The sequence below is a fragment of the Euprymna scolopes genome, chromosome 20 (assembly GCF_053919585.1).
Source record: "Euprymna scolopes isolate OS-2025 chromosome 20, ASM5391958v1, whole genome shotgun sequence".
Classification (NCBI taxonomy): Eukaryota; Metazoa; Mollusca; class Cephalopoda; order Sepiida; family Sepiolidae; genus Euprymna; species Euprymna scolopes.
This window is the reverse complement of record NC_136501.1, coordinates 107408906-107480994: the sequence shown is the minus strand read 5'-3', so window position 1 is coordinate 107480994 and position 72089 is coordinate 107408906.

The following is a 72089-nucleotide window of genomic DNA, read 5'->3' as shown; positions in this document are numbered from 1 at the left end:
TTGTGTAAATCGGTTCTTTTCTGAAATTTATATTAAAAATAGTGATTATTCTATTATGATTAATTATAGTAATACAAAGCTGCACAAATGAAAATGTTCTCTACTCGACACGTCACAAACAATTGAAAATAATTAAGTGTGTCATAGCGTCTAATATTGTCTATATATGATCATATTGATCCGTTGACATCTAGATTTTGTGAAACGTGTACAATTTCGGAAAGAATCTCATATTGTTGGACTTGCGTATTATTAAGCAGCTTCGGAGTCCCCATGCTTGTCTGGACACATCTCTAGGATCTGTAGCAAAACAAGCCAAGGATGACTTAGAATATGTTCTCTCAATATATGCATCCTTGTTACAAAATCTTCATTACAACCGGGTAAAGGTTTCGAATCGAGCATATATATATATATATATATATATATATATATATATATATATATATATATATATATTTCAATTTATATATAAATACTAGAAAAATTACCCGTCGTTGACTGGGTTCAAAAACAGCCTACAGAAACTGGACTCTTATTTATGAAAGTATGATAGGTTATGAGAAGGAAGGGTTGTAAAGAGATAGCTTCGAATTTGGGGGTATCAAAACAAAAGAATAATATGATAAAAGTAAATCCCATAACTTATTATATCATACCTGTTTACTCTGACACACTTATCACAATATTCTGTGGACCTATATTAAAAAAACCTTGTAAAATTGTGTGACATATTTCCATTCTATGGAGGTCAGGCGCGAACGACCACCCCATAATATTATTTTACCATATTTTTTCAAACTGAAATATAATTATCAAAACCAAAGCAAGATATGATGAAAGTAAAAAAATAGATAAACCCTATAATATATTATACCATATCTGTTCACACTGAAAAACTTATCACAATATTCTGTCGATCTATATTAAAAAAAATCTTGTTAAACTTTGTGACATATTTCCATTCTATGGAGGTCATGTGGGAACGAACACCCCATAATATTATTGTACCATATTTCTTCAAACTGAAACATAATTATCAAAGTAAACTTTCGCAGGGAGATATAAAAAGTCTTTATTAAAGTTTGTGCCTATTTCCATTGTATGGAGGTCAGGCGCGAACGCAGACCCCACAATTTATTTATACCTTCCCTATTTAAGTTAAGACATTGCTCATATTTGACATTTAATTGAACAATTCTAGTGTTCACGTCAAAAAATAGCTTGTTATTGAGGATGCAAAATAAAGTCCGCATAATGGAAAATTATTTAAATATAATTTTAGGACAGTAATGCAACACAATGAACTAGTTAATATTAGGCTAGATAAATACTCACTCGGATCCCGCATTTTGCTAATTCCTTCGAAACTCCGCTGATTAAGGACTATCCACTTATTTAGTGTTTCCTTTTCAAATCGAATATGTTTTTAACTCTTTTTCAATGTGTTTTTGAAGCATGTTTTATTAAGTATTTGTTCTATATATATATATATATATATATATATATATATATACATATATATATGTGTGTGTGTGTTTGTGTGTGTGTTTGTGTATGTGTGTGTGTACGTGCTTATGTTTGTACGTGTTGAATGAACTCCAAGAAACCTCCAGGACTTGTGCCATTTTAACCTAACTCATCGAAGCGAACGAGAATCATAATCTTTTCTCGGTTCTTCCTTCAAGAAATCTTCATCTGCCGAATATATACATGCTATAATAGTTGCTATATGCCATCGGCTTGCTTTTGGAAATTCGTCCACTGCCCTCTGTGTCAGGACAGTACTCTCAGGCAACAATTTCCATGTAATGTGAATGAAAATTTTGCAGCCATTTTCTTGTAATAGAATGACATTCTTATTCTGAGCACACCTAAGTAATCTCTAATGTATCCGTGATAATGTGCAGTTTGGGAATAAAGGAATTTCTGTACGCTTTTTTAACTAAATAGTTCTAGCAGTAATATCAACAGTTTTTTTTAACTAAATAGTTCTAGCCGTAATAGTAACAGTGTTTTAACTACATTGTTATAGCAGTAAGAGTAACAGTTTTTTAACTAATTAATTCTAGCAGTAATAGTAACATTTTAACTAGATACTTCTATCGGTAATAGTAACAGTTTTTTAACTAACTAGTTCTACCAGTAATAGGAACAGTTTTTAAGTATATACTTCTAGCAGTAATAGTAACAGTTTTTTAACTAAAAATTCTAGCATTATAGTAACAGTTTTTAACTAAATAATTCTAGTTGTAATAGTAACAGTTTAAACTAAATACTTCTAGCAGTGATAGTAACAGTTTTTTTTAAATAAATAGTTCTACCAGTAATAGTAACAGTTTTTTTTAACTACATAGTTCTAGCAGTAATTGTTACATTGATATTTTATTAGTAACATCAAGAGGAGTATAATTGTTACAACGTTTTTTTCTGTCAGTCAATGACGGTTACCATAATATTAAACATATCGTCAGCAGTAGAGTTGTTTGATAAGATAAGGTATAATAAAAATGGCCTCCTCCTTGCCAAGGTCAGATATTACGAATACTTGTTGCTTCTGTTGACGTATTAACTATCATCATTATAGGCTAATTCTATTTAACGCTCACAAATATTGTTTGTTCTCTGTGAAATCTCATTACGTCTGTCGTGAGGTTGCTTTTATCAATTGTTTTTTGCTTGTGTCCTTCTCTTGATCTACAACCGATTACAGCCGAATAAAGCCGACCAGAAAATAAATCCCGATATAAGCTGACAGGTGGCTTTCATTTTTCATGCTATTACAGCCACGTTCACGTTAAAGTGCGGGGTGTCTTACATAGATTGTGGGATTGCGCAGTTGAGATAATATCAAGAGTACGTTCAGTTCAATCGAATCGGACATGACTAGTTTGTATCTGATCACATCATTTGCAATGACATTTTATTCCAATCCAATAATATGAATTGAAAAATGGCCAGTGAGAAAACGAAAAAAGCACAGCAAAAATATCACATAATAAAAGAAGTTTAATTCTCGTAGAAAAATATTTGTTGAAAATAGTAACAATTACTGTCATGTGATGAAGGTTTCAACTATGGTGGCATTTGTTGAAATCGATTCAATTCACTTTCAGAGCCAAAATGCAAATCGCGGGTTTCGAGACGAACAGAACTTATTTAATCGAATTAACATGTAGAGCCTAACCAGGACAGTTCTTACGAAGATAGCACGCGCATATCCCCTGCCTTTTCAGTGCTAATAACAAATCTCAAATCACTCCTGCAATAATGTTACGCTATATAAGCAGACCTCGTGGAAATTCTACAGAAATATCTCTACTATTATATGACAGTCATTTTGTGTGCGTTAGGGTTGGTTCTTTCCCCATAGGTTCCGAAACCGCTGAGGGCATCTTTTGTAAATTTCACAAAAAATTAATTCATATGTCTGGCAGTGTTCTTAGATGGTTTTTTTTTTTTTTTACTGGAATCCATACGATAAGGATCGACAACCAGAAACAATTCAGATTTAAAAAAATAGATTTTCTATTTCATTGACGAAAAGAATAATTTTTACAGGTCAAGGAAGATAATAAAATATTTTCTTAAAAAGAAATAGATTTATTATAATTTAGAGATTTAGCTCAATAGTTGAGCATTCGACTACTGATCGAATAACCACCTTTTCAACCCCGTGGGTATCTCGCGATTTTGTTTATATTTGCTCTTAAAAATGAGATCAATTTACGATAAAAGATTGCGCACCATTTAAAATCGTTACAAATTATTTCTCCGTTTGCATATTTTAAAATTAACATTAATTTTTTTTTTTTTTACAAAGGCGTCACCACATTATCAAGGCCCAGGGGCCACTCAAGGATAAGGGTTAAAGAGTGTACAGTAGAAATTGGTCAATATAGTAATCATTAGTAATGACAATTTGGTAAATTTAATAACTTATATGGAACGGCTCATCAAGAACTTATTTACTTTAGACTTGAACACAACCATATTGTAGTCAGCCGGAAAGCAGGAAAACGGAAGACAATTCCACAGGCGTGCAGTTCTAAGAAAGAAGCTTTGTTCATGGAATCTACGTTTAGGTTTAGGCACAGATAAAGAGTGGGGGAAATTATTGATAGTGTTTACAGCTAGACGAGTGTTTCTTGTGAAAGTTTGGCGAGGGGGGACCATAGATTGAAGCTCAGTTGAACACTTTCCATTAGAAGTGATTTTCGAAAGCATTGATCGTCAAGCCAAAATATCAGCTGACGTGATATTGTAAACAAACACAGACGGAATTTGATGTACGACGTTACAGTTATTGTTTTATTTATTTATTTATTTTTGCAAAGTATTTCTCGTAATATATAATAATCAATAGAGGATTGGTTGTATGATACTTTTTGCGCAATCCGCATAAATTAAGATATCATTTTTACGTGCATTGTACGACCGCGCAACGCCGGGCTACTAGATAGTGTTTTGATAAACCTTATATTTTGCTGGATAGTCCAAAAAGAAAAAAGTGTTTCCTACTTTTTCGGATATAAGACAAACTATAACCCGTAAAAAATATGAGTTGATGACATTTATATAAAAATGGTGTTCATTGTATTAAATAGAGAACTGAAGGAAAAAAATAAATTAATGGCTGGTTGGTTGATTGGTTAATAATGTGTTTTATGGCATATCAACCCTCTCCTGGTAATTAAATGCCGATTACAGTGATTTTGAAGAATTGTTTTTTAATAGAATAAGCTTTTTTTCCCAAGATGGTTTCAATTTAACCGATAGTTGGGACCCTAACATATATACCACTCCGGGTCAGAGTGCACCTGGGAGCAATGGTAATTAAGGGGTTGTTCCACACTTCTCTCAACCCTGGGCCTTACCATCGGATATATTTGAAGGTCATATCCAGGACCGATAAATTAATATTAATAAATACTAAATAAGTACTAATATATAACCAGAAAGTAATATTGTGCTACATAGTTCAATACGAATAATTACATCATATTGTAAGAAACAATCTTTAAATTACTACTTGCTCTGTTTCGTTCGAATAATCCCTGTTTACGTAACGTTTTGCTGACTTTTCTTTAGAGAAAACCCGCTGCATGTCTAAATTACTCTCCTAGGCTTACGTAATAGAAATAAATATATGTATAGACACATTTATATCTATTGTTACGACTTTTCCCCACATCTAACATTCATCTTTGGAATTCAATAATCCTACTGAATATTAATCAGCACACACATGTGAAGAGCGGTAAAATCAAAACGAACGAATTTTACGATAGATTTTATTTTTCTACATAGTCTTACTTTTCACAATGCACTGTTGCCTTCAATGGAGTGACGCCTGTTAATAAATGTCAGATGCGGAATTTTCCAGCCAGAACTTATTCATAATCATTCTGATCCCCATCTGGCATCAGTTGAAATGAATGGCTCTTGTCCTGAGGGGACCTCAAGTTTTGACAAGCTTCTGGACTTGGGCTTTACTCCTGATCTTAAATGGAACAGGTACATCAAATTTGTTGCCAAGGCTGCTGGAAAAATCCTTATATCGATCCAGTAGATATCTCACTGCTGATGCAATTCTCTCTATATATAAGAGCCAGGTACGTCCAAGGATGGAAAACTGTTGCCACATAGCCTCATAGGAGATATCCTTTTCTCTTCCCTGTAACCTCTATCTGACAGAAGAGATGTAGCAAGTTTGTATCTGCTGAATCGTTACTTTCATGGGAATTGTTCGACTGAGCTTCAGTCTATGGCCCTCCCTCGTCAAACTTTCACAAGAAATATTCATCTAGCTGAAAAAACTATCAATAATCTCCCCCACTCCTTATCTCTGCCTAAATCTAAACGCAGATTCTCTGAACAGAGCTTCTTTCTTAGAACTGCACGACTGTAGAATTGTCTTCCGTTTTCCTGCTTTCCAGCTGACTACAATATGATTGTCTTCAAGTCTGACGTAAACAAGTTTTTGATGAGCCGTTCCATATAAGTTAACAAATTTACCGTAAACTGGTCAGCTGTTAACAACACAGTGATCGTTTTTAGTGTAAATGCGACACAATTTGATGATATAAGAGGGTATTAGACAAATTCAAAGCTTAAAGTAAATCCACATAGATTGTTTTAGTTAGATAAAGTGGAAGCATTAGGTTGGTTGGTTGTTCGGTTTATTGGCCTATCAATAGCTGCATGGTCCTTTAAAGGCAAACATTTTTTTTATTTAGGTTTGTCTTAGTAAAGAGCTTTTCTTTATTTTCCAGTATGTCGAGGTGAGATTGGAGGGAGGTTAGTAAAAGATTTGGGTTGAATATTTTCTTTTTATTTTAATGTAAATTAATATTTTGGAGAAGAGATTTACCTCTTTCAAGTAATTTACGATCGTTTTTTCATTTATAGTTTCAAAGAGATCTTTAATGTTGTTAGTGATGTAGTTTTTTTGCGTAGAGGAGCTAGGTCAATGCAGTTAGAAAATGTTTAACAGTGTAGCTTTCTTGGCAAGGTAGGGATTAAGGTGGATTTCCCCTTTTAATTGGAATGAGGGGTTGATATTTTTGTGCCTTGTTCTTAATTTTGTAAAAAATCACCCCTTCTTTCCGGTTTTGTTTAGATTCGGGACCCCATTCTCCAAGTGTGGTTTAGATTTCTTGTAGCTTGTTTATTGTCGTTGGTTGGTGTTATTAGAAAAAATAATTAATCTAGTCTGCTGTAGTATCCGTCTCTGTGCTTTTACTTCCCGTTACATTACTTGAAGAATGTTCATTATTCCTTCTAAAAACCATGGTGTATTTTCCATACCAGTACCTTAGTTGCTTCACGAAAGAATGTAATTCCAACAAAATTTTGCTTTTATTGCTTCAAATTTTTTTCCAATGCGTCTTGTCGGACACGTTATTAATATGTTTTTTTGTTTTTTTTACTAGATAAATCACCTGTTAGGGACCCAACTATGAGTTTAGTAGAAACCAACTTGAAAAATATATATTCTATTAAAGATTTTTCTTCAAAATCACTTGATTCGGCATTAAATAACCTGAAAAGGGTTGATAAGCCGTAAAACAAAAACCACCAACCAACCAACTAACCTGAATAAAGTCACAACTTATCAAGACACGGGGAGCACTGGAGGATAAGGGTTAGCAGGTGCATGGTAGTCAGTGGATAGCAACATAGTCATAAGTTTAGGTGGGAATTGGAGACAATTTGACTATTTAAAGAGCGGCGGACAATCAAAGCTAAGTAATTGTCTGTATTTTTTAGATGAGGTGTTTTCATTGATTGAGATTATCGGACTGACTTCCTACTCTTAGTTGTTAGAGTCAAAACGCTTCGGCTGTTTTGCTCTCCGGCCTTCATCTCATCAGGTGGTTTGTATCGAACTGAGGAACCGTTTGTTAGGAGTCTCGAACCCAACCCTTTATTATTATTACGAGGGTACCGTGTTCGGACTCCAGCTAGGCTCTTGGACATAGTTGCTGATTCTCTGTTTTGAATGTTACTTTTCACTGCCTTCGTTCAGCATTGAACTCAGCACCTTTGGGTAACTGTAAACTTTGATACAACGTCTAGGACCACTCGGCCATATGTCACAAACGGTTCCCCAGTTCGATACAAAACACCTGATGAAGGCCGGAGGGTAAACCGGCCGAAACATTGTGACTCTAACAACCAAGATGAGGAAGCCAGTCCGACAATCTCAATCAATCAAAGCTGAGCTTTATCATATCCACATAGATTATCCTAGTTTCATTCAGTCTAAAGCTTACATAACTTCAAATTTTATTTTAGTATTTTTTTTTTAATATTACTAAGTAAAAAAGTATACTTAGCAGTTTCGTCTGGCGCCATAGGCACCAAGTTTTAAATTCGTAATCCTATGTTGAAGTCTTGGATCGATTACTTTATTAATTTTTAGTTATGAAATTTGAAGTTCTGCGAGTACGATCCATGATGCGAACAGTAGTCTGATTAATCCAAATAATACAGACAGTAATATTAATTTCAAAGAAAGTTCAGATAGATGCATGGTACTGAATATGATCTTTCTTATCAGCCGATGTACTTTAATACGATCAAACGAATGGAGAATTTATGCAGACGTATGCACGGGCTGAACAAAAGTAACCCGTTCAAGCTAACAAAGGAAGCCGAACAATGCTAATGCTTTTATTTGGCTCTACTAAAACCCATCACCATGTAACGGTCCGAACTCCGAAAGCAATTGACGGAAGCAACATAATAGTAGCCATAAATCAAGTCAACAATAGGAATGCAGGTTTTTCTCTCTGCTCAGATATTGAGTGGACGATTGCTGTTGAAATATATGTATACTGTTGGAAAGGCCTACAAAGCGGGTCTGGGAGAAATTGGCAGAAATACAGAGAGACAACCACAAATAAAGCAAGAATAGTAACGGACAAAAAAGAGAGATAAGAAACGATAGACAGAGAAGGCGAGCGAGGGACACTCTTATATATATACGGATAAACTTTTACACTTTTATATCTTCAAGTACCGGTGGGGGTGGGGTGGCGCCTGATCTTGTCCGGCCGTAAAAACTGCTTAAATATTAAAGTCAGGTTGTTTTTCCATAATATAAGCGTCGGTTAATTTTTAGAAAAATATATTTTGAATACATTTTAAGTTTAAATTAAAGCGCAATATTATCCAAAATAAACAATTATTTGTTAAAAATAAATATTTAGGCGACTGACGTTATTTTAATTCACTCATGTTTGGCATTTATTATAACAGAATCAAGTATATATATATATACATATATATATATATATATATATATATATATATATATATATATATATATATATATATACATATATATATATACTAGCATATCAGCCTGGCGTTGCCGGGTGTTTGGAGGTGTATGTAAAGCAACAAAATGTAGTAGTAGGAAGGCACTCTTGAACCCGTACGGCGAAGGAGAAAAAGAACGGAGAAATACGTGACGTCTTTGCTGTTACGACCACCACCAAGCCACAAGTGACGTAGGTTTAAATTAAGGTAAGACAACCGAAAAGAGAGGATGATTTCGAAAATATCCACGAAAAAACAACCCCTCTCTGTAGAAAAGTGGCCAGTTGAGAGTGATAATTTAATGTTTTTAGACAATTTTTCGGTATTTGCAGTCTGAAAAGTTGAGCTTCAAAACGATACTGATCTTGTAAAAATTCCTGGCCTATGTCGAAAGTTGTAGGCAGACAGGCAAACATACACACATAAATTTATATATCTGTAGCTCAAATTTTCGATACAAACCAATTAAAACGCTTGCCCTATCTATGGATACCTTTATGTAAAATTTTCAATATTTAGACCCGAAATTGCCTGCGTAATTTGGTAGAGACACCAGAAATCAATTTTTTAAAAACTTTCACCCTTATTATGACCTCTTAACAATTACTGTTTTGGTCTCAAATCAAGTTATTAAGTTAGATCCATGTCCAAGGAACCTATATGTAAATTTCAAATGTTTAGACGCAAAATTGAGGGAGGACTGTGGTAAAATTCTCAAAGGTCAAATCGTTGAACTTTTACCCGTAAACAGCAACATTTCTGGTCGAAATCTAATTAGAAATATTTTTCCCAAATTTAAATACCGTGTCTATCAAATTTCGAGTCTGTAGACTGAAAATTGACAAAGTTATTGCGTAGGTAAATGCACCCAGACAGACAGAGACAGAGACAGAGACACACACACACACACACACACACACACACGCACACACACACACAAACATATATATATATATATATATATATATATATATATATATATATATATATACATATACATATAACGTATGTTAAAAGTTTAAGAAAACGGCATGGGCCATCTAGAATCGAAACTTAATCATTTATATGATTTGTTCACTAGTGATAGAGCAATTGAAAGATAGCCGAGCAGGATTTTAAATTAAATTAAACCATATCAGGCTAGGAGTGAGGTTCTGCATGCGAAGAAGTAATAGGCATATGCCTGCAGGTTGGAGTGAACATTTTGCATTTTATCTTGCCGACATATTTTTTGCACACGTTATTCATCCATCCAAAAACATTTAATTCTTTATAATCAATATTAAGTGTATGGTGACTCGAGCTGTGACAACAGACTATTCTTTTCATTCTATTTCACGCTCAAGTATATATTCGACATAGTATGTCACAGTCAATCAAACAAGACCAACATCAGTCTATATAAAGAACAAATACGATTTTAACGGATATATACTCAAGAGTCAAAACAATGAAAAGAATATGCTGTTGTCACAACCCTAATGACGAATATTTCCAGTCGTCTTCCTGCTATATGAGAAGTAAGCGTTTATCATTCAATTATCGACACTCACATTCATACACCTATAGTTTTATTTATAGAAAGTTGTCCCCAGTGTTTGTTTGGTAACGAATAATGAACGAATACCAGTGTTTTACGGCGGGGAAGACTTGGGCGAGTTCATTTCGTTTCGGAAGATCCAATTTAAATACGTAGCTGATGGTGTCAGGGAATTCGAGTTAATGCCTTCTGATAAAATGATTAACTTTCCTAATTAAAACTGTTGTAACGGTTTCAATGTGTTTACGACATATCCAAGAAACGTATTTCAGCTGAACTCAACGGAATAGAATACGAATCCCAATCAATATAGTGATGCAACTTTAGTTTAAATATCACGTCCACGACAACTACGTGTTTATTTATTTTATAAGTATTTTTATTTATTTATTTATTTATTTATTTATTACATTTTCACCCAAACCAAGCATCGGTGCAACTTTTGTGTAGGTGCATTTTATCTGGAGCATAATTTGTAAGGGTACTATGTAAAGAGTTGTGTAGTAAGATGTCTGTTTACATAACACTTGAACCTTGCATGCCAGTACAGTCAGAGATACAAGAACTCAAAGGGAAATTCCACAGTATAGCAGCCCTAAGAAAGAAACTAGTAGAGTAGACGGCCTTCTTATATCTACGGATTTCTACTAACTTATGACTGATTTCTTATAACTTGGGCAAAGAGAGCGGTATGCTTTTTTTTTATTATTTGGTTGGTTGGTTGTTTTTGTTTTACGGCATATCGACACTTTTCAGGATATTTAATGTCGAATCCAGTGATTTTGAAGAAAAAGTAATTTAATAGAATATAGCTGGGACCCTTACAGTTATTAGGACCTGGAAGCAATGCCAAGTAAAGGGTGGTACCACACTCGCCAAATCCCGCAAGCGGGGGTCTCACCATTGGATATTGTTTAAGGTCGTATCCAGGACCTTATGATTTGAAGTTTGGAGTATATATCACCTGATATCATATATGTTTTGTTAAGTACTTACAGTTCAACATCAATTGGCCATGCTGATTGTCGATTTTGAACATCGACTATTATTATTAAAAAGTATAAATGTTAGAGAATGAAGATTATTATTGTTTTGTAACCGTTATGTATGAAAAGTTATATAAAGAGAATTTTACAATAAAAAAGAGCGGTTAACATAAGCAGACTTGGTTTTTAAACATAGGAATAAAAACAGTAGATTCGGCTTGGAAAACATAATTGCACCTAACGTGTTTAATAATTGTTAATTACATAATAGCAAAGAATAGTTACATATATATATGTATGTATATATATATATATATATATATATATATATATATATATATATATATATATATATATATATATATACATAATTATTTTTTTTTTACTGTACTAATTAAATACCTACAGACACGAGTGTTTCATCCTTTCGGGAATCTTCAGTGCAGGGTGACACAATTAATACCAGTCGAACTATTCAAACCCCGCATCACGAGACATCTCTGGCTCGGTTTAGCGGAGACGTAATCCATTCGGCTACCATTAACCGCGACAAATAACGTCGAATTTTTAAACATTTTAATTTTAAATGTTCATTTACGTCAGTCAGAGAGTGATCTAACAGAATAAAGAGATAGATGAGAAGTTAAGAGACAGAGCTAGAGAGCAGGCTAGACCCACGAAGAAAGTGTTGGAGAATAGGTCGTAATAACCTTGTGCGGGAGTGACACAACGTCTAAGACAAGCGTACCGTCTTCCAACAAGAAGACCAAGTGAAATAAATACTGTCTAAAATATAACCGAAGATTCCTGGACGTTTATTTGGAGGAAGTGTTCATTTTAGCTTTTAGCAGATACACCAAAAAAGATCCGGATAAAACAAAAGTTATGATTTTATTATTGATGAGGTGCATAAGAGCCCAGAACTATGTCTTTTATCCTTCCTGTTATCAGTATTGAAAATTTCCTGTTAAGCCATGCCACACAAATCCACACGGATTTATGAACACGAGAGGACACGAAGAAATCTCTCTATATACATAACTCACCATACCACCAACACTCTTTATATATGCGTACATACACACACAAACAACCACGCGCGCACACACACGCACACACACATATATTGAGTAAATAACAAAACTATATTTTAAAAATCATGATGTTAACCATCTTATAATTTATTCCTTTAATTCGGTTTACATTTAGAATTCTTGTAAATGTTAACTGCATTTTTTAAAAAATTATAAGATGGTAAACATCTTGAATTTGGAATATAGTTTTTTTTTTCTCATTTATTCACTATATTGCTCTATAATCACACAGAGCTTCTTAAATAAGGATTGGTACTATATTATAAGAAACTATATTGCTATATATATATATATATATATATATATATATATATATATATATATATATATATATAAAATCTGAATGTCTGCGCGTGTCTGGTCACGAATAGGCTCCTATATCGCTGACTATAACAGAAAACTGATCTCATATATTTATAGAAGATGTATCGAGACATGTTTCATCGGGCATAATGATGATTCATTAAAATTGTGGGGTCTATGTACGCGCCTGGTCACAAATTATGGAAATAAAAAATTTAAAATATTAAAAACGTTTACAAGTGTTTTTTTTTTATATAGATGTACATAAGAAGACTTTGATAATCATGTTTTAACTTAAATAGGGATGATACAATAAAATTGTAGGGTCTGCGTTCGCGCCTGGCCTCCATAGAATGGAAATAGGCACACACTTTAATAAAGACTTTTCATATCCATCTGGGTAAGTATACTTTGATAATTATATTTCAGTTTGAAAAAAATACGGTATAATAAAATTATGGGGTGTTCGTTTGCCCCTGACCTCCATAGAATGGAAATATGTCACAAAATTTTACAAGGTTTTTTTATATAGATCCACAGAATATTGTGATAAGTGTTTCAGAGTAAACAGGTATGCTATAATAAGTTATGGGATTTACATTTATCATATTATTCTTTTGTTTTGATACCCCCAAATTCGAAGCTATCTCTTTACAACTCTTCCTTTTCATAACCTATCATACTTTCATAAATCAGAGTCCATTTTCTGTAGGCTGTTTTTGAACCAAGTAAACGACGAGCAATTTTGCTTGTAATGTATATATATATATATATATATATATAAATATATATTTATATATATATATATATTTATATATATATGTGTATATATATATACATATATATATACATATATATATATATATATATATATATATATATATATATATATATATATATAGGGAGAGAGACAGAGAGAGGGAGAGAAAGAGATAGACCAGGAGACCTTATACCTCCCCTCCCACAAGGTTACAGAATTTTTTTTAAATATAAAATGATGTTGTTCTCGGCGGATTAACTTTGTCTAACTACGTCGGACATATATTGATAAGGTTATTTTACTGACCTGGCGCTCCTCATGGCGTGGAGTTAAGCATAAAACCGAAGATTGTCAGAGTGTAATTTTTACATTATCGGCACACGCAGTTGATAGCTTTCGAATGGACGATGTAGCCCGTACGAAATCAGGTATGGATATATGATGAGTTACTTGAAATTAGCAATACAAATATGTGCTGCTGAATACTAAAATCTCTTTTCAGCACATAAATAATATTTTTTGATTGACGAGTAATAAATCGGCTCGGCTATAACTCAATATCATTTGGGATACTAACGTGTACTGCGGTTTTGCTTTCTGCTTTCCAGACATATATCACCACCTCATATTTAATAGCTATTCTTGTTTTATCGTTATTTCCATGGCAGGTGCTCGTCTGAACTCCAATCGCTGGTCTCCCCTCGCCAATCTTTCACGAAAAACACTCGTCTAGCTGAATCCACTGTCAAAAATTTCCACCACTCTCTATCTGTGCCTAAATCAAAACGCGGATTCCATGAACAAAGCTTCTTTCTTAGAACTGCACGCCTGTGGAACTCTGTTCCGTCTGCCTGCTTCCCACCGGATTACAACTTGGATGTCTTCAAGTCCAATATTAACAAATTCCTAATGAACCGCCCCCTTAAGTAAAAACTTCATATATATATATATATATATATATATATATATATATATATATATATATATATATATATATATATATAAATGTAAAGTTGGTTCGTTCTAAACAAATAAAACCCTATTTCTAAGTTACCAATTTATTTGAAATTTTCAGACAACCCATCTTTAGAGTCGAGGTATGTTTTTTATGTTATTGAAATAAATTTACCTCGCGATTTATTAAAATTAAAATATTAAATAAAATAAATATATATTTTTTTTTTACTGCGAATCTGTTCTGTTGATAAAACTGAACTTCCGGTTCGATTCATTTCACAGCCACGAATTGACGAAAGATTTCATTTTCTGTTAACTCGATAAGTAAAAAAAAAACAAAAAAAATTACTCATGCAGAGAGTGATCCGTGCTGAAATAATAATGTTATTATTTAAAAAGCCATTCTTAACATGGGGAAGGGAGGGTTTTGTACCTATTCTGTACTTTAACCTTACAATTGAATAAAAACATATCATAAAACTTTAAACGTGGAAGACGATTAAAAAAAAATAGCGCGGATCACTCTCTGCATTATCACACACACACACATACACACACACACACACACACACACACAAAAAATAATAATCCCATATTTTAAAACTTTAAATTCATTTATGTACTTATGTTTTTTAAATTTTATTTATGTTAAGGCTTCACTCATAAAACATTACGTTTTAATTGTTTAGTTTATTTTCACGGCATTGTTTACATAAAAAAGTTTGTTTTAACTTTTTCTAAACTGTTTCATTTTTACGACATGCCTCAACGTATTATAAACACCCTACCCCCCCATGTTAAAAAAACGGCCGTCTATAAGCCTCGAAAGCCGTTCTTAACATGGGGAAGTTAGGGTGTTTATAATATGCTGCGGCGAATCGTAAAATTAACGAAGTTGCTATCTATTATTTATTGCAAAAATTGCTTGACATTTATTTATTTGACAAAAAAATTAAATTTTGGTACTCCTTGGGCGTTGAGTTCCATGGCGACCAGTAGAAAAAAAATAGTCGCTCCCTTAGTCTCCCACCTCACCCCGCGCGTAACATATTTTATTTACTGACGTTGCCGTAACTAAACGATTATCTGTCACATTTACAAACATTTATTTATTTTTTTTTTTTTTTTAAGTTTTGCTTTTTATGAATATTAAAAGAAAAATGGGTACTCATGCAGAGAGTGATCCATGCTGAAATAATAACGTTATTATTTAAAAAGTCATTCTTAACATGGGGGAGGGTGTTTTGTACCTATTCTGTACTTTAACCTTGCAATTGATTAAAAAAAACACGATTTAAAAAATAGACCAGATCACTCTCTGCATTAGCACCGAAAAATGTTACTAAACATTTATTAATAATTTCTCACTTTTTACAAACATTTGATTTTAAATTTCTTTTTAAATGACGCCTTTTATCGACATTTTTTTAAAAATATCCCCCCCAATGGTGTTTATTCCGAAATCCGTTGTTAACATGGAGAGGTTGGGGGGGTGTTTATTCTGAAAGCCGTTCTTAACATTTGTGGAGGTGGATCTAATGTAAAAAAAAAATAAATAAATGGAAAAAAAAAAACTAAATCATTTACTAATAACTTCTCACTTTTACAAATATTTTTTAATTTACATGCGCAGATGAACAAATTGTTGAATAGTGCGAAAACAAAACATTTAGGTCCACCTTCACAATTTTCTTTTTTAAATGACGACTTTTATTGATAAATAAATTTACTTCTCCGCAACTTTTATTGATAAATACATCTACTTCTCTGCCACGGGCACTGAACCCCTCCTTTTTTTTAAATAGTATTTTCGGGTGGGTATGCTGACAACAAATATCAGTTAAATTTTGCAAATAACCCCCCCTCCAAAAGTGGTGTTTATTCCGGAAGCTGTTCTTAATATGAGGAGGTTGGGGAGGGGGTGATTATAAGGTGGACCTACTCTAAAAAAAAACAAGTTGTTTATGCGCACATAAGCAACTATTTTTTTATTAACTTTTTTTTAATTATTAATTTAAAAATTAGTAAATTTCAATGAATAGAATAATAAATCATTTATCATTAATATGTGTTTTTGGTTTTGTGTTGAATGAAACTTTTTTTTTCATTACAACAATAATGAACCAATTTAAATCTTCCGGCATGCGTTTAAGTGTTACGAAATTATCAATAAATCGTTTAGTTACTAAGCCAACGTCAGTAAATAAAAAAAATGTTACATGCGCATGCATTAGCCTTGACTAGGAGGGGGGCTAAGGGAGCGACCATAAAATGATTATGCTTGTCACCATGGAACTCAACGCCCAAGGAGTACCTAAAGTCGCACTTATGCACTTATGTTACCGTGTTATTTTTTGAAATAGTATTTTCCTGTTAAATTCAAATTTTACAATATGTTTTTCTTTTATTAATTTGTTAAGTGAAAGTACAGATAACCCGGTCGGTTTCTAATGCGAGGAAAATCTTGCTACCCCCCCCAAAAAAAGGGGTACTCTGGATAATAACAAAACATTAAAATTGCCTCAGTCTCGAAAGATTTCTTCTCTACTGAACAAGGAAAAAAACGGTGAAGTGTAGTTCACCTTCTGTTTCTCTCCTCCTCTCTCAATATCTCTCTCTATCCATCTCTCCCTTTCCCTCTCTCAATCTATCTTTCTCTCTATATCACCCTCTCCATCTCTCTTTGAGCCCCTTTCTCTCTCTAACTCCCTCTATCTCTCTCCTTTCCTCTGTTTCATCCCTCTCTGTTTCTAACACTCCACCTCTCTCTCTGTTTATCTATCAATCCCTTTATCTCTCTATCTCCTTCTCTTTCTCTATTTTCCTCTCACTGTCTCTTTTCTATCTATATATCTTCCTCTCTATCTGTCAATCTCTAATCCCTCATCCTATTGTAGTCTCCTTAATTAATTACAGTGAATAAGGCATTGCCAAAACATGGATAAATCCTATTTTAGTCACCTAATTTACTGACTGTGAGAATAGAAGTTATTTGGAAATTACTGCTACCTTGAACAGCACCAGAAGTAGCTGGTAAAACCTTTCTAATTAAATTGATTTTGGCAGCCATTTGGTAACAAAATGACATAGCCTTAGCCCTTGTTGTATGAGGAATACCTGCGACCTTGCTGCCAAGTAGAAGAATTATTTATTCTACTTTAAAACATTCAATTTTCAAAAATCTCATCTTCGACATCTCCAAAACATCCAATATGGGGAAAAATATTGCAGAAATGCAAACTTATTGTTTAGGATAAATGCACAATGGTACGCAAAAAATCACTTGAGGCTCTTGGTCGACCCTTGCAAGATTTGCGTGGCAATGTCAGACCATTTGGGAATGCAGTAATATTGCTTGCAGGAGATTTCAGACAAATGTTACCTGTTATTCTTCAATCAACACCAGCAGATGAAATAAATGCTTGCCTCAAATACTCTACTTTTTTGTTCCATGTGAAGACATTAAACTTAACTCAAAATATGCATGTACAGTTGCAGACTGTTCGATCCGCACAAAAACTTTTGCATCACTTGTGGGACATTGGGTACGAAAAAGTGCCAGCTGATCAGAGTTAAGCGCAAAATTCTTTGACTTTTAACTTCTGTAATTTCTGTAATTTTATTTCATCAAAAGAATAGTTTGTTTAAAAGGTTTTTGCAGATATTCAAAATATAAGAATTCCATTTGACTGAGTGAATGAGCTATTCCTGCACGTCAATACAAAGATGCCCATGAACTTAACGCTATAATTAAATGTAAAATTCCAAGTGAGGTAGTCAAATACAAATCCATCGACACTGTTGTGAAAACAGATAAAGTGGTTAATTATCCAACAGTTATATTTGCCAGGGATGCCACCGCATGTATTGTAACTGAAATTTGGTGTACTAATTATCATGTTGTGAAATATAAACCAATCCAAGCTTTGCAATGGAACATAGCTTGCAGTAACAAAAAATAACAAACAATATCATAGAAACAGCAATCTTAACAGGACCTTTCACAGATGAATATATCTTCATTCCATGCATTCCTATGATTCCACCAGATACATCATTACACTTTAGGAAATTGAACTTTCCAATTTTATTGTCATTTGCAATAACCATCAACAAAGCACAGGGAACAATCTTTACAATTGTGGGCCTTACAGTTACACACTGACTGTTTTTTCACATGGACAATTTATGTTACATATTCAAGAGTCACCAAACCGGAAAATCTCTATATCAGCTAAGAAAATGGAACAACAAAAACTGTGTACGCATGCAAAATAGAAATTTAAACCTATAAGAAACATGCTTTTTCTAATTTTGGAACTTTTTCCATTGCGCCAATTTGAGCCACAGCAACGCGTGGCAGGGTACAGCTAGTATATATATATATATATATATATATATATATATATATATATAGATATAGATATATATATAGATATATATATATACATACATATATATATATATTTTGCACACACGATAATATATATACATTTATATACATATATATATAAATATAAATATATATTTATATATATAAATATATATATATATATTTATATTTATATATATTTATATATATGTATATATATATATATATATATATATATATATATATATGTATATATATTATCGTGTGTGAAAAAAATATATATATATGTATATGAAATAAAATGGAGGTGGAAGGACCTGAATACTCAAAGTTTCGCCCGATTTATGCGGGCTTCTTCAAGAGGGATGATCATTGACGAGATAGTCGGAGGATTGGGGTTATATATAATGATGGGGGAGAGCAGCGTGTTTTCCTTATGTAACTTAGATGTTATATGTACATGTATATACATTTTATGAGAGAAAAAAAACTAAATTAGAGTAAACTAGTGTAGTGGATTACGTCTAAAAGATAACATATCGTAGAGATTAAAAAGAATTGTGTTTGGAAATATAGCGGTGATAGATTAAATAAATAAAATTACACGAGATTACGAAATAATCTTTTTTTAAATTAGAAATAATTGAATTGGGATACAATAGCGCAGTAACTTAAAATATGGTGTCCAAAAATAAGAATAGGAGGTGATAAAATGGAGTCTAAACATAGATAATGATAAAATACAGTAAATAAGTAAAATAAAAATAAAATTAAGTGAAATTTCGATTAAAATTTTTTTTTTTTTGTATCACGTTTAACCGGTGTGTAAGTTGTTTTCTTTAATAATTATTTTCGACAGAAAGGGAGCAACGTGGAAAAAACCTTTTCTTTGCTTAATTATATTGCTGGAATGGGAGATTATAGCTGACTCAATTAAACATCGTGTGGATCTGTTATGTATGTGTTTAAGGAAAGTTGCTAAATAAGATAGGCATTCAAATAACAAAACTACACTCTTTAACAATTAGGGATCTAGCACGTAAAATTATAACTAATACCAACATTAACACCAAAGCCGGAATATATTCCATACCCTGCCATGATTGTGGAAGAATATACGTAGGAGAAACTCAACGTAATTTAAATAAAAGAATATATGAACACAAAAGAGATGTAAAAACAACAATACACTCAACGCCATATTTTGTCACATCATGGAAAACGACCACCAGTTTAATTTTAACAAAGCAACTTTCCTTAAACACATACATAACAGATCCACACGACGTTTAATTGAGTCAGCTATAATCTCCCATTCCAGCAATATAATTAAGCAAAAAAAAAAAAAAAGGTTTTTTCCACGTTGCTCCCTTTCTGTCGAAAATAATTATTAAAGAAAACAACTTAGACACCGGTTAAACGCGATACAAAAAAAAAAAAAAAATCGTAATTTCACTTAATTTTATTTGTATTTCACTTATTTACTGTATTTTATCATTATCTATTTTTAGACTCCATTTTATCACCTATTCTTATTTTTAGACACCATATTTTAAGTTACTGCGCAATTGTATCCCAATTCAATTATTTATAATTAAAAAAAAAATTCTTTCGTAATCTCGTGTCATTATATTTATTTAATCTATCACCGCTATATTTCCAAACACAATTTTTTTTAAATCTCTACGATATTTTATCTTTTAGACGTAATCCACTACACTAGTTTACTCTAATTTAGTTTTTTTTTCTCTCATAAAATGTATATACATGTACATATGACATCTAATTTACATAAGGAAAACACGCTGCTCTCCCCCATCATTATATATAGCCCCAATCCTCCGACTATCTCGTCAATGATCATCCCTCTTGAAGAAGCCCGCATAAATCGGGCGAAACGTTGAGTATCCAGGTCCTTCTATCTCCATTTTATTTCATATCTTCGGATTTAATCCAGCTCAACAATCATATATGTATATATATATATATATATATATATATATATATATATATATATATATATATATATATATGAACAAATCATTAATAAAACATGTTAAAAGACATCTTGAAAAAGAGTTAAAAATATATTTAATTTTAAAAAGGAAGCACAAGTTAAGTGGATAGTCCTTAATCTGCGGAGTTTCGAAGAAATACTCTCCTTCTCATCAATGGCAGGAATTAGCAAAATGCGGGATCGGATTTTGAATGTAAAAGTATTTAATGAAACCACAAGTAAGTCACATATCTTACTTGGTTAAAAAAGGGTGAGGTAAGGGGAATAGGAGGTAAAAGAAAAAATGATAAAACGATTTCACATGAATGGATAGTCCGATGAAGGGTAAAAAATCCAAGAATTGTAAAATCCAAACACGGTCGAATTAAAAACTTCTAATCCAACAGGTAAGTTCCAAAGGTTTTGGAAGATCAGTATAAATGTATTTATGGCGACGATTTACAAGCAGTTATATACAATCGTACATTATTAATATTATTTAATAAATATGATAATTTACGAGCAATGTATCCTTTATATATATATATATATATATATATATATATATATATATATATGGATTGTCTCCCCTTTATGATATAATAGCAATCATCAATTTCCATAATTGCAAATAAATTGCGCCCTTTAAAAAATATCAATAAAGTTGTGGTCATCGGTCATTCTACTGCCATTATTCATATTGTATTAAGTAGGAAGAAACGATATATGATGTGTTAATACTAGTGTCGGAAAATATATGATGCTTAGTAATGTCGGGAAAGATATTAGGCTGCATTTCAAATGAATTATGAACTACCATTAATGGAGTTTAGAACTAAATATTACGATTTAAATTCAGCTTCTGTTTATGCTTACGATTTGTCGATTCGATACGTGTAGCAAAGGAAATGTATTGCTTTCTTAATTGTTTATGACTGAGCAACAACTAATCTACGACCATTGCCATGGAAACAATATTTTTCTTCACCAGAATGCAAACTAGAAATGAAATGTAGACGCATAGTATTGCCAGGAGAACACTTTAGTAATAATGTAAGTCAGATTCTGCTGTTATTTGTGATTACATTATATCCGTTCTTGTTGAGGTTTAGAAAAAAAAATCTTTGGGGTGTGTTGAGAAATTTTATATAATTCGTGGTAAATATTCACTTGCATTGGATAAATCTCTACCGATTACAACAACACATATACGGATGTACGAAAATTCAGAAATTTATACCACAACCATATATGCAAATTTAGAATACAAAATCCCAGAAGACGACAAGTCTCTATTTAGTAAACATTCGGACAAAGCCTCATTCTAGAAAACATTCGGACAAAGCCTCATTCTAGTCTGATCCCCATAAACCATGGGCTCACAATGCGGACCGATTATTCTGATGTTACAACATATATTTACATGAGTAAAATAGGGAGGAGAACGCTAGTTTAAAGAGAAAAAATAAGGAAGAGCATTGGAAATATAATCCCACTGTAGTATTTAATAAGGCAATTCACGTGTTTATGCTATCTGAGATTTAAACCATCTCTCTCTCTCTCTCTCCATATATATATATATATATATATATATATATATATATATATATATATATATATATATATATATATATACTAGCAGAAGTACCCGTCGTTGACTGGGTTCAAAAAACAGCATACAGAAAATGGACTCTGATTTATGAAAGTGTGATAGGTTATGAAAAGGAAGGGGTGTACATTTGGGTTGAATTTGGGGGTATCAAAACCAAATCAAAATATCATGAAAATAAAAATAAAATAGATAACCCCCATAATTTATTATACCATACCTGTTCACACTGAAACACTTATCACAGTATTCTGTCGATCTATATTAAAAAACCTTGTTAAACTTTGTGACATATTTCCATTCTATGAAGGTCAGGTGCGAACGAACACCCCATAATTTTATTATACCATATTTCTTCAAGCAGAAACATAATTATCAAAGTATACTTACACACATAGATATGAAAAGTCTTAGTTAAAGTTTGTGCCTATTTCCATTCTATGGAGGCCAGGCGCGAACGCAGACCCCACAATTTTATTAGACCCTCCCTATCTAAGTTAAAATATATTTATCAAAGTAGTTTTATGTACATCTATATCAAAAACACTTGTAGACGTTTACTTTTGTAATTTTCTATTTTTTTTGTTTCCATATTTTGTGGACAAGGTGTGAACGCAGACCCCAGAATTTTAATGAACCACCGTTTTTCAGATAAAAATACCCATTCCTGTGTCTCGATATATCTTCTATAATTATATGTAATCAGTTGTTTTTAAATAGTCAACCATATAGGAGCCTATTCGTGACCAGACACACACACATACATCCTGATTTATATTATAGATATAAATATATATAACATCCTTGCATATATATATATATATATATATATATATATATATATATATATATATATATATATATATATATATATAAGATCAGATAAGATATTTCTCCTATCAGCCATCCTAACACAAACAACCCTCATTATCCTTTCCAAAACAGTCCTCGTACAATCATTGTCCACCCTTTGTTTAACACAATAATCAAAATTGAAACTATTTCCCTAATACAAATCAGCAAATTAATATAACTTTCACACCTCGAGCTTTTAATAAAGTACATACATATATCGGCACTACTTCAACATTAATTAAGAAAAGAATATCAAACCAAATTTCTTCTTTTAACAACCATAAATCTAATAATAACCAAAAAACTTCTCTAATAATGTTTATTAAAAACTTAATTCTAACAATACAAATATATGTGTGTGAGGTCGCCAAAATATCAAGAACATTGATTCCAGTAAAGCAACTGGGCCAGACGGCATTCCAACTATAGTGTTCAAAAAAGCTTCAATCAGAACTTGCCCCTATGCTTACATAACTGTTTAAGCGTTGCCTTAAGAAGTTCTTTCCAACATTCTGGAAAACCTCGTCAGTATTCCCTGTATTTAAGAACACAGGTTATGAATCATATCCCTCTCAGTACAGACCAATAAGTCTCTCGTGTGTCATGAGTAAGTTACTGGAATCGATATTAAATAAAGAAGTAGTAAAACACCTCAGCAGAAATAACCTCCTTAGTTACATGCAATATTGTTTACGTTATGATAGATCTACGTCTGATGTACTAACAGTTATATCCCAGAGGATTAGTGAATCTCTCGAAAAAGCTTGTTTTCTAAGGCAATTACTCTTGACATATCAAAGGCCTTCCATAAGGTATGGTATATATATATATATATATATATATATATATATATATATATATATATATATATATATTATAGATAACTCTTTATCTATTTATTTAATTTTTTACGTATATGTATATATGCGTGTGTCTGGGTGTGTGTTGTGTGTGTATATATATATATATATATATATATATATATATATATATATATGCATATATATGTATATATATGTAATTTTATGTAACCATATGCATGTATGCATATATGTATATACAAGTGTATATATAGAGTATATTTCTTCTCATTTCAATTGGCGTCTTTTAATAACTACTCATGATAATTTAATTCCTAAGTAATAGCTTGTACATTTCAGTTGACCCCTTTTTACTCTATATTTGTGTAGGTCATTTTGACATTTGCTTTTCCATTTTAAATTAAATTCAGTCAACATTCAATTTTTTTTTCTTCTTGTTCACTCATTTTCTGTCATCTTCTTCACTCATTTTTCTTAATTACGCCGTACCTCGACAGACGAGTTTAAAATTACTTCCCTTTTATCTTTCTTTTGATAATATTATTGGAATTCTTCCCTCTTCCGTCTACCTATTTGAGAATCAGTGAACGGATTTCTGCCTTTTGGATTATTTTGGATCATCTTCTAATGACACGATTCCCTTGGAATTTACTTGTGCGAATCAAAATTTAAATAATTTTCTTAGATTTTCTGTGATTTTAACGTCATTGGATACTTTACCCTTAACCAGACCATCCATTCACGTGAAAACACTTTTTCTTTATCCCGTTCCCTCTACTTCACTTTTTGTTATCAAGTAAAATCTCTTCATCAAATACTTTTTGCAAGCTAAATCCAATCCTGCATTTGGCTAAACCCTCTGATGAGAAGGGAAGTGTTTTTTCGAACATCCGCGGATTAAGGACTATCCGCCTATTTAGTGTTTCCTTTTCAAATTAAGATTTTTAACACTTTTTCAAAGTGTTTTTAACATGTCTTTTTAACGACTTGCTCCTATTATCAGTTCTATCTCCTATTTGGTTTTATCGAACTTTTACATGCGGTTGAGATTTCTTCATAAATATAAATGTTTCAATATTTATTATATACTTTAGTTTCATCATCTTTGATCATTTTGGTAAATTTAACTGTAATATTTTATTTAATTATATACATGTATTCCTAGATGCCAGATAGTGGATCGTTAGATAGATAGATAGAATCATTATTATAGCAGGTATAAAATGCCATAATACAATGTTGCGTTATTAATTCACTGTATTTCCAGTCCTTCGCTCGCATTTCAATATGTTACGAAATGTTGAAAAAATACGAAGTGTTGAAAATATTTGTAATGAGGACTGCGCTCATTATTTGTCAAAACATACAATTTAGTTCACTAGGATTCTCACAGGAAATGCGTAATAGCGTGTCTTCATTTATCCTAACCGCTATAAACATCAAAAGAATCTTATATATATATATATATATATATATATATATATATATATATATATATATATATATATATATAAAATATATTTTAGTCATATATATATATATTTATATATATATATATACATATATATATATATAGGTATATGTGTGTATGGGGAGTGCGTGTGTGTTTGTGTGTGTATGCGCATGTTTGTGTATGTGTGCGCGTGTGTGTCTGTGTGCGTATTTCGTTAGATATTAGGGCAAAGATAATTGATGAATAGATAAGAATTATAATGAATAAAATATTATAATAATATTACAAATCATAACAATAAAAAAGTAATAATAAATATATTATTATATCATAACGAGAATAATGACGATTATAATAATGGTTAATTCATTCAAGAAATAGATGGTATTATATGAATAAATATATAAAATAAGAATAAATTTCAGAACTAATATTACATACTTATAGGAGTTAAATAATAATAATAACATAAACTAATAGTACAAAATATAGTTATTCATTATTATTATTATTATTAATATAAATAATAATAACAATAATAATAACAATAAGAATATTAGCAATAATAACAATAATTACAATAATAATGATCTAAATCATAATAACAATAATAATAATGATACCAATACTAATATAAATAATAATACCAATAATAATAGCAATAACAATAATAATAATACTAGTAACAATAATGATAAGATTAACAATAATAATAATAACACCGATAATAATAATAACAATAGTAATAAAATAAAAATAATAATAACAATAATAATAGTAATAATAACAATAGTATTAATAATAACAATAGCAGTAATAATAACAATAATGATAACAATAATAATAATAATATAAATAATAATAACAGTAATAGTATTAACAATAATAATAACAACAACAATAACGATAGCAATAATAATAACAATAATTATACCAATAATAATAACAGTAATAATAATAATATTAATAATAATAATTAGAAAAATAATAATGACACTATTAATAATATTATTACATATAACAACAATAATCACAATAATAATAATAATAATAATAACACTCATAATAATAATGACAATAATAATAACAATAATAATAATGATAATAATAACAATAATGATAATGATAATAACAATAACAATAATAATAACCATAATAATCATCATCATAATAGTAATAATAATAATAATAATAATAATAGTAATAATAATAATAATAATAATAATAATAATAATAATAATAATAATAATAATAATAATAATAATAATAAGTAAGATACTATTATAGTCATAGGGTGGACCAAAGAAGACACTCAGAACACCAGGAGGGGCATGACCATGCACCATGCACTACACCCAATGGATGATGTCAAACGACTCTACGCGAAAATGAAAGAAGACGCAGGGGAACTAGTTTGTATAGAAATACACAAAATAGCTTAGAAAAATACATAAAAGCAAACACGGGAAAGAAACTCATAGCAGCGAGAGACACTGAAAAAATAGACAAAACCGAAAACAGAAAGATAAATGATAGGACAAGAAAAGAAAAATATGAAACGCCCAACTACATGGAAGATTCATAAGCATGACAAAAATGAAACTAACGAAAGCACTTGAACATGGACGCGAAAAAGACTCATAAGCCGAGAAACTGAATCCTTAATAACAGAAGCACAAGAGAACTCGATAGGCACTAACTACATCAAATCAATATTCGAAAAACACAGGAACACCGCAAATGCAGACTTTCTGGACTTAATAACGAAATGATAAACTATATACTGTGAATGCAGGAAACTGGTCCAAAAGGAATACAAGAACAGACACGACCAATTGGGAAGGGCTGCATACTGAGAATTGTGCAAATAACTGTATCTCGAACGCAAAGACAAGAGGTACACACAGAAGCCAGCAACAGTACTTGAAAACGAGAATCACAAAATGCTATGGAACATGGGCATACAGACGGATAAACCCATCCAAATAAGGAGTAATGTCGTAATATCTGACAAGAAATCATGTACTCTGCAGTTCCCGCGTACAACAAGAAAGGAGAAAAAGGAATAAATACACATCAGAGAGCTAAAAGGGATATGGGAGATGAAGAGCACTAGGAACACTAAAAAAAACTTTGTAAAAAGAATGGGAGATATTGGAATCAAAAGAATTACTGGAAAATCCCATGAATAACAATAATGAAAATAGCTGAAATATTAAGTAATGCCCTTGAATGTGGCGACTAAGGCACATGAGGCACAAGCGCGGGCAAGACAAACTGCTACAGAGGCAAAACATGGAGCGCTACATGGAACTAAGATATTGAAGCTGCATATCTATACGTTCTCTAATCGCACCCGATCACTCATGACCTCACTACAACCCCCTCAAAAATAGTGAGTCCGAAAGCAAGTAGAGTCAAAGAGGGATAAAAGATAGAGAAAAGAGCACTGACCAGATCTCCACTCGATAAGTGAGAATAGAACTGGGATCTTGTGGACGTTCATAGCCACTCAAATTCCAGTGAAAAAAAAATAGCCGCTACCAACGAGAAATCAATCACAAGCAGCTGTTACGATAATGTAAATTAGTTTGAAATTGCTATCGGGAGAGGTGAAGAGTACTGGAAATCTGAGTGGGGCTTGTCACTAAACTTCCAGGGAACACCACACACTGATATCAAGGAGAGATTTTTATGACTATTATAGACTGGTGCAAAATCTGAGATGTTCCGCGAAACAGATGTACCAGAATAGAGGATTAAAGGAATACCAGAATAGAGGATTAAAGGAAGAACTACATTAATACAATGATACGCTGTACAGAGGACGACACCACGCATTTACAAACCGGGCAATGTTTACCGTCCATGTGAATAATTTAAGCTGCACAACTGAGTGAACAAACAGCCTACTTTCTTAGCACACGTGTAATATGGCTCGAGGAAAAGAAAAAATACTGGGAAAAAGAGAAAAAAAGAGACACACGACTTGCTGTACATGGACTAAAATATCTTTAAATATGCTAAAACAAGAAACAGAATATAGCCATCGCGTGAATCCATTACAAGAAAACCTATCACAAAATCCAACAGGCATGAATCATATAATCCCGAAAAATGGACAAAATATCCTACAAATTTATTAATATTATAAAGAAAGCAAGAAATAATAGAATTGACAGCTGGAGGGCAATATGTAGCTGAAATAAGAACACAGAGAGGCATATTTAAAGCAGACTCGCTCTCAACACTACTGTTTATTCATAGCCCTGATGCCACTGAAATACATACTCAGAAAATATAATGCTTGACACAAGGAAGAGAACAAAGAGTAAATCATCGCCTGTATATTGCTGACCTGAAGCTGTTTGAAAAAAAATGATCTAGAAATGAAAATAAAAACCACCGGGATATTTAGCCAGGGCATTGGAATGAGTGGAAAATGTACACTATTGGCTATAAAAAGTTAAATCAAATAATATCAGAGGTTATATGGTAAATTAAGAGGTGATTGGTGCGCTTGCAGGAAGTGGCATTTATAAATATTTTGGTTTTCTGGAAACAGACATTACGGAATTTACAGAACTGAAAGAGAAAATTGGAAAAGAATACTTTAGAACAAATAGAAATCTTAGAAAAAAAAAACTATTACAAATCTATACAAGAATTAAGATTAGAACCAGGACCGTAATGCTTATAAGGTAATCTAGACCAGGGGTCGGCAACTGTGTGTTGACTTACCGTTTCAAATTATTCAGTGTGCCAACATTCATATTTTATAGCAACCCAGGTCAATATACCTGTTCTCAGCGTATTATATTTTATAAAATATACAATAATATCAAAGTTTATAAATAATGTGAAAAGAACAGTTCCTTAAAAGTTTTTTGTAAAGTTTTTATTATTAATGGGGCCCTTGTATTTGCATGGTTTTGCCAATTCCTCAATGTCGGGGACATACTTTGTAACTTTGAGTTTTACACACTTTTCTGAATGTTAAGGCGTTAGACGACTTCCATGTGGAGACAACCCTGCTTTCATGTGAGAGAAAATGTGCTCACAAGAATAAGCTGAACCAAAAGACGAGAGAAGAGCAAAAGCAATGTTCTTCAAACAGATGAATGAGCTTGGGAGAGAAGTCCAACAGTTCAAAATAACACCAGACTTTTCTAAACGTTCATTTTCCAGAGACTTTCTTAGTTAAGCAAATTTTAATGTCCATATTTCTGAAGACCTACAATCACCTTCTTGCATTTCAAAATCATCAATGTCCAAAAAAGGTTTCAGTTGCGTATTTGTCAAATCAAGAATGTAAGGCTTAATAAGATATGAAAATAAGGATACATGAATGTAGAAGTCCTGGCTTCGTTTAACAAATTCTGCTTTGAGTGCTTCAATGTACTACTGTTCATTTCAAATTGATTTGGATAATTTTCCACATTTGAAAAGTACCTATATACTTTGATGTTGAAGTCACGGGTATAAATGTCAAGTTTCATTGTAAGGGCTTTCCAATAGCTGAAAAGATCAAGGGCTGTTTGACACTATCCTTGTATTTCCAATTAAGCTCATTTAAATGTGTGTTTATGTCGGTCATAAACATTAACTTTAACAACCTGCTTTCCTCATTCGGTTGTGGAAATGGTTTCTGTGTTTTATCAAGAAACGCCCTAGTAGCCTCGACTAAGCCAGCGAACATTGCTGTATAACAGAAATTCTCCATATTCACACTCAATTTCTTATAGGAGAGAGTTGAATTGCCTGTGAACCAATGAAGATTAAGAAATAAGAACGTTGATTATCTCAACAACAGTTGTCATCACAGATACCAAATGCAAAGATGAGGTATTAAGCCCTATTGATGTATAATACAATGGAAACTATACAGTTTGCGTCCAACGTGATTTCCAAGAAGTTTTACAAAGTCTTTCTTCTTGCGAATCATTGCAGCAGCACCATCGGTTGTTACGCAAAATAATTTGTTCAAGTCAATGTTCTGTTTAGAAAAATAACCAGTAAATGCACACAAAATATCGTCTGATTTGGTTGTATCATGAAGGGGTAATAAACAACAAAACTCGTCATAAATGTGGTTATTCTCGTGATATCTTGCAACCAAAGCTAGGCGAGGCGTATCGTTTACATCAGTGCTTTCATCAAGGGTGACACTAAATACGTGGGATTGTTTTAATTCAGTTGTGTGCTTAGTTGTTACATTTTCAGCCAAGTCAGATATTCGCCTCTCAACTCATCTTGCAAGTACGTCCAAGGATGGAGTACTGCTGCCACATCTGGGCAGGAGCTGCTAAAAACTGCCTATCCTGCCTTGACAGACTACAAAATAGACTTCGTGGTTTAGTAGGGGATGCCCTTTTCTCTTCCCTGCAACCTCTCTCCCACAGGAGAGACGTTGCGAGCCTGTCTTTGTTCTATCGTTATTTCCATGGCAGGTGCTCGTATGTGCTCCAATCCCTCGTCCCTCCTCGCTAATCTTTCACGAGAAATACCCGTCTGGCTGAAACTACTGTCAACAATTTTCCCCACTCTTTATCTGTGCCTAAATCCAAACGTAGATTCCATGAGCAAAGCTTCTTTCTTAGAACTGCACGCCAGTGGAACTCTCTGCCGCTTGCCTGTTTCCCACCTGACTGCAACTTGGACGTCTTCAAGTCCAACATAAACAAACTCCTGAAAAACCACCCCCTTAAGTTAGACACTCTATCAAAACCCCTAATACTAATGATTACTACAATACTATCTCATTGATTACTCTACACATAATAACCTTTATCCCTGAGGGGCTTTCGGGCTTGATCAGTGGTGACCCCCATGTAAAAAAAAACCCCAAAAAACTGGTATTTCTCTAACTCGAGAGAGTATCATGTATTTATTTTGTAAATCACGAAACAAAACTTCAGCACCGCTCAAAAAGGTTTCTTTCATGTATTCACCGTATGTAAAAAGATTTGCCATTCAAAGCCACACACTGAGCTATTTTGTAACTACATTCAGTAGCTTTGCTCTTCATGCCAACAGCTTGGTCCAAAATACCAGTTTGTTTTGTGAAACAAGAAATAGCTTTTTTAACGGCTTCACCTTTCTCTTCTGAGTTTTTAAACTTAGATTGATCTTTGGTTTGAAAGTGCCTTTGTACACTAGATGGTGGATCCACAACACTTTCGCAGCAGAAAGCACAAACAGCACACTCCTTTTGTTCCGCAAATCCAGTTGTCTTGAAATTGGCGATGATCAAGTTTTCTTTTCTTTTAAGCCATAACTAGCACCAGGGGTAGTCTGAAAATATAAGTAGCTCTAATTATACAAACGTAATTAATGATGTATAAAATACTAATCAAATTATCCTCACCCTTGCTGTGGGACAATCATGATACGTTTTAATTTAATTTGTGTAGAAAAATTATGTACATGTTGTCCCAGATGTAGTCTAATGGTTTAGATTAACTCTCATTCGTGCGTGACATTCACAATTCAAAATATATTTCATCCGCATATTTCCCCTGCCGTACCATTTAGTTGGGTATATAGATTATCGAACTTGCTTATATCATATATAGATTATCGAACTTGCTTATATCATATATAGATTATCGAACTTGCTTATATCATATATAGATTATCGAACTTGCTTATATCATATATAGATTATCGAACTTGCTTATATCATATATAGATTATCGAACTTGCTTATCTCTTGTATCAGTTACAAGCTTGAAAATTAAAAGTACACTTTTAAGAATGTGAAAGGCAATTATACCCAATCTTGTATTCATATTCTGACCACTGAACAATTCTGTAACTCTAATAATTAACACGAAGTAAAAAACATGATTTTAGCTATTATCGCCGCTCGCCGCTGAGGCACCATATTTCGCCGCTCAACAATGAACAAATCGCCAATCATCCACAACTCGTATGACTACGTCATCGAAGCCCGTGTGACGCCAGTTCTCCTTTCTCACGGTTTCATTGTCCCGGACAGCGCGCGTAGAATAATTTTTTCTTCTCCCCTTTACTCCCCGCGATAAAATTGAATTTTGTTTAAGTTATTGTCATAATAGGCGATCAAATTCTATATTCTCGGCTATATGGAAGCTTGAGAGCTAGGGGCTCGGCGTGCCAGTGAAAATTACTTTGCGTGCCACGTGTGGCACGCGTGCCATAGGTTGCTGACCTCTGCTCTATACTGCTTATAGGCTGAACCAAAACAGAAACATCACAGTTTTATCAGCGAACTGGGAAAGTAATGAACATGCACATGCAATGCACGTAAAAGCCGATTCAGGCAGATTCTATGGGAAAAGTAGCGAGCTTGAAAGAAAACTATTAAATGTAGAAGACTGTGTAGAACAATTGTGAAAAGTACAAGAATTAAAACTTACAAAGACAGATCACCGCAGCTAGAGTCATCGCCAGGAAACAACAATACAGAATATGATGAAACAAAAATAATGACAACAAATGAACAGAGGGGAGAGAAAACGCTACAGGGACAAATCGTACTGACAGAGATAATCCCGTAGACACTTGGCCATTATTATATTACAAGGTCTATGGCAACAGCATATTCTTTGCATTCATTTAACTCTCAAGTATATATCCGACACAGTAAGGCAGAGTTAATCGACCGATAACCACATCACTCAATATAAAATCATATAAGATATCAACGGACCCACATTCGAGAGTCAAAACAATTAAAAGAATATGCTGTTGTCCTATTCATAGTCATGATAAAAGAATTGAAACATGAACAAATAAGCACAATCTTTACTAACAGCTGCACTGAACAATGCGATCAAAACGAACCACATTAAAAATAAAATAAATAAAATAAAAATATGAATATAAAGTAGGCTTTGTGAAAAAAAAAAGAAACGATAACCATATAATAAGCGAATGCAACAAATTAGCTCAAAATGAATACCAGGACGGACACAGCCACATGGGAAAGAAGTGACTACTGCGATAACGCTAATTTAATTGCAAACGACTGCGGAGACGATGTTAAAAATCAAGGCGTGGACGATACTGGAAAATGAAAATCACAAAATTCAATAATACTGAATAACAATAGAAACAGATAAACCCATCCAAGTCAGAAGACGGTGTCATAATAATTAGCAAGAGAAAAAAAAACATGTCAATTTGTAGAATTTAGCGACCAACCAGATCACTGGGCGTTCAACAAAACGACAGAAAAACGAAATAAATATGCGTAATTTGCTAGTAAATTAAAAATAAATATGGAACCTGAAGTAAAACAATATAATACGAATAATTGTAGGAGCATTAATAACAGTCGCAAAGAACATGGAAAAGAGACTAGAAAAAAATCGGAATGTCGATGGTTCACAATATGTAACAGACCATAATGCTGACAACATCATCAATCTTACCGAAAACCATCGAATACGTAACTAAACCTAAAAGTATGCCAATCGCAAACCAAGTATATAGAAAATACAATTGAAGTAAAACAAATATAAAATAAAAAAGATAGCCTAGGAAGTTTTAGAGTGACTACTACCCCCTTAAAAAGTCCCTCCCCTTTCAATCATTTCCCATCTTCCTCTTTTTTTCTGACCCATAATCCTCCCATTTCTCTCTCTCTTTCTCTCACCTGCTAAAGTACATGAGGAAAAAATTGTAGTCCGACATCGGTTGACCCTACACCATACGGTCGAAATATCAAGAAGAACAGAAAAAAATCAAGGAGTGAAAGCACCTAGGAGATCTCCACTTGATAGGTACAAAGGTGATTTGAAGGTTGGGAATGCTGATAGTCACCAAAATTCCAGCGAGGACGGTCATTCTCAGCCAGAAATCAACGGTAAGCGACTGTTGAGATAACGCTAATTTTATTGATAACGTTAAATAAGGTAATGATTTAAAGATATCTGGGGACACCTGTCGTTATGAGTTAAGGAAACACCATCGATCTTTATCCTCGAGCAATCACTGGTAGTGATCTGTGTGGGCACTCCTAGTGAGTAAAATATAATAATAATAATAATAATAATAATAATAATAATAATAATAATAATAATAATGGCAATAATAATAACGATAATAATGGTAATAATAATAATAATAATAATAATAATAATAATAAAATTAATGATAATAATAATAATAATAATAATAATAATAATAATAATAATAATGTTGAAAAAAAGAGCGGCTAAACAAATTTGGGTTTACTAGATTAAGAATTTAGAAATGAAAAAAAATAGGTCACCGCCGAACACAACATAAGATTTAGGGTTATTCTTAAATTGCACCTTTATAGTCAGAATACATTATTTCCCTTCAATGACACATGAGTAGTTATAAATCGATATACCGCTTATATATTACAGGAATGTAAATAATTAATATATTTGATGGCAAAAGTGCGTAACATGTTTGTGAGGTTTTTGCTATAAAAAGAAACGGCAAACGAGTGTATCTTCCAAGAAAAACACGCGCTCGGGGCTTACTTAGTGTTCCTAGACGTAATAAATATGGACACAGGAAGTCAAATTAAATATATTTCTTTTCCGATGAGGCTTTCCATCGGAGTCAACAATAAAAAAGATGCTAAGAACTAGAATGTAAACAAGCAGAAGTTTGAAGAAAGAGGAGAAAATCATTTGGAAAGTTGCGCCACAATGTATTCTTTATAAATAATGTATTCAGAGAGAATCCCAGCTGTAATTAATTCGTTGTGGGTTATCATAAATGAATTAATGAGAGAACTTGTTCATGGCAACTCAGACAGGAGCAAAACACACTAGGTCTATGAAACATTATATCCACAACACTTCAAAATCGTTGATGTGCTGATTCTGTAATGAAAGGGATGCCACATAAGTGATTATTATACCAGGATGCCATATACTAGCTCAACAGAAATATAAAATGTAGACATATCTTATATTAGCATATAATTAAACTCTATAAGTTAGACAACAAAAAAAAATTGTAAAATAACAGTACAAAATGGCAACCCCTGAGGGGAAATGCGCAAAGAAACTGATAAGTCCTTGTACATTTCAGAACTGAACTATTTTTTTTGGAAAAAATTATGAACAGAATATTCAGTTTTACTACTGATATTGCCAGTACTCAAAAACCAGAGTGCTGCAGAAAATAAAACATGAATAAATAAATATCAAGATCTGTAATTGAGGTGTGGAAATGTAAAGATGTCATTGTAATTAAAACACTTGAGACCATAACGAAAAGCCACCAGGAAGGACTTACTCTTATTGATGAGACAATTACATGTTGAATTTTGAGAAAAGCTTGTTTTGGATCCAAGTCAAATTAAAATATTTCATCCCTGTCCAGGCATCTATATCTGAAATTTCAAGTGTTTATACCAAAAATTGGCGCAGAAGTTTGGTAGAGTCTGCAAAGGTGAACTATTTCAACCTTGATATCTTGGCAGCGAAACTTTCGCCCAAAATGATTAAAACCCCTGCTGCATCTCTTAGTACCCTTTATGTAAAATTTGAAATGTTAAAACTCACCATTGGCTTGATAATTTTCTAGAAAATGCAAATGTAAACTCCTTTTAACTTTTATCCCTTAGCAGCCAAATTCTCGGCTAAAAATCAATTAAAAAGCTTGCGCTCTCTAGGAAGACACTTTATCTAAAATTTACAAAAGTTAGACCAAGAATTGGCTGAGTTATTTGTTAGAGACCGGCGAGGTATATTTTTTAAACTTTGATTCCAATTTTGATCCCTTAGCATGTATTGTTCTGCGCTCAAATCAAATTATAAAGTTTGATTAATGTGCAAAGAACCTATATCTAAAATTTCAAGTTTTTAGACACAAAATTGCCAGAGGAATTTGGTAGAGTTCTCAAAGGAAAAATCGTTGAACTGTCACCCATTTAACCACCTAATGTTTGTCCGAAAACATATCAAACAGTGTTTCCCAAATCTCAATTCACCTTATGTCAAATCTTGAGTCTGTAGACTGAAAATTGATAGAGTTATTGTGTAAGGAAATTTACACAGACTGACACAAACACAGACACTTTCACTTTTATTGATATATAGATTTAATATAAACCAAATTGATAAAGATATAACCTTTGCCTCTTTCAAAGTGTCCTGTGTATCTTAATTGTCATCGGTAGGTGAAAAATGGGTCCCTCTCACTAATCAACTTAAACAATCAATAATAATTTCCCCTCTGTTCTACCTCAGGTGATTTTTTTAATACGAAACCTGCATTTTCTCCTTTCAAAAGACACGTTTTATCTCGCACTAAACTAAGCAATGTTATATATAAATTCCAATTTATCCCCCTCGTATATCAATATGCGTGGTATCATTTCCCACATTTTACGATTTTTTTTAAAAATATATACATACATACATACATACATACATATTATACAGATTTTTATTTTTTTCCACTTATTTACTCCCTGTGCATGTATTTTATAGTAATTGTAAATAAGTCCCCCTCATTTTCATCATTAATTTTAGTTTATCCCCCTATTTTGTTTTTTAAAGAGACAAAACTGCCATAGTTTTCCCCTGGCGAGGATGGCGAAAGACGTCTAGGGTCCCCAAAAAACTCTCTTCTCTGTCATATATATATATATATATAGTCTTTGACGTTTTTAAACTTTAAAACTATACAAAAAATAGTTTTTATCATTCGTTAGAAAAGCATCTAGTCAGTAAGTTAGTTAATCACCTGCAATCACTGCATCAACTCGCTCTCGAATTTACTATAGTACCAATAATTTATTTTTCAAGGGATCATCAGTTGTTTACCATGAAACACTGTTTCGGGGATTTAAAAACAAAACAGTATATTACATCATGGCTCCCCAGCAGTGTTGATCAAACACCACCACCCTTAATCTTAGGAAGAAGATGTTACAAACATTTGATCCAATTTCCTATTCTTAATTACAGTTACTAACGTTTTCATGCTATAAAAATGAATTTCTTACCTGTGTGATTCATCAATTTCCACATTTACAATGGATATATTTTTTTAATTTATCAGTCTTGTATTTATAAGATTACGGATTAATCCATTTAACTACTTATCACCCCCACTTTGATTAGTATTTAGTATATTTACATTATTATTTATTTAAAATTAGATATATAAAGGTTAAAATATTTTTACATATATACATTTTTTTTTAAATTTTATTATTATAATTTTATCATATGTAATTATAAATACATTTTACACATTGCTAATACAGATGTCTATATATGTGTGCTCTTTAATGAGTGTCAAATAAAGTTGTCAGTGTTAAGCGTTCTGGTATGCGATTCGTCCAGTGCATTCTCTGTTTGTTTGGATGTGAATATACATACAAGCATTTTATAAAAACAAATATGTTTGGAGTATCTTGGGGTATCAAAAAAATAATATACCTCAAATCTTCCTTCCATGCACCCGTTCCATGCGTCGTGAAATAAAAGATGTTTTGCTCAGAACTCGAAAACGCTCAGGCGTGAAGTATATTTTGATACAATCATTTATTACTTGTTTGGTTACTTTCTCAGAGATGGCACGCTTTATATAAGATTACAATTTTCGAAGTCTTCCCCTTCTAACATCCATAGACGTCCTATCTAAAAATCTAGTCCGTTTGGTATAGAACTGGTATCCCACTGAACAAAAAAATCTGCATCTGAATCTCTATTTTTTTTCCGTAACGTTCTCACGCTTTTTTCACGTATCTTCATTTATATTATGGTTAGCGTGAATTCTATATTTTTATTATGTCATCACGACACATAGCCTAACAATCCTGTCTGTGTTTTATCACGTGTATTTGCTTATATCATGGTTAGCAAAAAGTCCATCTATCAAAATAACATCAAGTTTAAATTTGTTGTGTGCTAGTTATTAAAACTAACTTTCTATATTTTACCATAAATGATTTTATATGTTAATATTAATAACGATCTTAATAATAATCGTCGACCAGCACATCATTCGGCATCACCCAACCAATATCTAACAAAATCTCTTAACTATGTCTCGAAGATCGAATATTTCCAGATGAGATCAAAACCCAACCGGTTTATGAATATGGAACCACACTAACCATAATTCTTTTTTTATTAAAGGCAATATAAGAAAGCGATTCCTGTATCGACACCTACATATCAATATGTACAGAACATTGTATACGGAAACAAGTACATAATTACCTCTATCGTCCTACTGAAACAGAATAGGAGAGACGTGCACCCACTTAGCTGTGAGAAGAGCCAATTTTCCTGTGCGTTCGACCTTAAAATATCGTATAGCGTGCAGCGGGTGCATGCAACTAAATAAAGCGATGAAGCACAAAATGTCAGTCGTATGAGAATTAAAAAGCCCACGTTGAATTATCCTTATAATACGCATAAATAACGAAATAACACTTCCATCTATCTCCTACGGCTCGATACATCCCGCTAATGAACATTAACCCAAATGTGCCTGAATTTAAAAGGAATGTTATTTAAGCGATTTTTTCAAGTTATTATATTGAACATCCATGTTTAAGATTGCCCGCTAACGTAAGGCGTGTGTATTTTGTTTAATACTTTTTTCATGAGAATTTACACAAAGTCAAGTGTAAATTTCATGACAGTGTTTATGTGAAATAAATAAGATCCCGAGCTTATGGCACTCACAGGTTTTCTTTCCGGGTTGTAAACAAGCACAGTACGATTACAGCTTAAGCATGGAATAAGATTGTGGGGAAAAAACAGCAAACTTATATAAAAGTATACATAAATATTGTAAGAAAAATATATTAAACAGGATAATATGTACGGATATTTCGATTTATATATTTTCCTCCGGAGTGAACACCCCGCTATACCTGGTCGTAAAAGCAACAAAATCCCACCCATTCATAGTTGAGATCCATAGATGTAAGAAAGCCTTCTACTCTAGTAGTTTCTTCCCCAGAACCGCTAGACTTTGGAATTCTCTTCCGGGTTCCTTCTTGCCTAACTGTATTCACATGCATAACTTCAAGTATAACGTGAACCGACATCTTGCTGCCAAACTCCCCACATAATACCCCTGTAGCTGATGTCCTGATAGTAGCCCCCTGTATCAAAGTGGCAATGTGCCTTGTTTGAGGTGAAAATGTAATTATATATATATATATATATATATATATATATATTATAATGTAGTTGAATGCCATCAGCAAGATTCGAAACTGAAAACAAAACTGTAGCATTCAAAGCTGATGACGTTACTACCGTACCAACCTCACATTCATATGAACTGATTAAATATAAACTATTATGATTGTACAAAAAGTATGATTATTTTTTTTTCAATTTTTAGTCTTAAAAACTATTTTAATGTGGTAACAAACCATGAAAGAACGGTCCGTAAAATTCAATCCTTTGAGGCCCCTAGCGTTGCTCTGCGATATTTAGTTTCGGAAAAGATACAGTTTGAATATATGTGATATAATCAGACAGGCAGACATAGTGAGTTTTATTTATTAGATTATAAGGCATTCCAATAGAATTGTATTTTAATGAAATCATTTTTTATATAGTGAATTAGATAGGAGAATAAAACAGATAATCGTATGCCTGATCAGACTGGGTTCTAAGTAAATAAAATTGGGAGTATTTTTTGTTCTCTCGTGTGTTTTTTTGAAATGTCGTCTTCACGCGAAAGCGTCAAAAACTATTTGGTTTCTACTACTTCAATCTGTCTAATCTAATAAGTGATTTGGCTTTACGGGAATATTACTGCCTGTCTCAAAAATGTGTGTTTTGTTTGGATATTCTATTTGTTTATCTAAATATTTCTCGTAATGTACTGAATAATAAACCTATATTAATCTTTTCCATATTTGATTCGAAAAAGTTTTCTTTTTATAAGATTGTTATATTGTTTTCACTTGAAAAAAAACATACTTACAAGTTTGCAAATTTTAGTTTTTATTTTATTTTAAGACATTTCCTATGAGTAACAGAGCTAGGACGTACGTTTAGCAACAGTTATATATTCTGCTTCCTCTCCGTGACGTCACCTCACTTACTGCTCGTTCATTTTCTTACGAGGTCACATTTGGTGGGAGAATGAGAGATAAATTATCCTTTTCTAAAAGTTACAATAGTGAGTTTAAGTTCTATCAGTTTCTTTGTCTCCTTTCTTACTTATTCAACAACGTATTGGGTCTCTAATATTTAAATATTTACTGGACGTGTTTGAAATAAGACGGCAACACCTAAATCTTTCCCGTGTGTATAATACTTCTATATGTATTAGTCAAAAATAAAGTTAAAACACCTGTATAAAATCATATGCATTTAGTAATACAGTTCATTTTTTTTTATTTATGTTACTAGCTGTGTTGCCTCCTTACAGTTACGTCGCAATTTATTTTGTATAATCTACTTGAAATCTATTAAAAGAAACTAATCGGTAATATTAAAATGTTACATATATTGAACTCTACGTAAAAGGCGACTGATTTACATTATGAGTCTTTTGATAAGTTTCATATTAATCCATGTCATATTGGCCTAACCGCAGATCGAATTTTAATTACAGTCAGAATGCTAATTTTAATTGTATGACAAAGTTTCAAAGACGCAAGTAAAATAAAAAAAGACGATATAAAATATCGGCACTTGTTGAAATGCAGTAGAACAATAATTATTTAAACCAGTTTCTCCCGGGAAGCGATACGAAGAAGACACCGCCAAATAATGTAGAAATAATTAAATCTGAATGTGTTCGATATCTGTCCACCTGCGCCTAACATCAGTTCGGTAGAAAAGCATCATGATAAAATGCAATGAGAAACCTTAAATAACTCGGCAAACTATTACTGTGTGTCGATGTATTTGCGGTTTTACCGTTTAAGTCAATTGATTAGAGTGTTGACAACCCCAATATTTTACGGCTACACAGGAAACAACAATAACTAAACATCGGCGAGCAGTGAATATGAAAAAGCAGTAAAACCCCGGGCATGTATGTATAAAATGATAATTGTATCTTATGTTTTCATCTCTAATCTCTGCGAACACGGCATTAGCTACCTCATTTTGATTAAAATATAAAAACAAGACAGCGTTACTGGTATTGATACCTTAGACATAATATTAGAATCCCGTCGGAAAGTTATACCCTTAATTGTATAATAGTCGATGTGACATCTGTTTTTAAAGTAGCACATAAAGGGGATCATCCATTATTCAGAGCCCATATTTTGCACTTATTTTACGGATATAAAATGTTTCAATCATATTTTCTTTTCTTGTTTTGTATATGAGTTACAAAATATCTGATATTTCTTCCAACTATCTGGCCTTGATGGAAGAGGAAAAAACTTGCTGCTATCGTTTAAAATTGCCTGACAGGGAGATTTTATTCAAAAATAGTTCTTATATGTTATATCTCTCCTCTTTATTTGTCATATATGTTGTAAATTTCGCAGTTCACAAGAATAATTTGATACTGAAGATATTCATAATCGTGTCCTATTTCCAAGAAGAGGGGAGATTTAACATATGAGAAATATTTGCAATAAAGACTCCATTCTCTGTTTTCCAGATGATTTGAAACCGTAGTAACACGGCCAGAGTTTTTTGGTATATATATATATATATATATATATATATATATATATATATATGCATATTGTATTTTGTGCACAGAAAGTTGTTAGATGAGACAAGCCATTCGTACCGTCGGTTTCAAGCCCGATGATTAGGACCGTTTAAGGTATCTATATCAAGCTCTCTTCAGCCTATACTCTTTTCTCAGGGGAATATTTGGTGAAGAGAGCTGTATATAGATATATTAAACGGTTCTAATCGGGCTTGAAACCGACAGTATGAATGACTTTCTGTACACAAATTACAAAATATAAATACGCTCTTATATTTGGGAATTTCCTTTTAATTGAGCACGCTGCTGGATTTCTTTTTCAAAAAAAAAAGACTAATCATATATATATATATATATATGTATATATATATATATATATATATATATATATATATATATATATATATATATATATATATATATATAAGTTGCAACGTCACCGTTTATGTCAAACTCCAATATTTATAATGTCCATTCAACGCACACAATTCTTTTCGTCTTTCCGTCTCTGCTGTTAAAACGAGTTGATTAACAATTTGATCTTAATACTTCAGTTCTAAACTGGATATTTCTAAGTTCTAGTATATATATATATATATATATATATATATATATATATATATATATATATATATATATATATATATATATATATATATCCCCTTTATTTGTTTTTACATAAGCAGTAATCTTTTCTTGTAGCGCACGTTGATGACACGTGTTGCTACCACACCGTCAGCTTCTGAAACAGAGAAAGGATACTTAAATTTAACATGTGCATACGTTCTGTTTCCACAACTATACAAGTTGCAATTAACTTTATTCTTTCATGTTAAATACAAATCGGATTATTACTTTTTGAACGATTCTCCTTAATAGTTAAATATCGTAATCGGCATTTCTTGATCCTGGATAAGACCTAATACTATATCGGATTGTGAGGCCCCAACTTTTGGGCTTTGGGGAGTATGGAACCCCCCTTTAATTTCCATTGCTCCCAGGTCCACTCTGACCCAGAGTTATAGTAACTTTTATGGTCCCATCCATGGGTTAAATAGAAACCGACTTGAAAAAAAAATATTCTATTAAAAATATTTTTCCTCAAAATCATTGGGTTCGGCATTAAATAAGCTGAGATGTGTTGATATGCCATAAAAAACAACCAACCTGCATTTCTGTGTTTGCAGGTTTCATGCTATCTATCAAGCGAAAATAGCGGTAACAAACATGTCTACGAGGAGGTTCTGAACCTTACGTCCATACCTGTTTCCGTAATCTATACATAAATCGAACACATCCGAATAGCAATAATAACAATAGAATTGAATTGACACAGTTTACTAAATAATTCATTACTCATAAGAAACTATCTCGCATGGTAAACTACGCACTAAACTGCGCTTTCTTACCATTTGACATTTAGAAAAGAATATGACGCATGAGCATCTTCGGCCAGTTGTGTACAGTTTTCATTCCATTTAATATTTAAAATGGCCACGTGGCCTTTAGATACATAAGACGTTCTTTTTATTGATTAAAACGCAGCTACAATCTCGACACAGCTATATAATAGTCAATAATGGTTGAGCACACAGGATTTTTCTGGCATGAATAATAAAAGATTACACTAACACACGTCATTTTCAACTTCATATTATCAAAAAGAAAATCATTCGTAATCTTATATTAATCGATTCCATACTATGCTCCCAAAATACTGTTTATATTCTTCACATCTATGTTTTGGTCGGAATTCAAATTTTTACGAGTGGGAATTCTACTCCAGTAGTGCCCGTCATGTTACTTTATAGAGTTTACGTCGGACCCGACGTATCGCCCTTTTGTGCTAATAAAAACCTTATTTAAACGGTATACAGTATTTGTTTATTTACAATAATTTTCTTAGCACAAAAGGGTAAAAAAAAAATTAAATGATTTAAAAAATGGACCGTGCCCTGGGATTTACTCGATTGGACATAAACCCTAATTCATCTAATGTCGAGCGAGAGTTTAAGCACTGGATTGCTACGTTCAAATATTTTTCAGCGGTACTACCGCAGGAAAATCTCAATAAGTTCCCGGTCCTGATAAATTTTATTTCACCGGATATTTTCGAATATGTCAGCGATTGCGGAAATTATGAAGAAACCTGTCTTAAACTGGAGGAACTCATTATCAAACAAAAAAAAAAAAAAACAAAAAACAGATATACGCACGGCATCTACTCCCCACGAGGCGTCAGCAATCGGGAGACAGTCTGGACGATTATTTTCGGGCATTAGGAGTCCTTAGCAAGGACTGCAATTTTAGGGACGTCAGCGCAGCGATATACGCTTAGGAATCGATTCGAGATGCTTTTATTGCCGGAATTCAGTCACATACAATTTGCCAGCGTTTGTTGGAAAATAAAACGCTCGACCTGGACACTATGTTTGGCCAGGCCCGGGCGCTGGACAATGCAACGAGGAATATGGAATCGTATTCACCAGCACGATACCGGGAACCAATCGCTGCAGCCCTCGGGAAGGAAGAGACATCGGACTTGAATTTTTATCAAATTAACCTAAATACTGCTAAATCAGAAATTAAATGTTGAACTGTGGAAATTATAAACACCTAAAATCACGATGTCCAGCGAAATCGAGTGTTTGTCATCGATGTAAACGGATCGTGCATTTTGCAAAATGCTGCAAATCAAATAATACTACTCAATCAACTTCTGCCTCGGTCCATTTTCCAACCTTAGCCTCTATAAGTTCGAGTTCGGCAGTTCCATCGTCCCTACAGAGATCCACCGTAGAAATCCACATTTTTGGTCGGCCAATAAGAGCACTAATGGTCACTAGTAGCTCTGACAGCTTTATTCATACCAAAGTAGCTTAGGGTCTGGATTTAAAAATAACAGATTCAGACTTGAGTTTTTCGATGGCATAGTCTGACCTCTCAAGTGGTAGGTGCTTGTTTTCCTAACGTACGTTTTAACAAATGTATGTATCCCAACCAGAAACTGTCAGTTTTAAATAAACTTTGATTCTCGGACTGGATTTTCAAAGTAAACATGAAAGCCTTATTTTCAAGTACGGTGGGAGTTCAACTCCTATTGAGATTTGTGGACTTGCTTTGGCTTCGGTGGAACCGCCTGAACTTTTTGTTAAGATGAATAAGAACTGCAAACCGGTTGCCACCAAGTCTAGACATTATAGCTCAAGTGATAGCAAGTTCATTGACTCAGAAGTTAAGCGCCTTTTAAAGGAGGCGATCATCGAAACCACACCCCCCTGCAGGGCACAAGTAGTCGTGGTTAAATCCGATAATCAGAAAAAGAGAATGGTCATTGATTATTGTGAGACTATGAATAAGTACACTAGCATTGATGCCTACACCCTGCCCTGGCTGGATGACGTAGTGAATTAGGTTTCTCAGTATAATCTATTCAGCACAATCGACCTGAAAAATGCGTATCACCAGATCGCCATCAATGAGAATGAAAAACCCTTCACTGCTTTTGAAGCTAACTCCGATTTGTATCAGTTCACCCGAATACTCTTTGCGGTTACAAATGGAGTTGCTTGTTTTCAGCGAATTAGCGATGAAATTATTAGTTCTGAGGACTTACACGACACCTTTGGATACCTGGACACTATTTTCATATGTGGAAAGAATCAGGAGCAACACGATGAGAATCTGGCGAAAGTAAGAGAAAAACGGAAATTCCGTACAATAAGGAAAAGTGTGTGTTTTCTGTGAATGAACTGAGCTCTATTGGTTATACCATTGAGCCCAATGGTAAAATTAAACCCGACCACGAAAGGTTGAAGCTTTTAAAAGAACTCGCTTATCCAACTGACGGGAAATCACTCAAGCGAGCCCTGTTTTTTTTTTCTCGTATTATTCAAAGTGGATCCATAGTTAGTCTGATAAGATTCAACCTCTTATTAATTTATTTCCCCTTAACCAGGAAACTCGAAATGCATTTGACTGTCTAAAGCTAAATATTGAATCAGCTGTAATGAAAACTATCGACGATAATGCTCCCCTTGAGTTGGAAACTGATGCCTCTGATTGTGCTCTTTCTGGAGTCCTCAACCAAAATGGTAGACCAGTTGTTTTTTCCTCACGAACTCTACGCGGCTCTGAACTAAACCATCCAACCGCTGAAAAGGAAGCGGCTGCCATTATAGAAGCAGTTAGATATTGGCGTCATTACCTCTTGGGGAAGCACTTCAAACGTATTACTGATCAGAAATCAGTAAAATTTGTTTACGACCAAAATCACCATAGTCGAATAAAAAACGATAAAGTGCTTCAATTTCGACATTATCCATCGCCCCGGTGAGAATAATCCTGTAGCTGACGCATTGACACGTGCTTCCTGCGCTACTGTGAATAGTAGCAACAACCTCCTCAATTTGCATCGATCCTTGTGCCATCCTGGGATTACAAGGATGATTGTCTTCATAAGGAGTAGACACCTCCTTTACTCTCTTGAGTATATTCGGCAGATGACAAAGGACTGTATCGTTTGCAACAAGTGCAAACCTAGATGTTTCCGGCCTGTTGATGGGCATTTTATGAAATTAATTCAATCTTTCGAGAGGTCGAAACTCGATTTTAAAGGACCTCTACCTTTATCTACCCCAAATAAGTATATTTTGATATTAGTTGATGAATACAGCCGCTTCCAATGTGTATACCCTTGCAAAGACAAAAGTACCCAGAGTGTACTGCAATCTTGCTCCCGCCTGTTTTCTATATATGGCATGTCCAGCCAAGTTCATTCAGATAACCGGAGTTGTTTCAAGAGTGATGAGTACAAGGATTATATGCACGGCAAAGGGATCTCCACCAGCTACAGCACTACAGGGGAATGGTCAAGTGAAGCGAATGAATATGCTGTGTGGAAAACTATATCTTGAGCATTGGAAAACAAAGGTTTGCCTACTGAACACTGCGAAGAGGTTGTAACAGACTCATTCCATTCCATAAGGTCTTTAATGTCCACAGACACAAATGAGACACCTCAGGAGCGCCTGTGTAAACACCCAAGAAGGTACCGTCTAGGATGACCGAATCTGGCTTTGATTTAATGCGGAGACACAACCGGTTAAGTAAATATGAACCTCTGGTTAATAAGGTTGAACTTCTAGATGCTAATCCCCAATCTGCTTTTGTTCTATCTAAAGAGTGTTGGCAGATGACTGTATCTACACGTTACTTGGCCCCGTTGAAAAGTTCCGATTACTCGATCACCCACATGAATCTACACGTGACTTGTCCCCGTTGAAAGACTTCCAATTCACCAAGCACCCATATAACTCGGAACACTGGAATGATATACCAGCAGATCAGCAAGAGGAAAATTCACCCCCGCCAGTAAAACCACCTGTTCTGCGACAGACAGAACGTAGTAGAAGACGCGCAGATAAGTTGAATTTGTGATTCAAGAGTTTAGTGAATCTTGATTAAATTTATGTTGGGCATCAGAACTATTAAATTGCACTCCTTGTGCTGGCTGAATTAGTGAGTTTTTACATAGCGAACCTGAACTATTAAACTATATTCCTTGCATTAGTTGTGATCAACCGACCTTCATACACTAATACTTGAACGAACTTTCCACCCACGGCATGAACTTTCTAATTTTATGGAGTGGAGAATGTTGTATAGTGTTTAGTATGGACAAGAAACTTCCTATTAAAACTCTTCCTGACGAAGCGCTAGCTCTGTATACTACTCCAGTAGTGTGCGTCATGTTACTTTATAGTGTTGACGTTGGACCCGACATATCGTTCTTTTGTGGTAATAAAAACCTTATTTGAAGGGTGTACAGTATTTTTGTTACTTACAAAATTTCTCTTAGTGGAAATTAATATTTCAATAACATTGAAAAACCTCATGTTGCTCCTGTTTCCGTCGGCCTCTCTTTAGGACACCGGGTGATGTTAGGGAGTCACCATATCAAAAGGTTCCTTATGGTATTTGAAATATGTATGAAAGAGAGTTTGGTGGAGGAGGATAAGGATGTAAAGAAACAAAAATAATATCTGCAGGCAAGATAAACCGATGGCAATAGAGAAAAATCGAGAAGACAATGGTTGGGTCTAAAAATAAGTTTAATCAAAACAATTTGCACTTTTGTTCTGGAAAACGCCGAGCCCTAACGCATATAAAAACAAAAGTAAAAACAGAGAAATTAAAATCTATTAAGTGAAATGAAAACCAATTCATCAATATCGTTGTTACGTGGAGGACTGTTGACTTTAAAAATTAAAACATACTAAAGCAGTCAAAAATAGGAACCGCGGGAACTTATACGCTCAAAACTTGTACTTAACGTTTACGTTACATTAACCCAAGTTTCACACTTAAAGATATAGCATGAAAAAGAGTTTTAAACATAATATATCCCTCACTCTTCGCCAATCCTACAACCATTTTCCTATAGGCTCAATATCGTATCCCTGTGCCGGTGTTGAAACTAATTTATACCTATGCACTTGATAGAAGTCAAGGAACTTGTGTCCATTGGACGTATATAACCGTAATTCACCTGACAAAAAGCACAATCTCATCGCTATAGGGTTGATGTAATAAAATGTTAAAAGGTTTGAACTATCAAAGTTTCTGTCTTTAAACAGCTTGGAATGCCTCTTGTTGTCTATTACCCTTTCTTCATAAAGCTGCGTAATTAAAATGTAATGAAAACAAATTACTCCCTGAATCAATACTGATATTCCACAGCAAGACAATTATAGCAGACCTTTACGCTGAATGTAGTAAAATTGTTGTTTGAGGTAAAATAATTTCATTCCCCCTTCTAATTACTAACAAGTTCCATTTTATTATTATTTTATCAGAATTCATTATTGAGATTGGTATTCTTTTTTATCAATTTATTTATTGCCGACTATTTTCATCATTTTTCCTAGATGTTGCTTCACGACGTTCCGACCAACTATCTCTCTGGCCTTCATCAGATGTTAACTGAGACAGGATAGGAACTCCGAATCTCTTCACTGAATTTTCAGCAATTACTGCCATCCGTAGTTGTTGTCTGACCACGTTTTAGCCAAGTAAGCCTCTGGCCGGCTTTGGGTAGGATTGAAACCGAAGGGCCTGTGGGGCAGTTTATAGAAACGTTAAATCTCTACGGTTTCAGGTGGGAATTGTCTGAAGATAGCGGTTTCAATCCTACCAAAAGCAGGCCAGAAGCTTACTTGCCCAACAACTACTATGGATGGCATAATTGCTGAGAATGCAGTTAGCAGAGTCAGAGTTCCTATCCCGTCGCGGTTACCACCTGGCGAAGGCCAGTGGAATAGTTGGCCGAAACGTCGTGAAACAATATCTAAGAAAGATGAGGGTAATAGTCCGTAATAAATAAATTATTGAAGTTCAAAAGGTTTCAAATTAAATTCGAATTTCCAAAGATAACATAATTTATCCATTTAGCGCCTATGGCTTAAGTAATCTTGTCTTCGTAGGTACAAGCACACTAATTTCCGACATGTTTTAAAACATGGATCCTTACCTCGAAACAACCATGACGTAGAACTGTGCACATGAAATGTTAATAAATGTTAAATCTATGTAACGTTGGGATATGCCCTCCATTAAATGTTAAGTAACAAGAGCATCGAAAAATACGTGTGGAGATTTGAAATTGAGATAAGTTGACCATATATCGATAGAAAGGGAAATTAGATTATATAGAGAAGCACCGTCGATAATAAGTTGACTCATTGAAGCAGAGCATCTGCTTCTTTTTAAAAGCAAGTTCCATCACAGACTTATCAAATTTAGCATCTTTAGAAGCAAAGGTAGAAACTTCCAAAAGTTCTAGAAACGTCCTTCTTGGGCGGTTTCTCTCTCAAAAAAACTGTTGTTAGAAATTTTTTTTTTTTTAAAGATAAAAAAAAAGGAATAAAGAAAAAACTTAAGCAAGCCTAATAGTTCATCAAAATAGATACTACCCGTCTCTCTTATTTCTCCTTCTGACTGTCCGTCTGTCTCAATACAGATAAATATATATATATATATATATATATATATATATATATATTTTATAAAGCTCCCCTCTTCGGTAGAGCACTCTCGTAAATTATCTTACTCGCTACTTAATTTTGCTGAAATAATGCGAAGCTCGCGCTTTGTTTACAAACAAACGTTTGAGCCCTCTACGAGTAGCGGACGGATGTTTATTTAAATAGACGTTCGGATAGTTTAATTTCGGCCACCGATTCCGTAGTCAGGGGGTAGGACTGCCGACTGTCATCACGACGGTTCTAGGTCCGATCCTTGGCTTGGGAGAGGTGTTAGTCTAGCGGCACTGATGAGTTGTGAAACAACGAAACAGGTCTGTATTTCGATGACTAAAATATATTATATATATATATATATATATATATATATATATATAGCTGTGTATGTATATAGAGAGACAGAGCGTGAGAGAGATTTATATATATATATATATATTTATTTATATATATATATATATATATATATATATAGCTGTGTATATATATATATATATATATATATAGATAGATAGAGAGAGTGAGAGAGATTTATATATATATATAGAGAGAGAGATAGAGAGAGAGAAAGAACGATATAAGTACACAATTAAAATAGTCATAGGTATATCTATAAAAGTAAAATTGTATATCCCCGTGTGTTTGTCTGTGTGTCTACATGCCCCTACAAAACTACTTTGTCAATTCTTAGTCTACAGACTCAAGATTTGACATTAGGAATTTTGACATTTGAGAAAATCTTTTTAATTAGTTTCGTCCAGGAATTTGGCTGGTAAGGGGTCGAAATTTAACAAGTTTACTTTGCAACCTCTAACAAACTCATCTGCCAAGTTTGGGTCTAAACACTTGAAATTTTAGATATAGGTAAATCTGTCATGGATCAAGATTTCTTAACTTATTCTAGCTCAAAACAATAAATCTTAAGGAGGTCAAAATTTGGATCAAATTAAAAAAATATATCTCAAGCAATTTTTCATCTAAACATTTAAAATTGTACACAAAATGTGTTCAGACTCAAGGCTAGCTTTTGAATAGGTTTTTGGCCGAAACATTACTGCCAATGTGTCAAAGTTCAAACGATTTATACCCGGTCGATCTCTAGCCAACCATACAGCGAATTTTCCGTCTAAGTTGAAGAAATTTGGTCAAAGTTGAGAAATTTGCACTTTGCGGTCTTTACCAAATTCTTCCGCCAATTTTGCGCCTAAGCACATGGAATTTGAGATGTAGATAAACTGAACATGAGTAAAACATTTTAATATATATATATATATATATATATATATATATATATATATATATATATCAGAGAAAACAGTTAATAAAACATGTTAAAAACACTTGGAAAAAGAGTTAAAACATATTTAATTTGAAATGGAAACACTTAAGTGATATTCCTTAATCCGCGGAGTTTCGAAGAAATACTTTCCTTCTCATCATAGGATAAGAATTAGCAAAATGCGGGATCGGATTTTGCATACAAATGTATTTAATTAAGCTGCACGTACGTCAAAGTATTTGATAACAAAATGTGAAGCAGAGGAAATACGGTGGAGAAAAATGTTATTTAACGTGAATGGATAGTCTGGTGAAAGGTAAATTAGCTAAATGACGGTAAAATCCAAATATATAAATCCAAGAAGTTAATTAAATTTCCATTCGCACAAGTAAAATCCAAAGAAATCACGAAATTGGAAGATGGTCCAAAATAATCCAAAAGGCCGAAATCCGTGAAATAATTCACAAATATGTACAAGGAAAAGGGTGAATCTCAAATAATATTAATAAAAGAAAAATAAGACATGCGTTTGACACGGCTGAAGTGTAATTAAGAAAAATCAGTGAAGAAGAAGAGAAAAAAGTCAGTGAGAATTAAGAAAAAAAAATATTAAAAGGTGATAGAATAAAATATAATATAGAAAACAAATGTCAAAATGACCCAGACAAAATGATGATAAAAGGCGCGAAAAATGTCGGAAAAAAGAGGGCAGCTGAAATGTACAGGTTATTACTTAAGAAAATTTCAGCAAGAGGCATTAAAAGGCAATAATTGAAAAAAAATTAATAAATAAATAAAAAATAAAAATAAAATATAAAATAAAAAATAAAAATAAAGTATAAGGGGGGGGAATGGCAGGTATCTACAAATTCCGGGTAAAGCAAGTAAGCGTGTAAATAAATGCATATAGTAAAATATAAGTAAATATACATATAGGATATGACTGTTTAGGTAGATTGATGTATTAGATAGATAGGAATATTTAAAGACTAAAATGGAAATTGCAGATAAAAAAAACCGACCGAGCAAAGAAGAAATAAAGTATTAAAATAAAGGATTATTAAGTTAAAGTATTAAGAAATTAAGTAGAAATAAACGATAATTTTAAAGAAAAATTATATATATATATCCGAAAGATAAAAGTAATAACTATGTAATTTACAAAATTACCATAATTAAATTTGGACTTATGTTTACAGAAAAAGGTCAGTTCGTTTTTATAATTTATTATATTGTTACTTTTAGGGGGAAGTAATCATAGTTGTAGCTTCTGTTGTGCAGAGGAAACATGACCTAGAGCCTGGAGTATAAGACTTAACTTTTTTCATGATAGTCCATTTGATTGAGAAGGGGGTGTTATTAGAGTGAAATTTTTAATTAAAGTGATCAGAAAAGTTCCTTGGTTATTATTAGAGTTATGGTTGTTAAAAGAAGAAAGGTGGTTTGATATTTTTTCTTAATATTGAAGTAGCGCCGATATATGTATGCACTTTATTAAAAGTTCAAGTCTCTATTAATATTAATTTGCTGATTTGTATTAGTGTAATAGTTTGAGTTTTGTTCATAGTGATCAACAAATGCTGGGGCAATGATTGTACGAGGACTATATCGGAGGGGATAATGAGTGGTGTTAGGGTTAGGATGGTTGTTAGGAAAAAGATTATTATTTTCATTATAATTATTATTATTATTATTATTATTATTATTATTATTATTATTAGCAGTAGTAGTAGTAGTAATAGTAGTAGTAGTAGTGGTATTATTATTATTATTATTATTATTATTATTATTATTATTATTATTGCTACTTGTATGATTGTAGATGGAGGGGTTGCTCGAGTGGTATATTGGATTAGTAACTATATCAGATGGTGGATGGGAAGAAGGATATCTTGAAGACGAAATATTAGTGGCTGTTATGGGAGGATTGTGTGGGAGTAAAATACTGACTTTCGCGTTATTGGAATATATATATATATATATATATATATATATATATATATATATATATATATATATATATATTCCAATAACGCGAAAGTCAGTATTTTACTTGACGACGAAAGAATTTCACAAAAACTTTTTCTATCCTATTTAATGGCCCTATAAGCCAAGATGTCGGGCAAGGTTGTCTAAAAATGTAAAGGTCTTAGACAGCAGTTTTCAAATAAATTAATCCTTTAATTAACAACTTTCACTGATTCAGTTTATATCAACCTGCATATATTTGAGGCACATTTAGAGATGTACACTTTCTGAAAAAAACAAAACAATTACTGCTTTCTAGTTTTATTTTTTACTCACACGCGTAGCCTTGAATGTTTTTCTAGATTTTTTCATATGGGCACGTTGATTGACAGTAAACATATAAAACGCCAGCCACATTCGGGGTAATTTCCTCCAAATGTAATGCACTTATTGTATTGTCCGATCAACTTCCGGAAAACTATTTTAGATGGGCTTGTCAATAGCCATCGTCACAGCCTCTTTCATCTCCTCAGTGGCCTCATAATGCCAGTGTCTATTGTTTTCCTTTAGCTTAAGAAATAAACAAAATCACAGGAAGCAAGCTCTGGAATATAGAGAGGGTGAAGAACTGGTATTCTCTGATCACATTTGTGACAAATTCGAATCTTGTGTTCCTCGTGAATAACTTTATATACAGTTCTCATACTGCCATTAAACTGTGCCTTTATTGTTTCTTTAGAGACACAACGATCCTTATCCATGAATTTTTTATTTGATCAGTCAACTCTGGTGTTATGACTTCCTCACTTCTCCCAATCCTCTCATCATCTCCCAGAGACTTCCGGTATTTCTTGAATCTGGTAGACTACTCAAAATACGTTGCCCGATTCTGTAAGATGGTGCAAAAGCAATCATGCATTCCATGAGTTTCTCTGGTATTTTTTACCGGATTTTCTTATTAAATGTCCTTATGTCCAGATTGCAATTTTGAAATAGTTCAAGAACTAGCATTTCACATAAAAAAAGAGAAAGAAAACAACTTTATAGATAGAATGGAGAATAAAATCATTCTTATTGGATCCACTCTGGACAAATAATCTTGTCTTATTTACAATTGCCATCCTCTTAACTTAAACACTTGATTCAATACAACTTACAAAAAAAAAAAAAACGCGTGTGTCATAATATGGATACACCTCTAAATGATACGCATTTAATATAAATTCTAGAAGGAAGGTTATCAAAGCAGTTGATGTTAGTTTTCACCTCAAGAAATAAGAAACTAATTTAGATATTACGTTTCTGACTTTTTCAGTCAAGAATATTCTACTTGTTTTGTTTTTTTTAAACGATTTGCCTTAAGTTTATTTTGACAGCATGTTTGTATGTGTAACCTCTGCCATTCTTCAGATTCACGTGATCGAACTCTTACATTTTCTGTCAAATTCGGGAATCGTCCCGTGGAACGCGGGAACTTGCACCAAATTTCAAATGTGATATGTTTTATTTAATACCAGGGGCTTCCATGCATGTGTTTCCACATCTCTGACCTATGATAAGTCCTACGTTATTTTAAAATGGCATGCTAAGCTTTACGAAACTCGTATAAGATTATGTCGTGATAGATAGCGCGCTTTGTAAATTGAATTATAAGTCACATTTGTCAGATGTTAGTGCCAATTATTAAGAAGAGTTAAATAATGTTTTCTGTTTTAAATAGAATTCCAATTCATGAGTTAGAAAGATTTTTTTAATTTTACTCAAAGTTGCCCGGAAAAGGTCGGAGGTTTAATTAACCAGAAGGTTAAAGAAAATGACACTCAAGACGAGAACATTCGATAGAGCAAGATAATAAAGACTCTCATATTTTGCATCACGAGAATAAATAATTAGAAAGTAGTATAAAATATTGTATATCATTCCCAAGTAGTGTTACTTATTTAATCACGGAATATAACAATAATTGCAGTAGAAAAGAATACGTCAACCGCCTATGGAATCAATGTATGCATATATCTACCACTCAATTATAGAAATTAGAGAAAAACATAGCGAATACAAGCGATAAATACATTCATTTTTGCTTTCTCTAATGGTATGTTCTTGGCAAACTCATGTTTTAAATTATATTCGAATCAGTTGAGAGTAAGTATAAGGCTTATTATGAGCACCATCCCCTCTAATACGACTACTATGACAGGAAAAGCAAATATTTATCAGGGGTTGATCATTTAGAATCTCACCTCCGTACTGTGTGTCTTACTTTCCCCTTTTTTCAGGCAATCGAATCGGAGAAGCCAAACAATAAATAATTATAAAATGTGCGAGAACAGTAATTTGAGGATAGGGGAAATAAACCGACTATCCCCGTCGCTTTGGTTTCGAATACAACCACTTTAAAGCAGAAATAGGACCACCAACGGATTCCTTGGAAAAGGGCATACAAACGCCGTCTAATGCATATTCTACGGAAAAAGGTTTCCAGAAAACAGATCCCTCGAAAGTTGAGTTGATAGTTCTATGGGAATATAGTAGTCTTTAATAATTGCATTTAATTTATACAAGTATATGTATATATCGTACGATACTCATTATATTTAAATATAATACAATTTATAAGCTAAGAAATAAGTCTATTTTCTATCTCTAGTAATCAGGCATTTTATATAAAACATCTACTATCAGACGATATATAGAACAATGTTTGATACTTTGGTTGGTGAATCTCTTCTCATCTTTTCTTCTCGTCTTTGTTCGGGCAAGAATTATCTGTTTAAACATATACGGATACCACGGCGGCAGGTTGTAAGCTATAGCGAATAAGGTAGATGTCAGAAAACGGGATCAAGCAAGAGACGTGTCACGAGAGGTCATGAGATAGAGTATAGGTAAATGAAAGTTAGAGAAAGAGAGTGAAATAGATAAAGAGAACGTAGGGGAAAGGACTGCTATAGGATGAGAAACGTATCTATAACTTTTTACACGTTATAAAATAAGTTTCGTCTATTATCTATGTATAAAACGTACCTATTATCAGACTATATATTGAACACTGTTGTGATATTTGGGCTGGTGAATCCGATCCTTATTTTCGGGAAATTATTTAGCATAAAAAAGTATCTATAACTTGTTTAGGTTGTGTACAGTTTCTCATAGACAAAATAATTACTATTTTTTTTTACACAGTGATCACCACTTATCAAGGCCCGGAAGCCACTCAGGGATAAGGGTTATTGCAAGTACATTACGTTAGTGAGGAGATTTGCTGATATGTTTTCTTAAGGGGGGGGTTCATTAGGAATTTGGTAACATTGGACTTGAAGACAACCAAGTTGTAGTCCGGAGGGAAGCAGGCAGACGGAACAGAGTTCCACAGGCGTGCAGTTCTAAGAAAGAAGCTTTGTTCATGGGATCTGCGTTTTGATTTAGGCACAGATATAGAGTGGGGGAAATTTTTCACAGTGGATTCAGCTAGACGGGTGTTTTTCGTGAAAGATTGGCGAGGGGGGGACCAGAGATTGGAGTTCAGACGAGCATCTGCCATGGAAATAACGATAAAACAAGGACAGGCTCGCAACGTCTCTTCTGTGGGAGAGAGGTTGCAGGGTTGAGAAAAGGGCATCCCCCACTAAGCCACGAAGTCTATTTGGTACTCTGTCAAGGCAGGATAGGCTGCTTTTAGCAGCTCCTGCCCAGATATGGCAACAGTATTCCATCCTTGGACGTACTTGGCTTTTATATAGATAGAGAATTGCATCCGTAGTGAGATATCTTCTGGAGCGGTAGAAGGATCCCACCATCTTTCCAGCGACCTTGGCAACAGACTTGATGTACGTGTTCCATTTCAGATCAGGAGTAAAGGTCAAACCCAGAAGCTTGTCAAAACACGGGGCCTCACCCAGACGAGAGCCATCCATCACAATTGATGCCAGATGGGGATCAGAGCGTTGTCTTTTCTATAAACCAGGTTCATCTTGTTTACACTCGTGTCGTGTGCATTCTCAATTCGACATTTAACTCATAATAATACCGCTTCTCATCCAGTAATTGCTTTATAAGTATTACAGGTATGTAAATATTTGTTTCTGCAGACTATTTTTCATCTAATCTATATTGTTTTCAAGATTAAATATAATATGCATTCTGTCTCTGCGATTAATAGCGAAGAAATGTGAGTTGTGAGATAATGAGAGACTAGAATAGGTGCCTGGAGGGGTGCTAATGGAAATATCATGAAAAGAAAATAATTCTCTTTAGAAATAGTTACCCGCAAAGCTGCATGAAAAACCACGTATTGTCTGGTAGAATGGCAGAACCAAAAACCAAGGGTGGTCCAGACGCTCTTTATCCGACAACTTGATCAATTGGCCGGGATAATGTGGAGCTCATTCAGGCTATGGATAGACACCTGTACTGGGAAGCCGTGGTCGGCGAAGCTGTTAAACAGCAGTCCTGTTGCTGACGATGATGATGTCTGTGCGACTATCAAATTTCTTTGTAATTAGTTCCATACAAGAAGTAACGGCATTCCTTATGTTTAATGATTTCAGTAAAGTGCACATAAAAAGAGATTGATCGGATCCACCAGAATAAAAAGAAAGAATTTTATAATAAAAATGAATGTGATCAGCTCTGAGCTAGTTACATTCTATGTTTCGCTGGTGAAAGAGACAATAATGCCCCAACATATTTGCTCTTACATATTTATCAAGTAGAAGTTTTACTTCGAGAAACGCAATTTCCAATACAGCTAGCAATCCTGCGATGATCTGAGCAATAGACGGCTAAAGCGAATTTCAAATCAATTAAGAGGAAGGGGTTAGTTAAGAATTCCATGACCTGTAACACGTGAACGATACATATAGATACTCCAATTGGAGTTATTTAGTATATCTTGATGCTACGCGCTAGGCAACGACATATTATTTTATGACAAATATTACGAGAATCAGACAACTTTCACGAGGAAGTCCCGCGTCTGCTTCAACACCTCTACCACATAAAGCATATGTTCCCTGAAATTCTTAATATGACTGTAATCAGCTTTACATTGGAAGCATCGAATAATAATTCGACGTCAAATGAACAATTTATAGTTATTGAATAATAGAAGAGAAGATAGTAATACAAGATTTTTGAGATGAGGGCTGTTTAGTTGTATCATTTGGATGTTTAGGACGACTGTTCTCAAAAACATCTTTAACGTCGATGTAATGTCCTCTCTTCTATTCGGGCGTGGGGTCTTCTGCTAGTCTCGGAAATCCTTCCGTTGCACTCGCGACTCGTCGCTGATTTTCGAACAGAATCTAGTATTTAATCCACGGCAGGGTGCGTGCTCTCCCCCTCAAACATGATTTGGCAGACACCCTAAATATGCATACTTGTAATTTGTATTATCGCTTGCACTGGGTATCGAACCTTCAACCTCCAGTTGATTGTACGTTCTACATGTATTTTTTTTACATTATTAATTTACAGCACAACAGGTTTTTTTCGAATTCGTTACGATTTCTGCTCAGTCATTTGCGATTTAAACTACTAATATTTTTATAAAACCTCATTTTTAAATGCATTTTCCAATGTTCACAAGTCTCCCCATATTAAAAATGGCTTTTCAAAATCTTGCAAGGTTGAACTATTATGAATTATCTCCCTTTTTCCTTTCTTACTGTTTTGAAGATGGTGGTGTGAGATTGTCTATGAGTTTAGCCATGAAATAAAACTGTTTGATCGATTTACATTATTTTTTTGTGTACAATATTTTCCTTCTGCCATGGGTACTTACATCAGGCATATTTTTCTTTATTTTTGTTTTTTAATATAGGAGGAATTCTGAACAAACACTCATTTTATTTACATGAGTCATTCACATTGCTCGTCTTGTTAGATTCTTCAACGTCTCCTTCATTTGCAAAATATCACTATAAATAATACATTAAGGTATTTCATGTCCGTACACGCGTTATCACTTTTCATATTTCTTCAAAAAAATAAGATCAAATGATGAGTAAGCATGGTAATTAATGATTGATCTAATGCTGTTGTAATAAAAACAATTAACTTTAAACTTTTTAAAATGTATTGTTTCCAAAGCAAATTATGTTGCCCTCTCAAATAAAATGGTAAAACCATAAATGTTACATTTCAACAAATGGAATACGTGTAATTACTTTGAAGAATATATAATTGCAAATTATTTTACGGCTAGAAGATGGAACATATTTATTGTTTAATAAACTTGGTTAAAAAATATACGCTAAAAGAGGGTCGAAGGTTGCATCGACCCAAGCGTTGTGAAAATAACGCTCAGAAAAGTAGTCCAAAGAACGTAAATAATATGAACAAATGGCCAGTATTGACAATAAATTAAGGCACGAACATTAAAGAATCCTAATGGGGTCATTGGTGTTCATCCATACGATTCTTCGCTTTTGTCTCCATAGACCATTAAAATAAACTAATATATATTACAGTGTTTCCCGTCTTGCAGCTAAGTAGCGTATGTTAGCCGGTTGCGTGCAACTATTTCTAGAAGCCAACGAAGGCAGGGACAGCTCGTTGCTGTTCTAGTCGTAACGGGAATTTGTGATCGAAGTGGCCCTAATAAAAAAATATGACGATCATAAATTACGCGCGAAGTACACCATAAAATAGACGCTTTGAGCGTTTACGTTTGATCACAATCTGTCACATTCTTTTAATTGTAAGCAATTTAAAAGAAAAAATTACAGTTCATGTCTACTTTATTTACTCGTGTTCATACAATGTCACATTTATATATACATATATATATGCACATACACATATATATATATATATGTATAGAACATACGTATACGTATGTATATATATATATATATACACGCATACGCATACGCATATATATATGTGTTTGTGTGTATTATTTTCATAGTAGTAATGTTTTGTATATCAATATTTATTGTTTTGTTTATATAAACATTTCTGACGGACGGAAAAATTCCTATTGAACGAAGCGGTCTTTTATTCCTTAATATATATATATATATATATATATATATATATATATATATATATATATATATATATATATATATATATATATATACCCGCCTATATTAAAGAATAAAAACACCGCTTCGTTCAGTAGGAATTTTCCTGTCTTCATTGATTTTAAACTCTTGACTAAACACAAATAGATTTTACTTTGGATACGATTTTCTTAAATATATATATATATATATATATATATATATATATATATATATATATATATAAGTGAAAGTGTCTGTCTGTGTATCTTAGTGTCTGTATATGTACATTTCTCCTACGCAATAACTCTGCCAATTTTTGTCTACAGACTCGAAATTTGGTATACCGGGCACTGAGATTTGGGAAAATCGATGTGATTGGTTTTCGCCCAGAAATTTTTCGATTAAGGGGTCAACGTTCAACGATTTTTCCTTTGAGACCTCTACCAAACTCCTCCGACAATTTTCGGTCTAAAGACTTCCAATCATTTAGATAGGTTCACTGCACATATATCTTACATAATAACTTTATTTGAGCTCAAAACAATAATTTGAAGGGGTGCTAATAGGGGTCAATGTAAAAAAATTGACCACTTTTATTACTCTACACACATTTCTAGCAAAGCCGGGCACCCATGCTAGTATATATATATGTATATATATATATATATATATATATATATATATATATATATATATATATATATATACTAGTTGAACTACCGGCGTTGCTCGGTCGTAAAATACATTTTAACGCGGATTTTAATTATTGCTAACTGCGTATGTACATAATACTTTTTATAATATTATATATTACGAAGAATAATTTGTTCCGTAAACTAATTCGCCAAAAATAATGATAAAAGTCAATAATAATGGCAATGAAGGTCATCAAATTTTGTCTTTTTGTTTACAATATCACGTCAACTGATATTTGGGCTTGACCATGAATGCTCCGGACACTCAGTTCTTATAAATATTTAAATTTTAAATATGCAAAAAGAGAAATACTTTTCGGTGATTGTTGATCGTAGCTAATCTTTTATCGTAAATAAAATTCATTAATAAGAAACATTTTTAGATAAAATGAGTTACACTCAGGCTTGAATACGGAATGACTTTATCTGCATTCGAATTCTTTACTACCGAGCTATACTTAAGATGTCAAACCACTTGGGTTTTTTAAGAACTATTTATTTGTAGAGATGTCATGATCTGTCTTGCCGGTGCAAACCTAAAACGTTTCCCTGTAAAAATTATTTTTTTTTATCTGTAAGGAAGGATAGATTTTGTTTAGGGTTAGTTTTTTTTCGAGTTTCGATACTTATCGGATGAATTTCTGTACAAAACATATCTAAGAACACTGCCAGATATAAAAAAATACCGTTGTAGGACATTTGCAAAAGAAAAGCACAGCCGTTTTAGAACATGTACGGAAGGAACTCATACACACACAATAATTTTCATATAATACTAGAGGTAGATATAAAGATATGTGTGTGTCAGGCAAAAAAGTGAAGACTTATCCATCGGGTTAAATGCAGTACTAAAATAACTTTAAATCAATACTCCTATAAATTGTCTTTTTTTGTGTGTCTATTGAGAGTCATATTAAAAACCTTTTTTCTATTTCTCTAAAAAGAAAATACAACTATGTTATATATGGTACATGGAATTGCATTCATCTCAAAAATATCTAGCTTATTTACATATGAAACATTAATTTTAATAAACTCCCTATTAGTTTTTTTTTTCGGTTTAATTATGTGAGGATATTCTTTAATAAACTACTAGACTGTGTGCTCGGCATTGCCCGGGTGTTTGTAGGAATGCTTAGCAAAAATAAATAAAAAGAAAATAAAGTTGTAGTCAAATAGAATTCGTAGCCTCCTGGGAGATGCCTTTTTTTTTACTTCCCTGCAACCTCTTTCTCACAGAAGAGATGTAGCGAGTTTGTCTTTGATTTATTCTTATTTTCATGACAAGTGCTCGACTGAGTTTCAATCTGTGCCCCCCCCTTCGCCAAATATTCACAAGAAACATCCGTCTAGTTTAAAACACTATCAATACCCCCAACTTTTTATCAGTGCCCAACCCTAAACGTAGATTCCATGATCAAAGCTTCTTTCTTAGAAGTGCACGCCTGTGGAACTGTCTTCCGTTTTCCAACTTCCCAGCTGACTACAATATGGTTTCCTTCAATTCCAATGTAAACAAGTTCTTGATAAGCCGTTTCCCTTATGTTAATACATTTACTGAATCTTCATTACTGACAATTACTATATTGTTCAGTTGACTACTGTATACTATTTAACGCTTATCCTCAAGTGGCCCCGTGGCCTTGATAAGTTGTGATTCCTATGTAAATAAAAAAGCAGGCTCGATCCCGTACCGGAAAAGAGGAAAAGGATGTTTAAAAAATATGTGAAGTCTTTGCCGTTGCCTCCATCGCTAAATTGGAAGTGTCGAATGTTAAAATTAAAGCTAGTGAATAAAAAAGAGGGTAGGAATTTCGAAAATCTCGGCGAAAAAGCGGCCCATCCTTATAGAAACTTCCCTGTTGAGGGGAGAAAGAAATTAATGTTTTATCCAATTGTTCGATATTTCTCGTCCGAATAGTCCAGCTTCAAAACGATAACGATCTCGCAAAAATTCGTCGCCTCTGTCTAAAGTTTTAGACATACATACATACATACATACATACATACATACATACATGCATACATACATGCATACACACTTACATACATACATACGTACATTTAAACAGACAGGTGAGATTTATAGTGTTACATGATAAGGGCTGCCCCCATTTCATGTAAGTATAAATATAGAGAGATTACTTAAAATGAAAATAAAATGAGAGAAAGCAGAAATCGAACCTTGGATATAAGTTTTAAAGAACAATAGGTGTAAATGGAATGTCCAGTAAATTGTTAATTCTGATGAAATAAATAATAAATAAACTATCCATTGTTAAAAGAATATAGATAATAAAATATGGGTTAAATGAATTAGATATGTAGGTTGAATTTCTTTGTGAAAACAACAAAGAAAAAATAGGTTATTGAGAAATCAGAATGTCGGAAACGTGCGACTCGCGCATGTTGATCGCACGTAAATTGTGATCACGTGGTAGGAAATGCATGGATTTCTCAATACAGGAAGTGAGAGTTAGTTAGTTAGGAGGGTGAGAAACGCAGAGGGAGTTGGAGATCGACAGACGATAGTCTGGGTGCAGACATGGGTTTCAATCGTCTAGAAGCGAGACGATCACTATTGAAACTTAATATGTGAACGTTGAATTCTTGATGAGAAAACCACGGTCGGTCGTGAAGAAATAAAACCATCATGTGTTTTTGTAAAACGTCGTCTTGTGTTGTGATTCTACAAAAAGGTAAATTGAATTGTTATTATATGTCTATACGTATGTTATAATATGTCATTACATACACGTCTCGACACCTCATGCCCACAATGTGAATCTACATCTCATATCTACACTAGAATGTCGGAACACTGTTTCCTCACTCCAAGAGCTTCTTCCATCAACATATCTAAGTAAAGAACATTTTAAATATATATGAATATCGTCATAAAACATACAATCTCCCTTACAACATCTCCCTCTCTGAGTCTTACAACATCCCTCTCTCTAAAACTCTCTTAATAAAACTCTCTCAATGAAACCCCTATATAACAATAGTATAAATTACGTGTAATTATATTCAGGCAAATATCCAGCACAATTTATACTTGAGTAATACTTGCGACCAAATCTACAGTAAACATATTTTTTCGATATATATTTATGTATGCGTATATTTAAATGTTAAAAAAGGATGACATACTAAACTGCTGAGCGTTTGTGGTCTATAGACATAGTTTATATATCGGCTATACGAATCCATGCGAAACTTTGTATTTGCGTTTAAGCCGGAGAAAACCTGTGCAAAACTGTGAAAAAAAAATGGAATTAGCCACGTGAAGATCGAACAACTGCATACGTATCGTAGTTGCTAGCGGGTAATGGTATAATTGTAAGCCTTGCAGAAAACATGACTTCATAGCTTTAACGTCAAATGAAAAATATCGTAAGCTAAATACTTTCGTTTCGATTTTTGTTGGGCGCGCCAGAGTCATTTTTTTTTAAACCTTAAAATCATTACTTTATATTGGGCCTAAGATAATATAATCATACATACGAAATCGGTATTACTCAAAATATTATATTTACGCGTATTTTACGACCGGGAAATATCGAGCGGCCTTTTAGTTATTAATAAAGCGTATTACTGTATAGTAAAGCAAGGAGTCAATACCAAAGAAATAATTTACTCTCTCTCTCTCTCTCTCTCTCTGTCTCTGTCTCTGTCTGTCTGTCTCTCTCTCTCTCTCTCTCTCTATATATATATATATATATATATATATACACACAGACACATTCACACACAAATATATATATATATACATATATTTGTGTGAATGTGTCTCTGTGTGTATATATATATACTCTCGCATTACATATATATATATATAAATATATATATATATATATATATATATGTGTGTGTGGGTGTGTGTGTGTACCTCAGTGTGTGTATATATATACACTCGCATTACATATATATATATATATATATATATACATATATATATATATGGGTGTGTGTGACTGTGTCTGTGTTTGTATATATATATATATATATATATATATATATATATATATATATATATATATATATATATACACGCATTACACATATGTGTGTGTGTTTTAGAGTGAAAGACAAGGAGAGAATTCGTAGTTATGGATCTCGAAACAGCTGGGCCTATTTCTTAATGAATTTTACATAAAGATGATTTATATATTCGAGAAAGATTTTAGATAAGATATCTATCGGAATGGCTCTAATACATATCGAAACTTGTATATAAAATAGTGATTATCAAAATATCGGAGTAAAGACAGAACCTTTATTTGTTTAAAAAAATTAATCATAAATCACATCGTCTGCATCGCTGTTGCGAAGTTTTATTACCTAACACCCAGAAGTTCCTGGCGTATAAGATTAAGAGTAGGCTCTTTGAAACACCAGAGACGCGTTCTAAATGCATGTTCACAATTGGACCACGATGCGGATCATTCGAAATGTAACCGATTATTAAAGCCATATAGATGGAAAGCATATATAAAACTAACCATAGGGTCTCTCTATTCAATTTAAATTAAAAATTATTATGCACTAATTCACTGCAAAAGGCAATGTGAATTTCCCTCTCTGTATACCGCACTAGTTATCAGACTAGAAAAAGAAATCAATATATTTTATTGAAAAATGTGTAATTCTCCCGATTTCGATAACAATACAAAATATGGTATGACCTAGTTAAGAATTCAATACGATATTGGGAAACAGTACTTATAAACAATAGATAATATATACAAGTATATACAATAGATAATACATACAAGTAATAAGTAAAAAGCTAAATATATATATATATATATATATATATATGTATATATATATATAAGGTATCAGTATATAGATAGATATAGATTAATATATAGTAATAATTAGTGATAAAAAAGGGATATTTACAATTAGAAAAACTCCTACTAGAATTGTTCGCAAGTTTTCGTGGTGCAGTGGTTAGGCTATTGTAGAATGATATTCTCTTAAAAGTTAAAGGTTCAATGCTCAGTGTGGTGACCGGAAAATACATTTGCGAATTACTTAGGACCTCCATCCAGTCATGGTTGACGGAACAAGAACACGCTACCGCCGTAAATAAATAAAGGGTTCCGCACGAAATTATATCCAAATTCCCGTTCGACAGAAACATTTTTGAGTTCGACAAGATACACCTTAAGAAAGTCGGAGGTTATATCGACCGAAACGTTGTGAAAGCCGCACTCAAGATGAGAACAGTAATCCAATGAATAATTATTCAACTATTTATTATTTTATTTCTTTTACGTGGAGTGGGCGATCCTGTTTTAAACAACATCTATATATATATATGAAAGCGAAAATGTGTGTGTATGTATGTATGTATGTTTGTATGTTTGTATGTGTGTTTGTGTGTCCGCTAACAACTTTTGACAGACACGACGAAAATTCATAAAGTCGGTATTTTATTGAAGCGCCATCCTTCGCCCGAAAAATATCGAAAAATTGGCCAAAAACGTTCTTTTGTTTTCACCCCGGAATCGACAATTTTCGACAAGGGGGGGGGTCAACAAAAACAGTCCCCTCGTGACGACACCGGTTCTACGCATGCGTCAGATGAGGGCATGACCTGATTTACTTTAACTAGTTGAAGAACTGACTAAATTTCATGTACGTCGCGTTGGTTCGTTATCTAAACGTTTTAGGTTCGAATCATGACGTGAGATGTCTTTTTTTGTGCTATTTAAGCCATTTTCCACGTAACGTCGTTTTTCTGTTTCTTTTTACTTCGCTTATCCACCCCCGACCACACACCCAAAAACAACCGGGTCCCCACCGATTTTTTAAATTTTAATATCGAAACAGGTTTATTTAAGACATTTTTCACGTGTTTTATTTTTTGGTTTTAACGTTCGTTTTTCTGTTTTCTTTTTTTTTTTTTTTTCAATTTTTACATTTAACATCGTTCGTTTACCTTACGTTAATTTTTTTCGATGTTTTAATTACCCCCCCGCTTTAGTTTTAACGTTCGTTTTCATATTTTCTTTTTTTAATTCGCTTATAACAAACAGACCTTGTCATTGACCTCATTTGGTAAATAGCTATTGCTTACGTCGTCGTCGTCGTCGTCGTCGTAACGCTCTACGACTTCCATGCGGGCACCTGTCAATTTGGTTCTTACTTAAATAAATCCAAACATCTTTCAATAACTCACACTGGCTGGTAGAACGGTTCATGTTTTTTTCACATTTTATTTTCAAACTTCGCCCCAGGGCTTCGGGTTCGATCCTACCCCCCGGGTTTCTTTTTTATTTACAGCAAACATACCTCCAAACATCCGGACAACGGCGGGTGCCCTCGCTAGTCAACTATAAAGGATAATTAAAGGAATCGTTTTTGTCATTGAAAAGTAGTTACATATTTTCTGATCTCGATACCGATTCCTTTTTCTTCGAATATTCCGATTTTGCCTTTCTAATTAGCACTACGTTACATATAAATTTATATTATACTACGTTACATATAAATTTATATTATACTACGTTACATATAAATTTATATTATACTACGTTACATATAAATTTATATTATACTACGTTACATATAAATTTATATTATACTACGTTACATATAAATTTATATTATACTACGTTACATATAAATTTATATTATGCTACGTTACATATAAATTTATATTATGCTACGTTACATATAAATTTATATTATACTACGTTACATATAAATTTATATTATACTACGTTACATATAAATTTATATTATACTACGTTACATATAAATTTATATTATACAGACGCAATTAAAACATTTAAATAAAATAATCATTTTTATAAATCCGCATATAACATTTACGCAGGAACTATATACTAACCTTTGCAAGACTAAGGACTGTCAATAAAGATAAGTAGGTAAATGTGCAACCTTGTATTTGAATTGATATCGAACACATGCATAAAATATATATAACAATATATGTAAAAATGTTTCGATCCTTCTACCGCTCCAGTAGATCTCCAGATGTTGATGCAAATGTATTCATGTATAACATCCAAGTACGTCCTAAACTGGAATATTGTCGCCACAGGAGCTGCTAGACACTCTTATCTTGCATTGATAGAGTTTAAAATTGTCTGCGAAACCTTGTTGGCGATGCCTTTTTCTATTTTCTAATAGCTCCTTCCCATGGAAGAGACGTTATGGATTATATATAATTTATACAAAATTAAAATAAAAGTAATTCATTACCCTACATCGAGAATCGAAGCCAAAACGTTTAGATTACGATTTACGTTTTCCTTGGGCATTTATGCCTGACCTATGAAGACGTGTTTGCTGTAAGGCTTAAATCTAAAGCAAGAAGAAAATAACTATTATGTTACGTCATCGTTCGACCTTCACCTGGCAAATTCCATTCCTGTAAGTTTCACTCTTGGCATCGATTTTCCCCGACTAACACTCAGATATATAGTTTGCATGCATTCAAATACCCTGTATATAAACTTTAATCTCTGTAGACCAAATATTTACGGAGGAGTTTCGTAGGCAAATTCTTTTATCTACACACACACACACACACACACACACATATATATATATATATATATATATATATATATATATATATATATATACGCATACATAGGAAGAGGTTTGTTTTTACTATGTTTATATTATGTAAGTATAAATCATGTAGAATATCTGCATGGAAATAATTACACGTAATAATTAACTAAAGGTGATCATCCCATAGGAAAACTGAAAAAAAATCTAATACGGAATTAATTAAAATGAATGTTGAAACGTATATGCAAATTAGCTATATCTTTTGCTAGTGAATGTAATTCCACGACCCATACGTAACACAGTTGAATTTTCTTTTAAAATAAATAGAACAAATGTTTTATAATAAATATCAATAAATACATACACAAAAATATCAATAAACACAGACACAAAAATTGCAACAAGCACATACAGAAAGAAATCAATACACACACGCAATTAATATCAATAAACACATACACAAAAAATCAATGCACACATACACAAAAAATATCAATAAAAACATACACAAAAATTTAATACACATACACAAATAATATAAATAAGCACATACACAAAAAATACCAATACACACATACACAAAAAAATAAATACACATATACACAAACGATATACCAAAACATATACATAAAAATCAATACACACATACACAAAAAATATCAATAAACACATACACTAAAAATATCAATACACACATACACAAAAATCAATAAACACATACACAAAATATCAATACACACATGCATAAAATATCAATGCTCACATCAACAAAAAAACAATACACACATACACAAAAATATCAATAAACACATACACAAAAAATATCAATACACACATAAACAAAAAATCAATGAACACATACACAAAAATAAATACACACATACACAAAATATCAATACACACATGCATAAAATATCAATGCTCACATCCACAAAAAACAATACACACATACACAAAAATATGAATAAACACGTACACAAAAAATCAATACACACATACATAAAAATATCAATAAACACATACACAAAAAATCAATATACACACACAAAAAAGCAATACACACATACACAAAAACAATACACACAAAAATATCGATACATACATACACAAAAAATATCAATAAACACATGCACAAAACAATAATACACATATACACAAAAATATCAATACACACAGACACAAAAAATCAATACACACATCCACAAAAAATCAATACACAAATACCAAAAAAATCAATACATATATACACAAAAATATCGATACATACATACAAACAATTATTAAGCCTCACATACACAAAAATATCAATACACACATACACAAACAATATCAATAACCGCATACACAAAAAATCAATACACACATACACAAAAATATCAATAAAACTATACACAAAAAAAATAATACACACATACAGAAAAAAATCAATACACACAACCACAAAAAATCAATACACACATACACAAAAATATCAATAAACACATACACAAAAAAACGATACACACATACACAAAAAATATCAATACAAACATACACAAAAAGCGATACACCCATACACAAAACATATAAATAAAACACATATAGAAAAAAATCATTACACACATACAACAAAATCAATACGCACATACACAAAAATATCAATACACAAATACACACAACAATAAATACAGATATACACAAAAATATCAATAAAAACATACACAAAAATCAATGCACACATACATAAAAAATCAATACGCACATACACAAAAATATCAATACACACATACAAAAAACAATAAATACACATATACACAAAAATATCAATACACACATGCACAAAACAATAAATACACACATACACGAAAATATCAATAAACACATACACAAAATATCAATACACACATACACAAAAAGCAATACACACATACACAAAATATCAATACACACATACAAAAATATCGATATATACATACACAAAATATCAATACACACATACACAAAAAATACCAATACACACGTACACAAAAATACCAATACACACACAAAATATCAATACACACATACACACACATATCAATACACACATACACAAAAATATCAATGCACACATACAGAAAAAATCAACACACACATACCAAAAAATCAATGCTCACATACACAAAAATATCAATAAACACATACACAAAAAATCAATATACACATACACAAAAAAATCAATGCACACATATACAAAAATAATCAATGCTCACATACACAAACAATCAATACACACATACACAAGATATGAATACACACATACACAAAAAATTTATGCTCACATACACAAAAATATCAATACACACATACACAAAAAATCAATACACACATACACAAAATATCAATACACACATACACAAAATATCAATATACACATATACAAAAATCAATGCTCACATACAAAAAAAATGAATACACACATACAAAAAATATCGATACATATATACACAAAAATATCAATACACACGTACACAAAATATCAGTACACGCATACACAAAAATAGAAATACACACATACACAAAAAATAAATACACACATACACAAAAAAATCAATGCTCAAATACACAAAATATAAATACACATACACAAAAATATCAACACAAACATACACAAAAAAGCAATACACACATACACAAAACATATAAATAAACCAATATAAAAAATATCACTACACACATACACAAAAAATCAATACGCACATACACAAAAAATAACAATACACACATACACAAAACAATAAATACACATATACACAAAAATATCAATAAACATATACACAAAAAAGCAATACACACATACACAAATATATCAATTATACACACACATACAAAAATATCAATACACACATACACAAAAAGCAATACACGCACAAAAATATCAATACACACATACACAAAAAATATCGATATATACATACACAAAATATCAATACACACATACACAAAAAAATCAATACACACATGCACAAATATACCAATACACACAAAATATCAGTACACATACATAAAAAATATCAATACACACATACAAAAAATATCTATAAACACATACACAAAAAGATCAATACACACATATACAAAAAATCAATGCTCACGTACACAAAAAATGAATACACACATACAAAAAATATCGATACATACATACACAAAATATGGATGCACACATACACAAAAATATCGATACACACATACACAAAAAATCAATAGACACATACAAAAATATCAGTACACCCATACACAAAAATAGAAATACACATATACACAAAAAATCAATACACACATACACAAACAATCAATGCTC